Genomic DNA, 72089 nt, shown 5'->3' with positions numbered 1-72089 from the left:
TTTTAATGCAATTTTTTCCAAGCACCCCCAGACCAATAGGCGTGGATTTTTAATGCAATTTTTTCCAAGCACCCCCAGACCAATAGGCGTGGATTTTTAATGCAATTTTTTCCAAGCACCCCCAGACCAATAGGCGTGGATTTTTAATGCAATTTTTTCCAAGCACCCCCAGACCAATAGGCGTGGATTTTTAATGCAATTTTTTCCAACCACCCCCAGACCAATAGGCGTGGATTTTTAATGCAATTTTTTCCAACCACCCCCAGACCAATAGGCGTGGATTTTTAATGCAATTTTTTCCAACCACCCCCAGACCAATAGGCGTGGATTTTTAATGCAATTTTTTCCAACCACCCCCAGACCAATAGGCGTGGATTTTTAATGCAATTTTTTCCAACCACCCCCAGACCAATAGGCGTGGATTTTTAATGCAATTTTTTCCAACCACCCCCAGACCAATAGGCGTGGATTTTTAATGCAATTTTTTCCAACCACCCCCAGACCAATAGGCGTGGATTTTTAATGCAATTTTTTCCAACCACCCCCAGACCAATAGGCGTGGATTTTTAATGCAATTTTTTCCAACCACCCCCAGACCAATAGGCGTGGATTTTTAATGCAATTTTTTCCAACCACCCCCAGACCAATAGGCGTGGATTTTTAATGCAATTTTTTCCAACCACCCCCAGACCAATAGGCGTGGATTTTTAATGCAATTTTTTCCAACCACCCCCAGACCAATAGGCGTGGATTTTTAATGCAATTTTTTCCAACCACCCCCAGACCAATAGGCGTGGATTTTTAATGCAATTTTTTCCAACCACCCCCAGACCAATAGGCGTGGATTTTTAATGCAATTTTTTCCAACCACCCCCAGACCAATAGGCGTGGATTTTTAATGCAATTTTTTCCAACCACCCCCAGACCAATAGGCGTGGATTTTTAATGCAATTTTTTCCAACCACCCCCAGACCAATAGGCGTGGATTTTTAATGCAATTTTTTCCAACCACCCCCAGACCAATAGGCGTGGATTTTTAATGCAATTTTTTCCAACCACCCCCAGACCAATAAGTGTGGATTGTTTTTGTTTTCAAATAATGTATGGAAATGCTGCTTCCCATATCAAATTTTAACTTCCATTTAAAAGAATTTTTAAAACCTGAGGTCTGGTTATTTTCTTTGAATTCTCTTTAAACTCAAACAATGTTTCAAATAATGTCAAATAAACCATATTAAGAATGCTACAACGCAGTATATAACACATACGATCACATAATAAACTGAAATGGCCAGCATAGCCAAGGGTAAACACAACAGAATACAGCTAATAATATAAACAGGATAATAACAATAGCCATGAAGGACACTAAACCAAGCAAAACATTTATCTCTGCCGCAGTCGACTGTCTGTGTGCGTGCACACGTGCCTGTGTGTGGGTAATGGAATTGTTATTCGAATGCGAATAAAGATGCGTATTAGTAATACAAATAAGCTCTTAGTTGTCCTTAGAGAAATAAACATTTTAAGTAGAAAATATCCTTTTGATTCCATTTTGAGAATCCACTTTCAATTTGCCAATCTTTAATGCCAACCATGACGACGAAGACGACTACAATATGACAAGAGTATTAAATTCTCAGGCAACAAAGTAACGACGATTAAGTTCAATGAAAATGGACAATAAACTGACCAGAGAAGCTATGCCGTTCCACCAATTCCGCCATCATCCTTGCCTTAAAGAAATTGTGTAAATGTATTCCATTGTAACAACTAAATGCTGATAATGGATTACCGGTTTCAATAATGCCACAAAGCTTAGACATGCCATCCCATACCCCGGCACACCATTATGGTCGGGACATTTTAGTATGCCCAGTGGACAATCATTTCCACTTCAATTAAAACGTGCAGATAGCGAAAATAGTAATAAAAAACAATACGAAATGGTGGAAATAAAAACCACAAACGAATGAACACATAAAGTGCGAAATGAAAGGAAGGAAACCAATCGCAGATTGCGTGCAGTAAATGGGAAGTTGGATATGAGAAGCAGGATTTATGAAAATAATATATAATAAATTTGCTTCAAAAATCAATGTTTATTGGTAAACTGGTACTTGAATAAAAAATGCTATAAAAATCGAGTCCTATTGGGTATACGCCTGCAAAAAATTTGTTTAAAAATGCACGCCCATTGTTCAGAGGGTGCTTGAAAAATTTTTCTTTAATTAGCTTTAAAAATCCACGCTTATTGTTCAGGGGGTGCTTGATAAAATTTGCCTTAAAAATCCATGCTTATTGGTCAGGGGGTGCTTGAAAAAATTTGCCTTAAAAATCCATGCTTATTGGTCAGGGGGTGCTTGAAAAAATTTGCCTAAAAATCCACGGCTGTTGTTGAGGGGGAGCTTGAAAAAAATTGCTATAAAAATTCACGCCTGTTGTTGAGGGGGAGCTTAAAAAAATTGCTATGAAAATCCACGCCTGTTTTTGAGGGGGAGCTTGAAAAAATTGCTTTAAAAATCCACGCTTATTGGTCAGGGGTTGCTTGAAAAAATTTGCTTTAAAAATCCACGCTTATTGGTCAGGGGTTGCTTGAAAAAATTTGCTTTAAAAATCCACGCTTATTGGTCAGGGGTTGCTTGAAAAAATTTGCTTTAAAAATCCACGCTTATTGGTCAGGGGTTGCTTGAAAAATTTGCTTTAAAAATCCACGCTTATTGGTCAGGGGTTGCTTGAAAAAATTTGCTTTAAAAATCCACGCTTATTGGTCAGGGGTTGCTTGAAAAAATTTGCTTTAAAAATCCACGCTTATTGGTCAGGGGTTGCTTGAAAAAATTTGCTTTAAAAATCCACGCTTATTGGTCAGGGGTTGCTTGAAAAAATTTGCTTTAAAAATCCACGCTTATTGGTCAGGGGTTGCTTGAAAAAATTTGCTTTAAAAATCCACGCTTATTGGTCAGGGGTTGCTTGAAAAAATTTGCTTTAAAAATCCACGCTTATTGGTCAGGGGTTGCTTGAAAAAATTTGCTTTAAAAATCCACGCTTATTGGTCAGGGGGTGCTTGAAAAACTTTGCTTTAAAAATCCACGCCTATTGGTCAGGGGGTGCTTGAAAAACTTTGCTTTAAAAATCCACGCCTATTGGTCAGGGGGTGCTTGAAAAACTTTGCTTTAAAAATCCACGCCTATTGGTCAGGGGGTGCTTGAAAAACTTTGCTTTAAAAATCCACGCCTATTGGTCAGGGGGTGCTTGAAAAACTTTGCTTTAAAAATCCACGCCTATTGGTCAGGGGGTGCTTGAAAAACTTTGCTTTAAAAATCCACGCCTATTGGTCAGGGGGTGCTTGAAAAACTTTGCTTTAAAAATCCACGCCTATTGGTCAGGGGGTGCTTGAAAAACTTTGCTTTAAAAATCCACGCCTATTGGTCAGGGGGTGCTTGAAAAACTTTGCTTTAAAACTCCACGCCTATTGGTCAGGGGGTGCTTGAAAAACTTTGCTTTAAAAATCCACGCCTATTGGTCAGGGGGTGCTTGAAAAACTTTGCTTTAAAAATCCACGCCTATTGGTCAGGGGGTGCTTGAAAAACTTTGCTTTAAAAATCCACGCCTATTGGTCAGGGGGTGCTTGAAAAACTTTGCTTTAAAAATCCACGCCTATTGGTCAGGGGGTGCTTGAAAAACTTTGCTTTAAAAATCCACGCCTATTGGTCAGGGGGTGCTTGAAAAACTTTGCTTTAAAAATCCACGCCTATTGGTCAGGGGGTGCTTGAAAAACTTTGCTTTAAAAATCCACGCCTATTGGTCAGGGGGTGCTTGAAAAACTTTGCTTTAAAAATCCACGCCTATTGGTCAGGGGGTGCTTGAAAAACTTTGCTTTAAAAATCCACGCCTATTGGTCAGGGGGTGCTTGAAAAACTTTGCTTTAAAAATCCACGCCTATTGGTCAGGGGGTGCTTGAAAAACTTTGCTTTAAAAATCCACGCCTATTGGTCAGGGGGTGCTTGAAAAACTTTGCTTTAAAAATCCACGCCTATTGGTCAGGGGGTGCTTGAAAAACTTTGCTTTAAAAATCCACGCCTATTGGTCAGGGGGTGCTTGAAAAACTTTGCTTTAAAAATCCACGCCTATTGGTCAGGGGGTGCTTGAAAAACTTTGCTTTAAAAATCCACGCCTATTGGTCAGGGGGTGCTTGAAAAACTTTGCTTTAAAAATCCACGCCTATTGGTCAGGGGGTGCTTGAAACGTCTTTTCCGCAGGAAAAAGCGAGAGATGGAAAAGCGGGAGTGTGAAAAAATCGAGATGTACAGGAGCCAGAATGAAGTCCGAAAATTCTACCAAAGAGGCAAGCATCAAACTGATGGCTTTGGTACAGGCACATCCTCCTGTAGAGACCAGCAAGGTAATTTGGTAACTGATACAGATAGTATACTCAGGATATGGAAAGAACATTTTTCAAATCTGTTGGTATCCAATAGCAGCGAAGAAGACGAAGATACCACAGTCCCAATCCCAGAAGATGGTATTGAATGTATACTGCCCAGCCAAGATGAGGTAAAGACAGCAATAAATCGGCTGAAGAATAATAAGGCAGCAGGGGCCGATGGCTTACCAGCCGAGCTGTTCAAAACCGGAGGCGACACGCTGATAAGGTGTATTCATCAGCTAGTTAGCACCATCTGGCAGGAAGAACGAGTACCCGACGATTGGAACCTGAGTATCCTGTGCCCCGTCCACAAGAAGGGAGATAAGACTGTATGCTCTAACTATAGGGGCATAAGTCTACTCCCTATTGCCTACAAGATCGTGTCAGGGATATTGTGCGAACGACTAAAGCCTATGGTCAACAAGATAATTGGACCATACCAATGCGGCTTTAGACCTGGCAAGTCCACCATTGACCAGATATTTACCCTGCGGCAAATCCTAGAGAAGACCCAAGAGATGCAGATCGACACCTACCACCTTTTTGTCGATTATAAAGCAGCCTTCGACAGTCCGCTGCGCTCAAAGGTAATCCAAGCCATGTCTGAATTTGGTATTCCCGCAAAGCTCATCCGGCTTTGTAAAATGACTTTAACTGACACGAGGTCCTCAGTTAAAATAGGAAAGAACCTCTCCGAAGAGTTTGGTACCAAAAGAGGTTTCAGACAAGGAGACAGCCTTTCGTGTGACCTCTTCAACATCCTGCTAGAAAAGGTTATACGAGAGGCAAACGTCAAAAGAAGTGGCACAATCTACACCAATAGTCACATGTTACTTGCTTATGCTGATGATATAGACATCATGGGTCGATCAGTAAAAGAAGTAACTGATACCTTTATAAAGGTCGAAGGAGAATCTGCTAAAGTGGGTCTGGCGGTAAACGGTGAGAAGACCAAGTTGATGGTGTCGACGCGCAATGCGTCCATTGAGCTCGGACCGACTGTGGAAGTTGGTTCCTATAATATTGAGGTAGTAAAAGACTTCGTCTACCTCGGCACCTCCGTCAACACAACAAACGACATCAGTTGTGAAATAAAAAGAAGAATTGTATTGGCCAACAGATGCTACTTTGGATTAAGTAAGCAGTTTAAAAACAAAGCCACATCTCGTCAAACAAAAATAACGCTCTACAAAACACTGATACTACCCGTGCTGATGTATGGCTCCGAAGCCTGGGTACTTGCGCAAGCAGACATGGCAGTGCTTGGTGTGTTTGAGAGAAAAATTCTTCGAAAGATCTACGGACCAATCTGCGTTGACGGTGAATATCGACGTCGCATGAACCACGAGCTGTATCTGCTATACAACGACATCAATATTGTTAAACGTATCGAGATGCAGCGATTGCGTTGGCTAGGCCATATCATAAGAATGAGCGATGATGAACCCGCTAAAAAGCCGTATAAATACGGACCGCTTGGCGGTGCACGCAGAATTGGCAGGCCAAGGAATAGATGGCGCAAACAAGTGGATGTTGAGATGAAAAGGCGCGGTATTCCAGAGTGCAAAGCAACAAATAGAGAGGAATGGAGATCTCTTCTTAGTTCGGCCTATAGAACAAATGTTCTGTAATGGGCCAGCTAAGTAAGTAAGTAAGTGCTTGAAAAACTTTGCTTTAAAAATCCACGCCTATTGGTCAGGGGGTGCTTGAAAAACTTTGCTTTAAAAATCCACGCCTATTGGTCAGGGGGTGCTTGAAAAACTTTGCTTTAAAATTCCACGCCTATTGGTCAGGAGGTGCTTGAAAAACTTTGCTTTAAAAATCCACGCCTATAGGTTAGGAGGTGCTTGAAAAAATTTGCTCTGAAAATCCACGATTATTGGTCAGAGGTTGCTTGAAAAAATTTGTTTTAAAAATCCACCCTTATTGGTCAGGGGTTGCTTGAAAGAATTTGCTTTAAAAATCCACGCTTATTGGTTAGGGGGTGCTTGAAAAAATTTGCTTTAAAAATCCACGCCTATTGGTCAGGGGGTGCTTGAAAAAATTTGCTTTAAAAATCCACGCCTATTGGTCAGGGGGTGCTTGAAAAAATTAGCTATAAAAATCCACGCCTATTGATCAGAGGGTGCTTGAAAAAATTAGCTATAAAAATCCACGCCTATTGATCAGAGGGTGCTTGAAAAAATTAGCTATAAAAATCCACGCCTATTGTTCAGAGGGTGCTTGAAAAAATTAGTTATAAAAATCCACGCCTATTGGTCAGGGGGTGCTTGAAAAAATTTGCTTTAAAAATTCACGCTTATTGGTCAGGGGTTGCTTGAAAAAATTTGCTTTAAAAATTCACGCTTATTGGTCAGGGGTTGCTTGAAAAAAATTTGCTTTAAAAATCCACGCTTATTGGTCAGGGGTTGCTTGAAAAAATTTGCTTTAAAAATCCAGGCTTATTGGTCAGGGGTTGCTTGAAAAAATTTGTTTTATAAATCCCGGCCTATTGGTCAGGGGGTGCTTGAAAAAATTTGCTTTAAAAATCCACACTTATTGGTCGGGGGTTGCTTGAAAAAATTGCTTTAAAAATCCACGCTTATTGGTCAGGGGTTGCTTGAAAAAATTTGCTTTAAAAATCCACACTTATTGGTCAGGGGTTGCTTGAAAAAATTGCTTTAAAAATCCACGCTTATTGGTCAGGGGTTGCTTGAAAAAATTTGCTTTAAAAATTCACGCTTATTGGTCAGGGGTTGCTTGAAAAAATTTGCTTTAAAAATCCACGCTTATTGGTCAGGGGTTGCTTGAAAAAATTTGCTTTAAAAATCCAGGCTTATTGGTCAGGGGTTGCTTGAAAAAATTTGTTTTATAAATCCCGGCCTATTGGTCAGGGGGTGCTTGAAAAAATTTGCTTTAAAAATCCACGCTTATTGGTCAGGGGGTGCTTGAAAAAATTTGCTTTAAAAATCCACACTTATTGGTCAGGGGTTGCTTGAAAAAATTTGCTTTAAAAATCCACGCTTATTGGTCAGGGGTTGCTTGAAAAAATTTGCTTTAAAAATCCACGCTTATTGGTCAGGGGGCGCTTGAAAAAATTTGCTTTAAAAAATCACGCCTATTGGTCAGGGGGTGCTTGAAAAAATTTGCTTTAAAAATCCACGCTTATTGGTCAGGGGTTGCTTGAAAAAATTTGCTTTAAAAATCCACGCTTATTGGTCAGGGGTTGCTTGAAAAAATTTGCTTTAAAAATCCACGCCTATTGGTCAGGGAGTGCTTGAAAAAACTTGCTTTAAAAATCCACGCCTATTGGTCAGGGAGTGCTTGAAAAAACTTGCTTTAAAAATCCAAGCTTATTGGCCAGGGGTTGCTTGAACAAATTTGCTTTAAAAATCCACGCTTATTGGTCAGGGGGTGCTTGAAAAACTTTGCTTTAAAAATCCACGCTTATTGGTCAGGGGTTGCTTGAAAAAATTTGCTTTAAAAATCCACGCTTATGGGTTAGGGGGTGCTTGAACATTTTTTCTTTAAAAAATCACTTCTATTGTTGAGGGGGTGCTTGAAAAAATTTGCTTCAAAATCCACGACTATTGATCCGAAGTGCTGGAAAAAAATTTGATTTAAAATGCACACTTATTGTTCCGAAGTGCTGGAAAAAATTTGATTAAATAATCCAGGCCAATTGTTGAGGGGGTGCTTGAAAAAATTAACCTAAAAACCACGCCTATTGTTGAAGGGGTGCTTGAAAAAAATTGTTTTAGAAAATCCACGCTTATTGGTAAAAATTTGCCTTATATCCTTTATGGTTTCTGAGTGTCCTTGAAGGGTACACCAAATCAGTCCTTAAATTTATGTACACGCTTACCAAAACAAATGAAATGTATTTTTTTAGCAACCTCTTTTGTTTATTGTTTCCATCATCTATTCATTTAAAATGTATTTATGCCGGAGCATTTGAACATCCTTTGCTTTAAATGAATCTTTCTGTGTTGAGTGTGTGTTAGTTTGCGTGCATGTGTTTGTCTACACGTTAGCAACAAATGTTTATGGTACATTGACCCCGAAAAAAGAGAAGAAGGATATGATGTCTGTCATAACACGTTATTCGAATACCATCAACATCATTTCAAAAGCCAGCAACACAACAAACCGACACAAAGCAAAAAACCTAACAAAGACCTCTGTTGTGTGTGAATATTTGCCCGCCTTTGAGAGGGCGTGTGTGTGTTTCCACACATACATGGATAAATGTGTACGACATGATTGTCGAAAGAGAAACAGTTTTGATAGACAACTAAAGCGTCCGGGATATAGCTAAAGCAACAAAGGAATTTAGATATATGACATTTCACACACATACAGACAAACAAAGAGTCTTCAACGCTAACATACTAATCATGATAAATCTCATTTATACTGGTATAATTATTATAAGTATATCTTAAGATGTCATCTAAAGTTGTGATTATCTGTTGATAATTAATTGAGAAGATTTGGATGGCAAGCTGAAATTTTTTAGAAGCTGGCTAAGTGTTGGATAAGATTTATTTTGTGGTGACAACAGCTAGCACAGATTTCTGGGAAGAAACTTTTTTGTGACTGTATACCCTTGACTTTTTGTAAGCTATTGTCTGGCTTAGAACACTTTTGGTCTTAAAGAATCCCAAGATTGTAAGAAATAATTTGCCCACTTTAAAAAAAAAAAGTTTCACCCCATTACCTAAGCATATCCATTTCACTTTAAGTCACTTTAAAAGTTAAATGTATGCTATCTATTATCCGTATTAGTCATTTTGGTTGTCATTACCATACCTTTTGGAATGACTCCAATTCAATTTGCAATTTCGCAAAGAAGAAAAAAAAATTACAACTCTCCCCCATATTTTGGCAACTCAATCAAACTCAAATATAGAAAATAAACTAAATATACGTATCCGCATGTCACTTCTCTTCCTGTATCTCTACGATTGGAGATGTGGGTTGGCGTCAGCGTTGCCGACAGTTTTTGGTCGGAAATCGTCAAAAAAATCGTCAAATCGTCAACAAAATTTGGAAAATCGTCAAAAAATCGTCATCATGATCCAAAACTAGGTTTGGTTACCGTTTAATGCGATTTTTAGCCGATCGGTTTGTCAACGAGACTGACAACATAAAATAAACAGCCCATAGCAATAAATATAACCCAATCTCACTTAAAGGGTTGTCCCTAGTTGGGCAGACCAAAAAAAATAATTTTCTTGAATTGGTTTCAAAGAAACTACCAAATTTTTTTTTTAAAGTTCGTTCATCAAGAAGGAAAGAGCACATCTTATACTACTTTTGGTATTTTTGTTGTTGAAAAAGATTGCAAAGTCTTGTGGTAAATGGCTATCTGCGAAACCCTTTTTTGTAAAAGCGTTTTGCGATGCCAACGATGACTCGAAAACGGATGGGTCGATTATCTTACATGTTTGTAAGCATTTTAAGAACCTATTAATCTTGCCTTAAGGCGAAACAGAATTTTAAACAAACTTTTTTATAAAAAAAATTAACTGTAATAGTCAAAATTTCGATTTTAACTAAACAAATTGATTGATTTTTTTTCGTCAAAAAATCTGACAATTTTTTTTTAAACTGTCTCGCTTAAGTGCAAGCCTTGACCAAAAATCATGAAAATTAAAAATGTTATATATCGTTACGTAAAGCTATTTTAAAGGGTTTTTGATGACTTTATTCACGAGGTGCACTAAAAACCTTCTGGACTAGGCAACACGTAGTGTCGGCAGGCGTCATTTGACATTTTTTTGGAAAGTTTGTCAGTTTTTAGCCTCAGCATACTCTGGACAGTTTGACATACGACCATGTGTTGTGTTGTTGAGGCTATTAGCATAAGTTTTAAAAATATCGTCACTAATATGGATTTTGGAAATCCTTTTGGTGAAAGAACCTCCATGCAAAAAGTGCGAATATGTCGAATAGATATATACAGTGTTTGGAGGATGTAAACAGTTTGACCCGAACATAACGCCGTTTCTTCTTTAAAGTGCATATATTACACACTAATTTCAGTGCCATTAAAAAAGTTTTGTATTATTGTTAGAAAATAATGTTCTTTAATTGCTTAAAAACACCAAAGCTTTACTATTTTACCAGAAGCGATAGAGTCAATGAAAGCCAACTAAACATTCAGAAAGTTACATTAAAAAAATATCAGGAGCTGGGCGATGCAATCAACGACTCGTAGACTGCGAATCCAACTCGTAGAACTATTTGAGGCTTCACAAAAACATGATCGAAAAAAAACTTTTAAAACAAACTCGGCAACCTAGCTAAAAAAATAGGTTGAGTCGAAAAACTCCATCTGAAACATCAAGGGTTTCTAACAACCAATCACTTCTGAAAATTAAAAATTTTTGATTTCTGGAAAACAAGAAAAAGTAGCAGTCGGGTTTGTCTACATACATAGACATATAGAATACGGACTATATAGCCAATTTTGCTCTGTAAATTGCAAAGCCAGGAAGTTTCCGAATTTCGCCTCCATTTTTGGACGTTAAATTTTCCGACAATAACTTCGAAATATTTCGGGTGTACAACTTCTCTATTATTGGCGTTACCCAGCAAAATTTATTTGAAGTGCTATGTTCTATGTGAAGTAGTGATTGAATAGCTTTTTTAGAAGCAGTCTACGCAGAGTCATTAAAAATGCATTCCGTTCTTCACATTTTGACAATGTCGGATTTGAATCCATTTCATAAAATGTTCACATTTTAGCAATGTTTACATTTATAATAACTTTTTGCAAAGAAAATTCTCAAGAACACAAGAAGCGATTTATTTCATGGTATTTTAATTACTCAGCAAAATGCTTATATCCAAAAAGATAATCATAGGTGCAAGAAATATCAGACTGCATATTTGTTTGTATCCAAAAAATGGTTAAATCATGAGTGCAAGTAACTATGTCTTTTTAAGTGAAAGAAGTCATGATTTTTACAAGGGCATGGTGCAGCTAGGATGCAATCAATTTTAGATGTTTATCACCTATTTTGCATGATTTATGCAAGAAGCGTTTTAAGATGTTTTTGGATATTTTTAAGTAATAAAAGCTAACTTTTTAGAATAAAATTATTTGATTTTTAGTTGCACTCAGTCGCTTTTTAAAATGATTTATTTGAGATATTTCATTGTTTTATATTCATTATATTTCAATTTCATTAAGACTACACGGTGTGCCTTAACCAAATTTAAATGAAAAGTGCTTACACTGGAAAGTTTTGCAGATTCTGAAACTACAATGCTCATAGATGAGAAATATCAAGAAACAAAAAAATTGCCGGAGGGATTTTCGAATAAATCGCGATTTAAGTTCAATTTTTAGGGGTTCTTTATGTTTTCACGATTTTGATAATAGTTCGATAGTCACGGTGCGCTTTAACTAATTTTAAATGAAAGGTGCTTACACCTGTGAAGGTTTTGCAGATTCTGAAACTACAATGCTCATAGATGAGAAATATCTAGAAACAAAAAAAAATCGCCGGAGGGATTTTCAAATAAATCGCGATTTAAGTTCACATTTTTAGGGGTTCTTTATGATTTCACGATTTTGCTTCGAAACCGCGAATCCTATGTAAATGGGCCTAAGGAAAATGTTGTACCTGTGAAAATTCTCCACAAGATTGCTCTTAATGATATTTTTGTAGGCTTTACCGTTTTTTAGATATAGAAGTTCAAATTGAGACAATATCGTCTTCTTATAAAACAATATCATGCTCAGTGCGCCTTATCTAACTTTTAATGAAAACCGCTTACACATGGGAAGATTTCGAGGATTCTGAAACAGCAATGTTCATAGATAAGAAAAATAAGAAAACAGAAAACATCGCCGGAGGGATTTTTAAATAAATCGCGATCAATATTCACAATTTTAGGGGTTTTTAGGGTTTTCACGATTTTGCTTGGAAACCGCAAGTCGTATCGAAATGAATCTAAAGAAAATGTTTTAGCTGTGAAAATTCTGTACAAGACTGATTTTTAGGTTTTTTCTCAGATTTTACAATTTTTGCGATATAGAGGTTCAGTCCAAATTTTAAGGTTTTTATCTTAAGTCTTCAAGATTTTGCTTGGAAACCGCAAGTCATATCAAAATGGGACTAAAGAAAATGTTGAAGCTGTGAAAATTCTCTACAAGATTGGATGATTTATTTTTTCCTAGGTTGTACAATTTTTAAGATATATAAGTTTAATTTGGGAAATTGCAGTAATGACATTGTTTTATAAGGAGGCGATACAGTCAGAGCATTGTCTCAATATGAACCTCTATATCTCAAAAACTGTAAAACCTACGAAAATATCATAAAGGCCAATCTTATGGAGAATTTTCACAGCTACAACATTTTCTTCAGACCCTGTTATATAGGACTCGCGGCTTCGAAGCAAAATCGTGAAACCCTAAAGAACCCCTAAAAATGTGAACTTAAATCGCGATTTATTTTAAAATCCCTCCGGCGATTTTTTTTTGTTTCTAGATATTTCTCATCTATGAGCATTGTAGTTTCAGAATCTGCAAAAACTTCACAGGTGTAAGCACCTTTCATTTAAAATTAGTTAAAGCACACCGTGACTGTTTTTTCAAACAAAAATTTTCTACAAAAAACATGACTTTGTTAGTAATTTGAAAGAAACTAGACAAGGAGACCATAAATATTAATTTGAAGTTACCACAACTATTTTAAATACTCTTTTCCACATGGCCCTGATGTCTCAAATCAGTGAAAAATCCTCGCTTAATAGATTTTAACTTCTCCCATATCCTCAAAATGCATGCTTTCGAATCAATTTTCAAATTAATCGAAAAATCAATTCATAATATATTTCATGGAATGTATATTTATTCACTGCAAAGAACTAATGCAAAATGTGTGCTTAAGAAGCAAATTAGACAGTATCCTCACTGCACCATGCCCTTGTAAAAATCAAGACTTCTTTCACGTAAAAAGATGTAGTCGGAAATCACTTGCACTCATTATTCAACTACTTCCTTGGCTACAAACATTTTGTTAGGTATGACCAAAAATGTGACTTCGATGAAAGCGCAAAAGTTTTGCACTTTTGTACAGACGATACCTGAAAGAATAGGCTCATATAATGGACCTAATTTTGGAAGTCAAAATAGATTTTAAAGAAATAGTTTGAAGTCTGGCAGGGGAAGTGTCCAAAAATATTGTGAGATCCAAATTTTGGACAAAATCTGTAGATTTGTTCGAGAGTTACAATGGTTTGGGAAATTGCAGTCATGACATTGTTTTATAAGGAGACGATACAGTCAGTGAATTGTCCCAATTTGAATTTCTATATCTCAAAAACAGGAAAACATAGGAAAATATTATAAGAGAACAAGAATTTTCACTGCTACAACATTTTCTTTAGTTCCATTTGGATAGGGCTTGTGATTTTCAGCAAAACGGTCAAAACCTGAAATACCCTAAAAATGCGTTTTTTTATTTTTTTCGTCTATGAACCCAGGTGTAAGCTTCATTCGTTTAAAGTTGTTTCAAGAGCACCGTGATATACAATACAAATAACAGCAAATTTTAATACAATACCAAATAACCGAAGTTTGAGCATTAATTTCGTTTACGGTTGGTTTCAGCTACAAATACTGATAGGAAAAAATTCAGATGGGCATGCTATTTACAGCAGATATTATCACTTTATGATTCACAACAACAACTTTTTCTCCATTATTTTCTCCCACTATTTAGCAGTAAGTTAATATAAAATTGGAATACAAAATATTGATTAAGACAGTAAATCAATTTTCTAATTGGTTTTCGAGATATACTCCACGGAAAACCCTTGATATGTCGCACATATTGTCCAATAGACAGTTCATTTTATGTACTTCTAATCCGCACGATAATGATTTTGTAATCCTTTTGAATACGAATTCCAAAACACAGGCATGGCATAAGGAAGGAATTCAGTTTTACTGGAAGTTACTCTCAAAGAGCGTATTCAAACACAAAATTTTAAATATTTCTTCAGACAGCTTGTTGTTGTTGTTTAAACAGCTTGTTTTCAGTACAGAACCTTCAGAACAATATCAGTTTTCATTTGAAATTTCAAAAACAAAAATTATTCTAGAGACAAAATCGTAATAATTTGTTAAAGTAGCTCAAAAAATTTTGTCGGACCAAATCATTTCGGGGGGGGCCCGGGCCCCCCGTGCCCCCTCCTGCGTACGTCCCTGCAGCAAGGTAAAGCTGGGTACACATTGCCAGTTTTGAATGACAGATTAGCTCAAACATTGCTTGCTTGACAGTGTGACCGTCCATGTTTGTCGGTACACGTACATTTGGTTGATGAGCAGTCGAAAATCGACAAAAACTCTCATTAAAGAGGACATGGGTCGGAAGTATTATATCTCCAAAAATGTTCAAGGAAGATTTTCATTCATTAAAAATCCTACATGAAATTTTTCAGCTGAGGCAAAAACTATGAAAATACCTCTATTCCAGATATGTGCCTAAATAAAGCCAATCCGTCTCGAAATTGTTTAAAAACATTAAAATAGCTCATGAAACCGAGTTTGGAATATTGCTTTCCTTAAAGCGTTCGTGAAATTCTGGTCAAAATATAGTTATCATGTTTTATTTCATGCAATTCGGGATTATGTGAAAAATCGTCATTTTGGACCATAAAATCGTCAAATCGTCAATTTTCAATTTTAGGCCAAAAAATCGTCAAAATGACGATAAATCGTCAAATTCGGCAACACTGGTTGGCGTGCAGCAAAATGTAACATTTACCACACAAACACGGTAAAACATGACACATGATATGCGATTTGTGTGATATACGATGTGTGTGCACGAATGTACGTGAGTCTTTCGTCATGAATCAGGAAGACACGGCATTTATGATAAATGACTTTGCCAGAAAATCACATTACTTGGAGCAGAGTACATATTAGAAGAGCAGGAGATTCGGGACATAATGGAACAAATGGTTAAATGCAATGATAAGTGGATGTTGCAAAAATGTCAATGGCAGAGAAAAAGAGGGAAAATAAAGGTGAGTAATGGACATTTTATTATGTAAATTATATTATGTACTGTATTATGTAAATAAAAGAAAGTGGGACAAAATTCAATTACCAAAATTGGTACAGATTTCAAGCACAAACGATATTTTTAGTTTCACTTAGATGTGTATATTTCTTAATTATATCTAACTATTAATAATCTGTATTAATTATTATTTTTTAAAGCAGCAGCTCGCGAGCGGAGCTGATATGACTTCATACCAAATAACAACACGATTGATTTGAAATAAATACTTTTACTCTTGTTTAGGTATTATTTACAGCTTAAGAATCTGTATCCATCAACTTGGGCAAGCGTGGTAGCTTATAAGCTTTCAATGTTTGCTAAACGAATGAGAGTGACTTTATTGAAATTTGGTTTCATTTAAGTATTCAACATGAGAAGCGAGTAATTCAACTAGTATTACTTGTATACAAAAAGTATTAAGATTAAAGATGTAATTTTATGGTACTATTTACAAAATATGTACATGGTTGCACTATTAACCGTTGAATTCAAATATTTTAAATGTATGTCGCGTAGTAATAAGATCAATTTTTAATTTTTTAATTCTTTAATGATAATTTTTTAATTTCATTATTTAATTTTATAAATTTTTAATTTTTTATTTTTTAATATTTTCAATTTTTTAATTTTATAATTTTTAAATATGTAATTTTTTAAATTTTAATTTTTTAATTTCCAATTTTTTTTTTAATTTTTGAAATTTTTAGTTTTTTAATCCTTAAATTTTTAAATTCTAAAAATGTTTTAAATTTAAAAATTAAATTAAATCTTTTAATTTTTAATATTAAAAAATTGAAAAATAACGATATTTTTAATATTAAATTAATTTTTTAAAATTTAAAAAATTAAAAAATTTAAAGTTAGAAAAATAAATTAAACATTTTTTTTAATTTTAAATTTTTATTTTTGTAATTTCATTATTTTTTATGTTTTTCAATTAATAAAATTTTTTAATAAAAATTTGTTTAATTAAAAAATTAAAAATGAGGAAACTAATTTTTTAATTTTTAAATTTTAAAAACAAAATTAAAAAAATTAATCATTTAACAATTAAGAAATTCATAATGTTTTTAAATTGTTTTAATTTTTAATTAATTTTTTAAAATTATTTTAAATTTTTGTTTTTAAAATTTTTTAAAATTTAAAAGTTAATTTCTTAAATTTTTAACTTTTAAATTTTTTAATTTTTAAATTAAAAAAAATAATTCAAAAATTTAATTAATGGAAAATATAAAAAAATTTTATTAAAAAAATCAAAATTACATATTAAAAAATAGAAAATTTAAAAATTAAAAAACATTTTTAATTATTTATTTTATTTAATTTCTAAATTTTTAATTTTTTAAATTTAAAAATTAATTTCTTAAATTTTCAATTTTTAAATTTTTTAATTTTTAAATTAAAAAAAAAAATAATTAAAAAATTTAATTAATGGAAAAAAAATTAATTGAAAAAATCAAAATTACATATTAAAAAAATAGAAAATTTAAAAATTAATAAACATTTTTAATTATTCATTTTTTGTATTTTTCTAAATTTTTAATTTTTTAAAAATTAATAATATTTTTAATTTTTTTAATTTTCAATTAATTTTTAAAAATTTAAACAAAATAAATATTTAAAAATTAAAACATTACAAATATTTTATTTTTTGAAATTTTGCCTGTCAAGGCGAGGATCATTTTTAATGATTTTTATTAATTTTCTCGAGTGAGTTAAGCTTGATGATCGGAATTTTTTTGCAAGTGAAAAAGCCAAGGACTCGAACCCACACAGTCACCAAATTACGTGACCTGTTTTCGCTGTTAGTTGAGCAGCTCTTCAGACGTATCGACCTGGCTTTCCTTTTTCACTTGCAAAAATTTTCGATCATCAAGCTTAACTCTAAACGAGAAAATTAATAAAAATCATTAAAAATGATCTTCGCCCTTAAAAACTAAAAATTAAGGACTTAAGAAATTAATTTATTAATTTTTAATATTAAAAAATTAAAAAAATAACTATTAATTTTTTAAAAATTTTTAAATTTTTTTAATTTATTTTTTTTTTTTTAATTTTCTAATTTTTAATTTGTAAGTTTGACTTTTTCTAATTAATTTTTTTATGGTTGTTGGCGTTTTTTATTGTTGGACTGCAGAATTTTACATCTTGTGTTTATTTCAGCTTTAGTCCATATTTTGTTGTAATTCAATTGTTTGAATAACAACAAAATATTTTAAAGTGGATATGAAATTGATTAGTTGCGGGCGAAGGGTAGGGAATACTATAGTTTCAGTTGTCACCAAACAACTTCATCAATTCCCTTTTTCGCCGACTCTGTATCGATAAACAGGTCAATAAAGCCATCTAGCAAATTAAATAAAATGAGAAATTTGCTGTATGGCCCTAAAGCTGTTTACCCTACAATTTGAGTCGAACTAAAGAATTTCATATCCACCACTGTTTTTATGTCGTCTTTGCTTCGCAAAGAATACGAACATAGGAGTGTTGCTTCAATAAGCGGGGGTAAAAACAACAAGAAAGTTGTTTTTGCATTACGCATTGGTCAACAAGGCCGTGCTGATGCCTATTATTGTTGTTGGCGTTTTTTATTGTTGGACTGCAGAATTTTACATCTTTGTGTTTATTTCAGCTTCGGCGTCGGCGAAAAAGGGAACTGATGAAGTTGTTTGGTGACAACTGAAACTATAGTATTCCCTACCCTTCGCCCGCAACTAATCAATTTCATATCCACTTTAAAATATTTTGTTGTTATTCAAACAATTGAATTACAACAAAATATGGACTAAAGCTGAAATAAACACAAAGATGTAATTTTTTATGTTTTTCAATTAATAAAATTTTTTAATAAAAATTTTAAAAACAAAATTAAAAAAGTAAACATTTAAAAATCAAGAAATTAATAATATTTTGAATTGTTTTAATTAATTTTTTAAAATATTTTTAAATTTTTGATTTTAAAATTTTTTAAATTTAAAAATTAATTTCTTAAATTTTTAAGTTTTTAAATTAAAAAAAATTAATTAAAAAATTTAATTAATTGAATTAATTTTTCAACAAAAAACTTTTTATACCCAAACATCAATCGTCAGCTCGAAGTATAAAGGTAAGCAAAGAAAAAAGTTCAATGAGAAGTTTTTCCTTGGCAACCTAATACAACTCCGACGAAAGTGTCTGCGAAAACAATTCAAACCTCTTCCACTAGTATGTGTCGTCGAATTTTAACGAATGCACACACCGAAATTTGGTTGGTCTGCTTTACAGCAAAAACAACACACGCCGTGCCAGCGTCTTCAATTAGAAACATTGTGGCGTTTTTATTGGGATAGCGAGTCCTTGGCTTTCCTTTTTCACTTGCAAAAAATTTCCGATCATCAGCTTAACTCTAAACGAGAAAATTAAGAAAAATATTTTATTTATTTTATTCTTCAAATTTTTCTAATTTTTTATTTTTTTTAATTTGTAATTTTTTATATTTTAATTCTTAATTCGTAATTCATAACTCTTAATTCTTTCGTTTCACTTTTTTAATTCCTTAATGATAATTTTGTAATTTTTAAATTCAAATTTTATTTTTTTTAATTCTTTAATGATAATTTTATAATTTTATTATTTAATTTTATAACTTTTAAATTTTTTTAACTTTCTAATTTTTAAAATGTATTTTTTCTAATGTTTTAATTTTTTAAATTTTAATTTTTTAATTTCCTATTTTTAAATTAAAAATGATTTTTATTTTATTTAAATTTTAAAAGTGATTTTAATTAAAAAAAAAATAAAAATAAAAAAATCATGAAATTAATTTTAAAATTTAAAAAATTTTAAAATAAAACATAAAAAAATATATTTTTTCAATTTCAATTTCAATTTCTGTTTATTGCGTATAATATACAAAATTATTAACATTTAACATTGGGAGGGAAGAGTTTAGAAATACATAATTTCTGTTCTACTTTAATATTTTGTTGTGGTTTTTGTAATATGGTTTATATAATACTTTTGATCAATGTTTTTGGGAAAATGCAAAAAAAAAAAACCCCAATGAACTAATTTACGTTAAGTGTTAAAATTACGATGAAACTATGTCATTGATATGAATGTGTTGAGACAATTGGCATCTTTCTCTGAAATTTTTCGTCAGGGTGTTGATTCTATCCTGCACCAAATCGAAACCACTCAGGGTATGTAGTCTTCTTGTTGAATACAGCCAGGGTAGGTTGAATATCATCTTAAGTATCTTGTTTTGTGAAACTTGTAGTCTTTTTATATGACAACTTGCGGAAGATGCCCACACAGGTGCGCAATAGAACATAATAGGTTGAAAAACTGCTTTGAAAATTATAATCTTGTTCTCCAGACTTAGTTCTGATTTCCTGTTTATTAAAGGGTACATAACCCTGGTGATTTTATTGAGTTTGTCTACAATGTATGGAATGTGATATTTAAAATTCAATCTTTTATCAAGTATAGTGCCGAGGTAATTAACATTTTCTTTCCAATCAATGCTGTAGTTGTTGAATAGTATTGGCCGTTGAGGAACAAAACATGATTTGCGCCTTCTTGTAAAAAAATTGCCTCCGTTTTCTCATGATTTAGTAGAATTTTCCATTTGTGAAAGTAAGAGCTCAGCTCATTTAAGCCATGTTCCAATTTATTTAATATATTAGACGCATACACGTCTGAACATAGTATAGAGGTATCGTCTGCAAACATAAATGTAATGCATCCAGACAGTGATGGAATGTCAGAAGTATAAATATTATACAAAATAGGCGATAGACATGATCCTTGGGGACATCCCGCGTTGGTATAAATTTCCTTGGAAAAGGAAGAACCAATGAACACTTTGAATGATCTTTTGTAAAGAAAGTTTTGTATCATTCTAATAAGATGTATTGGGAAATTAAGTTTTTTCATTTTGTATATTAGACCGTTATGCCAAACTGAGTCGAAGGCTGCTTTAATGTCTAATAAAACCATACCAGTGGATTTTCCCTCACTGAAATTTTTGGAAACCAAATTTTTAATTTTTAATAGTGGTTGTGCTGTGTTATGTTCTTTCCTGAATCCGAACTGATGGGGAGGAAGTATATTATTAATGTTTATAAAATCCAAAATCTTTTCTTTTATAATCGTTTCCAGTATCTTGCTTAGAGATGACAATAGACTAATCGGTCTATAGGAAGCTGGATTATCAGGAGACTTATTAGGTTTAAGCAACGGAATTGTTTTTGAACATTTCCACTCCAAAGGGAAGAATGAATGTTTAAGGCAGGAATTTAAAATATTCATAAGATAAATTTTTCCCTTTTTTGGCAATTGTTTCAAACATTTGTTATTTATACAATCTAATCCTGGTGATTTTCTGTCCTTCAATTTCCTTAATAAGGCATTAGTGTGATTAATATTTATCAGGATGCTATCATCGACATCCGTATTCAAGGATTGTAATTCAAGCATGGTTGCATTAATCTCAGTAATAGTTGTATGATCACTTAGATGATTTGACATGTTATGAATGTTTTGAAAATGCGCAGCAATTATTTCACATTTATCCAGCTGTGAATAGTAGAAATTATTGTTTTGGGATAAAGTTGGTATATTTTGTGTTTTCCTCTTCAAAATTTTTGAAATTTTCCATAGTGGTTTGGATGAAGTGTCTATTTCAGATAGTGTTTTATTCCAATACTTATTTCTGAATGCCATTAATTCACGATTTATTTGTTTGTTCAGGCGATTCATATGGAGCCGATCACTAACGTCTCTGAACCTTTTAAAATTCCTTTTATAAACATTTCGGTGTTGTATTAATATTTTTATATAATTTGGTATAGTGCTTTTTGGTATACCTCTAATACTTTTAGGAGTACTGTAGTCTACGGCTTCTTTTATTACATTTGTAAATGTACAAACCATTGTATCAATCTGATTTGTATCATGACATAATATGGGTTCTCCAGATGTTAAAAGATTGTTGTTAATAAAATTTTTAAATCTGGACCAGTTAGTTTTGCTATAATTATAGTGGACATTGTTCGAAATTCGAATATTTATATCTACTTCACAGATAACTGGGAGGTGATCGGAGCTAAGATCATTTATAGCTTTTATCGAAACCACATTTTGGGAAATGTTTGTTAAAAATACATCTAGATTTGAAGGACATCTCCTCGAATCTGCTGGAATGTATGTCGAGTTTTGTGGAGAAACAATTTGTAAATTATTATGCTGGAGTTTATCATAAAGTAAATTTCCCCAAGCATTATTTCTTGTGCACCCCCAATATGAATGCCTGCAATTAAAATCTCCTCCTAATATAAATTTGTTTGAAGGGTCGGTTAACTTACGAACATCTGACGAAAACCGATTTCTAGTATCAGCATTAGCACGTCCTCCTGGAAAATAGCAGGAATATGCATAAAAATATTCATCGCCTGAATATATTTTCAATCCTATATTTTCAATAATAGCAGTATTTATCGGTGATATTAGTTGGTGACGAATGTTTTTCCTGATTATAATTGCAACTCCGCCTCCTCTCCCATATTCTCGGTCTTTTCGGAAGGCGAGGTAGCTTCTATTTTTTAAAGATGTATTGGTATTTAGCCATGTTTCGTTTAACATGCAAATATCGATGTTGTGTTTTTTCTAAAAAGAGAAGTAATTCTTCTTTTTTATTTCGGATGCCTCTGGCATTCCATATCATTATTTTTAAATTTGTTGTGCTCATTTTAAAAACTTGAAAGCAAGTGCTGTGATGACATCAAATTGATCGGCTTTTGTTTTACATTTGTTTAAGCTTGAGATTAACTCCATAGTAAGACTCTTCATTTCCTCCAGACTGAAAAGATCGTTGTGCGTCTGGTTATTATTTGGTGTGTTAGTCCAACCAGGAAAATTACGATTTTCTGGTTGATTTAATTTATTTGGAAAAACATTATTAAAGTTTGTTGTAGTATCAAATTGAGTTGACTGCCTTTTGACCTTAGGTTTTTCATAACGTTTTCTTATTTCAACGAACTTTAGACGACTTGGGCAATCCAGTGACGAAGATTTGTGATCCCCATTACAGTTTGCGCATTTTTGAAAGGTAACTGTACATTCTGAAGTTTTATGTTTTCCTGCGCAATTTGCACAAAATGTTGTAACTCTGCAACGGTTTGATCCATGACCAAACATTTGGCAGTTATAACATTGAGTTATTTTTCCTCTGTTGGGTTTTTGATATTCCCAACGGATTTTAAGATGATTTATATCTGAATAATTTTCACGCAGTTCCTTTAGGGTAATTGTTTTCTTTTGGAAATAAACAACAAATATTATATTTTCCTGGGATAAATTTCTGGATTTTTTTACCACCAGCTTGACATCAACGCACTTTAAACCCATTTCAAAAAGGTTATTTTTAACGATGTTTGGATCCATTTTATCAAGATTTATTAAAATCACCTTATAAGGTTTTTCATTTTTGGGTACGTAAGTGAAGTACTCCATTTTAAAGTTATTTGTTAAAGCATCGCACATGGCGGCGTAATCTTCCTTTTTACTTAGGAAGACTTTTAATCCAATAGATATTTTCCTAATGGAATAACATGTAATTTTGAGTAGTCGGCACATTTCGTGCACTTGTTCTACTTTGCATTTTAGAATGGTAATCGGAGGCAATTTCTCTTTGACAGTGTTATCGATAATTGTGTCTTCATTGACTTCATCGATATCATCAGGGTCCACCACTTGTAGTGGGAGAAAGTAGTTTTGATTACTCTGAGAAGAACTGTTATTCTTCGGTTTTTTAGTCATGTTTATATGCCTCTTCGAGGCAACAACATTGTCGTCGCACCGTCTCTTAATTTTGCACTATTTAATTGTTTTTGTTTGCTTAATTCTCTCGAATCGTAAGAAGAAGAAGCATGAATAGCTGTATTTTAAAGTTTTTTTCTTTCAGTTTAACCATCCATGATAATCGTAATTATCATTTTAAGTAGCCTGTCATTACTCTTCCTTAATTCGAAAACATTTTTCAAAATGTTAACACCAAATTCTAATGCAGTGCCGCCGCAGCATAGTTTGCATGTTGTCAAATGTCAAAAATCATTTCAAACAATTTACAGCCATTTGAAGCCGTCTTCGTCTAAGCCAGCCAGAACAAAGAATGCAAACGATTTCGAATGGATGATGATGGAAAATGATAAATGGCAAAAATACAAAAGAACAAACAATGACTGAAAGAGAATTCATACGAATTGGGTGTTTTAAAAACTGCTAACATTAACTGTAAAACATTATCCAAATTTCAAGATGGCTCGTCTTTTTTCATTGATTTTGTCATCAAATCATTATAAAATTATTTTAGCTGCTAGCAGATATTTTCAATGACAATTATAACGAAATTTTGTTGTGTAATACCCTTACCCTTATGGCTGTAGATGGTGTTCAAAACTCAGATAATTTGAAGTCGAAATAGCCATTTCCATCCATCCGTCTCTCTGCGATTTTTCCTGGCCAAAATTCAGTAACTTTTATCGGAAAGAGATATTTTAATAATTTCGACAGATAACATCTTCAACCTTCCTGAAATCGCTCATGTGCTTCTTCTGTCATTAGCGATATTCTTGACTTGGTCCCATGTCTTGTTGTGGGCTTCGTATTCCTGTTTGACCGTTCTTATCCAAGTGGTTCGTGGATCTAGGTCCATTTGCGATTCTTTATTTCTTTCTCAACTAGTACATTGTTGGTACGTTCTAGCAGTTCGAATGTTGTTATTGTGTTGGGCCAATATATGCGTAGTATTTTTTTAAGACATCGGTTTATGAACGTTTGGAGCTTCTTTATATTGGATTGTGTGTAGCCCCACGTGGTGGAGCCATAAAGCAGTACCGACTTCACACTGCTGTCGAAAATTCTGAGTTTAGTTTTACGGCTTATGTTATTGGATTGTCATATTTTATGGGGCACTTGAAAGGCTACTCGGGCTTTGTTGATGCAAGCCAATATATCTTCTTCAGATCCGCCGTTCGCTGATATTATGCTTCCGAGATAGCTGAAGGTATCGACATTTTCTATATCAGTTCCATTTACGGTCAGAGGAGTCGTTACATTTGTGCCAATCCTCATCATTTTTGTCTTCTTGATGTGTACCTTGAGACCTATGCTTGCTGCTTTCATAACCAGTTTGTTTAGTATTTCCTGAATATCCACAAAACGGTGGGCCATCAGGCAAATATCGTCAGCGTAGTCAATGTCATTAAGACGATCGTTGAGGTTCCATCTAATGCCATAAGGAGCTTCTATATTTGTTCTTTGCATCAGATAATCGAGCATTATAAGGAATAAGGTTGGTGATATTATGCATCCTTGTTTAACACCGGCAGTAGGAGAAAAATGTGGGCTTTCTTCACCATAAAAACGTACGCAGCTGCTAGAGTTTCTGTAGAGCTCCCAAATGAGTTCCAATATTTTGTTGGGAATACCATTGAGGGCCAGGATGTTCCATAGCGCGTCTCGTGACACAGTGTCAAAGGCTCCTTCGAAGTCAGCAAAAAACTAAATATAATGGCGAGTTGTATTCTCTGGACTGCACAATTATAATGCGCAAAGTGTTTATGTGGTCAGCACAAGATCTTTCAGGGCGAAAACCAGCTTGTTCGCATCGTAGCATATTTCCCACAGCTGGGCGTATCCTATGCCGGATCAGCGTTGCCATGAGTTTGGTAATAGGAGTTTAATAGAGTGATACCTCTCCAGTTTTTGCACTCTTTTAGATCGCCTTTTTTTGGAATTGTTATTATGACCCCCCTCTTCCAATCGTCTGGTATTTGCAAGGTTACCCAAACGTTTCGAATGATAGGAGTTAGTATATCCGCCAGAGTTGGTGCACCATATTTTATTAGTTCTGCCGGTATATCGTCGGGGCCGCTGGATCTGTCGTTTCTCAAAGCTTCAAGTGCTGTTTTAATCTCCCCGCAAGTTGGTGGATGAGTTGGGATATCACGTCTTGTGTTCCGTCTCGAGAGCATGGAGATCATTTGATATTCGTTTTGGTGTTGTGCTGGTTGATTTTCCATAAAGAATTCACGCCAATGATTTAGCAGTTCGGTTGGTGTGGTGAGTTCCTTCCCGTTTTTATCCTTAATAGAGGCAGTGCTCCTGATGTTATTACCACCTAATTTGTTTATTGCCGAGTAGACTTGACGCATGTTTCCAATAGTTGAGGCTTGCTCAGCTTCGTCTACGATGTTGTTGTAATATTGTTCTCTGTCTATGCGTGCAAGATGTTTGACGCTCGCAGCTGATCTTCTATACTCCGCCTTTGTTGCAGCTTTTTCGACGTCAGTGTGTGCAGAATCCATGCGTGTTTTTAGTGATTTTCTGTTATTTATTTCAGACCATGTTAAGTCGCTTATCCATGGTTTTCTGCGTTCTGTTGCACAGACAAGGACAGACTGACCGCTTTGCTTAGCATGTGCTATGGTTTCCCTTGTTGTTGCTTCGTTTATTCCTTCATATAATCTCATTTCGGAGTTGTATGCTTCACGCGTGGTTTGGTTTTGAAGTCTTTCTAGGCTGTATTTGTGGGGTTTCTTTTTCTTCTTGATGGCGGCAGGGCGAAGCCTGAAGGTTCCAACAAATAGTTGGTGGTCACTATCGATGTCTGCTCCTCGTCTCGCCTTCAGATCCATTAATGAACCCACGAAAAGTTTGCTCGTCAGGGGATTGCCACGTATATTTGTGAATATCTTTATGCTTGAATCTAGTGCCACCAATATATAGACAATGTCGTGAGCAAAAGTCTACGAGTCGGTCACCGTTCTCGTTTCTCGTGTTGCTTAGGCCATGTGGCCCCATAACCGTTTGAATGTCGGTGTTATTGTTCCCGACTTTTGTATTGAAATCACCGATTATAATTTTGATATATCCGTCTGGGATTGTGCTCATGGTGGCGTCATGCTGTGAATAGAACTCGTCCTTTGCAGAATCGTTATCAGGTTGGGTGGGTGCATAGCATTGGATTATGGAAATCTTCCGAAAGCGAGAATTGAATGTAGCTGTGATTATACGGTCTGAAATTGCACGATAATCAATCAAACACTCGCTAGCTTGTCGTATTAGGAGTAGTCCCACCCCATGAATTCGGTGTGATACGTTGCCAGAATAAAGGAATTTATAGCCATTAGACAGTGGGATGCTCCCACTTTGTATCAGTCTTGTCTCACTCAGACCAAGAATATCCAATTTATAATTGTTCATCTCCCTGTATACTTGTTGTAGTCTGGATGGTTCCAAGAGAGTTCTAACGTTCCATGTACCAATCAATCCGTTTCTTGAAGCCAAAGGTCATCATCGTAAGAGGGGTTGTTTGATATGAATTTGTAATCGTTTCTGTAATGTTTTTTTACTTGTGTGGGTTATTGGCTTACAGCAAAACCTGCTTATCTAGGTGAGGGTACCTTTCTGTTTTGTTTTGGACACCGTGTTTCAGAGGGAATACGTGCTGACATCCACCTAGTTCCTGAGACGCGCTAAGGCCATTCAGGGTTTCACTGACGTGTCCCTCTCCTCCTTTATCCGGGCTGGGGACCCGCAGGTCATATAAAATATGACCAGGCGGAGTTAAAAATATAAATTAAAGATTTGTATACCCTCCACCATAGTATGGATATATTAAGTTTGTTTTTCCGTTTGTAACGCATTGAAATACTCATTTGCGACCCTATAAAGTATATATATTCTTGATCAGGGTAAAATTCTGAGTCGATCTGTGCACGTCCGTCCGTCTGTGGTAATCACTCTAGGATCCACAAAAATGGAGATAGGACGCTGAAATTTTGGGAAAGTGCGTCTTTTGTTTGCAGGCAGGTCAAGTTCGATGGAGGGCTATATCGGTCCACGTTTTGGTATAGCCCCCATACAACGGTACCCCCCGATTTACGGTATTTTTATGTTTTTAGCTACATTTTCAGACCGATTTGGCTAAATCTTGACATTTAGGGTTCTTAAGTGTCAATAAACTTATATGACAAAACTTGTGGACATAGGTCCACGTTTTGGTATAGCCCCCATATAACGGTACCCCCCGATTTGCGGTATTTTGACGTTTTTAGCTACATTTTCAGACCGATTTAGCTATAATTTGACATTTAGGGTTCTTAGGTGCCAATAAATTTATATAAGAAAACATGTGGACATAGGTCCACGTTTTGGTATAGCCCCCATATAACGGTACCCCCCGATTTACGGTATTTTGGCGTTTTTAGCTACATTTTCAGACCGATTTAGCTATAATTTGACATTTAGTGTTCTTATGTGTCAATAAACTTATATAACAATAGCTGTGGACATAGTTCCACGTTTTGGTATAGCCCCCATATAACGGTAACCTCCGATTTACGGTATTTTGACGTTTAAAGCTACATTTTCAGACCGATTTAGCTATAATTTGACATTTAGGGTTCTTCAGTGCCAATAAACTTATATAAGAAAACTTGTGGACATAGGTCCACGTTTTGGTATAGCCCCCATATAACGGTACCCACCGATTTACGGTATTTTGACGTTTTTATCTACATTTTCAGACCGATTTAGCTATAATATGACATTAAGGGTTCTTAAGTGTCAGTTAACTTATATAACAATAGTTGTGGACATAGGTCCACGTTTTGGTATAGCTCCCATATAACGGTACCCCCGATTTACGGTATTTTGATGTTTTTAGCTACATTTTCAGACCGATTTAGCTATAATTTGACATTTAGGGTTCTTAGATGCCAATAAACTTATATAAGGAAACTTGTGGACATAGGTCCACGTTTCGGTATAGCCCCCATATAACGGTACCCCCGATTTACGGTATTTTGGCGTTTTTAGCTACATTTTCGGACCGATTTAGCTATAATTTGACATTTAGGTTTCTTAAGTGCCAACAAACTTATATAACAAAACTTGTGGACATAGGTCCTCGTTTTGGTATAGCCCCCATATAACGGTACCCCCGATTTACGATATTTTGACGTTTTCAGATACATTTTCAGACCGATTTAGCTATAATTTGACATTTAGGGTTCTTAAGTGTCAATAAACTTATATAACAAAAGTTATGGACATAGTTCCACGTCTTAGTATAGCCCCAAAATAACGGTAACCCCCGATGTACGGTATTTTGACGTTTAAAGCTACATTTTCAGACCGATTTAGCTATAATTTAACATTTAGGGTTCTTAAGTGTTAATAAACTTATATAACAAAAGTTGTGGACATAGGTCCCCGTTTTGGTATAGCCCCCATATAACGGTGCCCCCGATTTACGGTGTTTTGATGTTTTTAGCTACATTTTCAGACCGATATAGCTATAATTTGACATTTAGGGTTCTGAAGTGTCAATAAACTTATATAACAAAAGTTGTGGACATAGGTCAACGTTTCGGTATAGCCCCCATATAACGGTACCCCCCGATTTACGGTATTTTGACAGTTTTAGCTACATTTTCAGACCGATTTAGCTATATTTTGACACTTAGGGTTCTTAAGTGTCAATAAACTTATATAGCAAAATTTGTGGACATAGGTCCACGTTTTGGTATAGCCCCCATATAACGGTACCCCCGATTTGCGGTGTTTTGACGTTTGTAGCTACATTTTCAGACCGATGTAGCTATAATTTGACATTTAAAGTTCTTAAATGTCAATAAACTTATATGACAAAACTTGTGGACATAGGTCCACGTTTTGGTATAGCCCCCATATAACGGTTCATTTAAGTTCATATTTTAGTATAGCCCAGATACCTCCGAAATAGCTATTAATGACATTTGAAGCTCCCACGTTATGTACCGATTTTCGGTATTTTGAGGATTCTAGCTGCAATTTTTAACCGAATTAGGAGTTATTTGTCATTAAAGGCCCCCATCAAAAACTGTCAACATAGGTCCATGTTTTTTTATTATAACCCCTATATAACGGTACATCCCAATTTCTACCCCACCAAAAATAATCATAAAATCCTAGTTACTTCTGCAATACAAATCCCTAGCGGAATTGCAGCTTTAATTGCCTTTTCATATTATTTTGGATTCACACAAATATTTAGGTTTATTTCGTAAATCAAATAATAATGTTATAATTTTTGTGTCATTTACATACATCCATACTTTTACAAAATTTCCCCCAAAGCATTTTTCTCAAAACAAACTTTTGAAACCTCAAAACTCATTTTAGCTACAAATTAAAACTAACCTCCCAAGAGAATGTGCTGTGGTAATTTTCCATATCAAAGTACTCTCGACGACAACTTAAAACAACCGACAACCCTATGTGACAAGTGTAAAATTACTACCAGTTTTCAACAACTTGTGCCAAAGGTCATCCGGTAGTTCGTTAATTGCCCTTAGTGCACTAACATTGTAGCACAACACACACACAAATATATGTGTGGCATTTTTAAAATCCCATCTCAAATAATGTTCCTGAAGGGTGACAATGTATTGTAGACAAACAAAAACAACTGTTTATGTGTTACCTGTCCTACAGGTTTATTCCCTTCCATACTTCAATGCCAAATAAATTGTTGCAGCAAACCAAAGACTTGACCCTGAAACGGAATTAAAAGATAAATTGTAGAAAATTGCGCATTTTATTTATGTTGTAAGTTATTTATGTGATATGATCTGAGACCGGATATAGGTGAGTTTATGGGTTGTGTTGTGTGATGAGATGTTTACACATTAGGCCGGGGCGATTTGTATGGAAGGAAAAAAGTGATAGTGGGCGCCTGGAGTTTCTGATTCTTGGGATTGTACTGAGCAAAAAAGTCCACTAGACCATATGTGTACGGTGAAAATCGAGCCCCCGGATTTTGACTTGAAATTTTTTTCAAGGATATTTTGGCCAAACCATATCTCAGAAAATTGACCTATTCTGAAAATTTCCTTTTGCGTTCTAAGTACACTCACCAAGGGCTTTCATCTCCAAAAGGAAATTTCCACCCACTGACTTTGAGTCAAATTTTGTAGCACAGTGTAATTTATCGATATTTTCCAAAAAATGTGCACTTTCTCGGGGTCATAACTGCCTGAAAGAGCGTTCCAATGCTTTTGCGCTGTACTAGAGAGTTCTTACTTATTGTCTTGGCTACAATTTTTGCCTTTGTGTTGGATCGAAAATCCCAGTGGTATGGCTGTTATATACATGCCAAAATATCCAAAAAACCTTGAAAAGAAACTTCAAGTGAAATTCCGGGGGCTCGATTTTCACCGTAGACATATGGTCTAGTGGACTTTTTTGCTCAGTACAATCCCAATAATCAGAAAATCCAGGCGCCCGTGGTGGTGTTCAAATCGCCCCACTCTATTACACATATTTTGCTTACATTTACATTTTCTGGGAAACTTGAAATTGCTTTTGCAATAAAGGGTAATAAATAAATTATGAAGGGTAATTTGGCAAAAAACTTAGAAATATGATATTTAATTCTTAGAACCGATCATGGCTAACAATTGGCTTGGTTATTTATTTTTTTCTATTGAAGTTAAAGGTTTTAAAAGAGGATGTATAAGTTACGACACAACGTATACGCCACCATGTAGTAGACACAAATTCTAATGTAGTTTAAGGGCTTGGGAGGCAACCGTAGTTCGCCACCTCGTGGTACATCCTGGGTAACGCAAAATGAACTACAACGAATCGGAGACCAAAGAATTTATGTTGACTTGAACAAAAACGGAAATTAAGCTCCTGGCCAATACAAAAAATACAGAGAAAGAAAGTGAAACTGAAATAAAGCCCTTCCAAATCCACAACTCAAACATAAAAGAAATCGCAAATTATCATATCAACAAAAAATATATATACACTTGTCTCCGATTCCCAGGAAAAAATATTGATAAACAGAAAACGAGATACCTGGAAAAGAAAGAAAAACAAGCTAAGCATAATCCTGACATAGCCACAAATAAGTTAAAAGTGGCAAAATTAACCACAGGTCCGTGTATGTCAACTCAATATAGAGGGAATAAGCAAATCAAAGTCTGACTATCTTTCCAGATTATTGACAGATGAAAAAATTGACGTCGTCCTCAACCAGCAAACTCATATAGGTTCACACCAAACATTATAAACTTCTAGCAGCTATTAATCACAGCAAATACGGCATCGCTACGTATGTACACAATGGTCACAATGGTATATCTTCTGCTGAGGTGATCTTACTTTCAGATACTGGAGACATATGACCAAGCACTGTCAAAGATGAAAAATGGAACAGCAGCTGGGGTGGATTGCATTTACCCAGAGTTCATAAAACATAGTGGTCCCCGTACTAGGAAATCGCTTGCCAGATTCTACACCGATATCCTTCACTGGGTTTGGGAGTCGGGTTAGTAACCCTCCACTAGAAAAAACAGCCTACTATGAAAAACGAAAGAAAAGCAAACCCCTCTAAAGTTGCGAACCCCCCAAACGTTTTAAGGACCATGATCTGCGAATCTGCACCTGGAATGTTCGCACTCTTTATAGAGAAGGTGCAGTTTACGCATTGGCAGATGTACTTGAAAAGTACAAGGCCGATATTACTGCCATACAGAAAATACGATAGATTGGGAAAGAAGTCACAACAACACCTAAAGGTGACGCACTGTATTATAGCTGCCATGGCGTAAAGCATGAGTTTGGTTGCGGATTCGTAGTTAGTCGGAGACTAAAACATCTGGTCTCCAGCTTCACCCCAGTGAATGACAGACTTGCTGCAATTCGAATAAAAGCTAAATTCTTCAACATCAGCTTTATTTGCGCTCATGCTCCCACTGAAGAAAAGGACGAACCACCCAAAGATACATTTTACGAGCGCTTAGAAGAAACATATGACCGTTGCCCTGCCCATGACATTAAAATCATTCTAGGCGATTTTAATGCCAAAATTGGAAAAGAGAATATCTTTGGCCCAACAGTCGGGAAATTCAGTCTACACAGCGAAACAACTGGCAATGGTATGAGGCTGATAGACTTTGCAGCTGCAAGAAACATGGTAGTTAGCAGTACCAGATTTAAGAATGTCGATATTCATAAGGGCACCTGGCTGTCGCCAGATCAAAGAACAAGAAATCAAATTGATCACGTTGTGAAAGATTGAAGACATTCATCGAGCGTGTTGGATGTGCGTTCATTTCGAGGAGCAAACATAGACTCGGACCACTACCTTGTAGCGGCAAAGGTACGCACCCGGTTAAACGTAGCAAACAAAGTTAGACATCGGTAAGCTGCAATCACAACAGATAGCCACAGCATATTGCACTCAACTAGCTCAATTGTTAATCAAAGCACTCCTCATCCCGATAACATATTAGCGCAATGGAAAAGTATTGCCCACTCCATGCAAACAGCCGCAAAATCCATACTTGGATACCAGAGACCTCCACCAAAGAATCCATGGTATCGTCAGGAGTGTCGTGCTGCTACCGAAGAGAAAAATGCGGCTTTACAATCCGTAGCAACGTGTAGCGCACGAGAGAGATATCGGGAGAAAAGGAGAGAGGAGAAACGTCTTTCCGCAGGAAAAAGTGAGAGATGGAAAAACGGGAGTGTGAACAAATCGAGATGTACAGGAGACAGAACGAACTCCGAAAATTCTACCAAAGAGTGTAACATCAAACGGATGGCTTTGGAACTGGCACATCCTCCTGTAGAGACCAGCAATGTGATCTGGTAACTGATACAGATAGTGTGCTAAGGATATGGAAAGAGCATTTTTCCAAACTGTTGGTATCCAATAGTAGCGAAGTCGGCGAAGATACCAGACATCCAATCCCAGAAGATGGTATTGAATGTATACCACCCGGCCAAGATGAGGTAAAGACAGCAATAAACCGGCTGAAGAATAATAAGGCAGCAGGAGCTGATGGCCTACCAGCCGAGTTGTTTAAAACCGGAGGTGACACGTTTATAAGGTGTATGCATTAGCTAATTAGCTCCATCTGGCAGGAAGGACGCCTACCCGACGATTGGAACCTGAGCATCTTGTGTCCCGTCCATAAGAAAGGAGATACGAGTTTATGCTCCAACTAAGTCTAAGCATAAGTCTTCTCCCTATCGCCTACAAGATAGTGTCAAGCATATTGTGCGAACGACTAAAGCCTATGGTCAATGAGATAATTGGACCATACCAATGCAGCTTTAGACCTGGCAAGTCCACCATTGATCAGATATTTAACCTGCGGCAAATCCTGGAGAAGACCCACAATATGCAAATCGACACCTACCTTTTTGTCGATTATAAAGCAGCCTTCGACAGTCCGCTACGTTCAAAGGTATTCCAAGCAATGTCTGAATTTGGTATCCCCGCAAAGCTCATTCGGCTTTGTAAACTGACTCTAACTGACACAATATCATCAGTTAAAATAGGAAAGAACCTCTCCGAAGAGTTTTGTACCAAAAGAGGTTTCAGGATAAGGATACAGCCTTTCGTGTGATCTTTTCAACATCCTGCTAGAAAAGGTTATACCAGAGGCAAACGTCAAAAGTAGTGGAACAATCTACACCAATAGCCACATGTTACTTGCTTATGCTGATGATATAGACATCATGGGACGATCAGTAAAAGAAGTAACCGATACCTTTATGAACGTCGAAGGAGAATCTGCTAAAGTGGGTCTAGCGGCAAACGGCGAGAAGACCAAGTTGATGGTGTCGACGCGCAAGGCGTTCATTGAGATCGGACCAACTGTTGAAGTTGGTTCCTATAATTTTGAGGTAGTAAAAGACTTCGTATACCTCAGCACTGCCGTAAACACAACAAACGACATCAGTTGTGAAATAAAAAGAAAAGGGTTAAGTAAGTACTTCAAAAACAAAGCCACAACTCGTCAAACAAAAATAACGCTTTACAAAACACTGATACTACCCGTGCTGATGTATGGTTCCGAAGCCTGGGTACTTGCGCAAGCAGATAAGGCAGTGCTTGGCAAATTCTTCAAAAGATCTACGGACCGATTTGCGTTGACGGTGAATACCGACGTCGTATGAACCACGAGCTGTATCTGCTTTACAACGACATCAATATAGTTAAACGTATCGAGATGCAGCGATTGCGTTGTGTAGGCCCGCTAAAAAGACGTATAAATTCGGGCCACATGGCGGTGCACGCAGAATTGGCAGGCCAAAGAATAGATGGCGCAAACAAGTGGATGAAGAGATGACAAGGAGCGGTATTCAAAAAGCGAAGCACTAAACAGAGAGAATTCGAGATCTTTTCTTAGTTCGGTCTATGGAACAAATGTTCTGTAATGGGCCAGCTAAGTAAGTAAGTAACTTACATCTAGGTTCGTCATGCCAAATCCTTAGGGGTTTCCACAGTAAAACTTTTAGAGTTTGTCGAGGAAAAATCAGTGCGGGGACTTAACACAGTCCTCCACCGGTATGTCAGAAGACTGAGAGAACAGCCTAGCTATTTACCATTCTAACTGCAAACTCTGTAATTCCCACTAGCAACTCTAAAGCTATCAACATTGCAAAAACTGCTGCCTGAAAAAGGATGTGCATAAAGAAGCATCGCTGGAATGAACCCAACATGTCCAGGGGACTTATAGGGTTGAAATGTATTAAATAACGTATAAATAAATATCGGCCATAAAATTCTTGTATTGCTTATTAACCTATCTACAAAAACCCTCTCACTAGAATTATAAGTACTTTTCGTTTCCACGTCACTTAAATCAGAATTGGCTTCTAGAGTGGCAAGAGCAGAGTTCGCCATCACTTCGATTAATGATCCCGCTAGGTGTGAAATCACCGCACGAAAATTTATTAAAGTATTCTTCTTAGCTTTCCTGATCGTACTCTTTATGCTTATTGAAACTATCGCTATATGCATCCCAATCCCTATTAAGTTTAGCTCTTCTGACCTTGTTATATGCCCTATTGCTGAACTTCCTGAGGTTAGCTACTTCTAGGCTCCAACAAATTGGCTGAGCTCTTCTACCAGGAAAGTTAATAGGCAAGACTACTCATAGCAACCCCGGAGAACATTAGAGAAAGTATTCACCTGCTTGGGAACTTGACACGCTGTGTGAAAATGACGGATTTCACTTAGCTAATGCTTGCCTTAGAGGCTAAATAGTTTTATTTCTTCTAGGGTTCTATATGAAACTTGAACGTCAAGTTCTTATTAGGTCTATATCTGTCAACTTCATAGGATACCTGCATTTTAAGGCCACTTTTTGGATGGTGGTTCGCACTCGAATCAAACGTTGCCTGCACATGGCTCTCGAAGTAAATCGGAAGGTTTTCACTCGGTTTGGAAGTATTCGGGTTAGTCGATATATAATTTCGTTAGTATGAGCCGGAAGCCGGCAACGACCCAGAACTTGGTGTGCGGAGCCTGCTAAGAGCTTCGAACATTTTTTGCTCGAGAAGCGCAGTATGCAAGACTTGGATAACAGTAATTACCTAGACGACGGACGAGCCTCAGATAGATTTCATTTGTACTTTATCGGCATCTGTATTCGACCAACTTTGTTAATGAAAACTAAAATATATATTCGTGCCGTACCACGAAGAGAATGAGCATTAGGCCGGGGAGTTTTGTATGGAAGGAAAAACACCTTATTGGGCCCTTCGCGTTCTTGATTCCCGGGATTGTACTGTTCATTATGGTGGGGCGATTTGAACACCTTATTTGGCCCTTTGCGTTCCTGATTCCTGGGATTGTACTGAGCAAACACGTCCACTACACCATATGTCTACGATGAAAATCGAGCCTCCCAATAAGGTGTTCAAATCGCCCCACCCTAACGAACATTTTTTTCTCACAAGCTAGTTCTAGGCTTGATTGATGATTTTATGTAGAGACCATGTGGGTCGTAGCAGGTATAAGACATGTATAAAATTTTTTGGTACCACGGTCGGCAAGTTCAGCCTTCATGAGGTTACATCCGACAACGGAATAAGGCTGATCGATTTTGCAGCAGCAAAAAACATGGTAGTGAGCAGCACCAGGTTCCAAAACCTCCACATACATAAGGCCACGTGGACATCCCCAGATGTGAAAATACAGATTGATCATGTTATAATAGACGAAAGACACTCGCCCAGTGTGTTAGATGTCCGATCGATTCAAAGGGGGCGAACATCGGTTCGGGCGGAAGATGATACACATGCTGGAAGACGGCATTTCTTGTCCCGATACTGTGCAAGCGCAGTGGCAAATAATAACCCAAATTGCCGCAAAATCTATACCAAATACCACCACCTAAAACCCATGGTACGATCAGGAGTGTAAGTAAGATACAGTGGCAGCACGAATCGCAAAAAAACACAAATATCGGTTAGAGGAGAAGCGTATTTTCAGGAGAAAGAACCTACAGATGATCAGGCAATCCCACGGCAGCGAGTTCTCTGTACCGGATTGACCCGGGACCACACAACATCAGCGTTCCGGCCAGCGGCTGCCACCTCAGTGTACATGGGTTTGTATTTTTTTCGTTTTTCTGTGCTGGGAGCAACATATCCCAGAATGTCTGCTCCGGATTCTTTTGGTCCGTGCCGGGACAGAGAAAAACCCAGGTCCAATATATTTGTGCTCGGTTTGTCACATCCGCATCTTCAGCGATATACAATCTTCAGTGAGATGCAATTGATGTCAGGAGTGGGTACATTTAAGGGGTTGCTCTGGACTTGCCCACGCGAGGTACTACCATAGGGACTATGTTGCTGCATGCTGCGCGAACATAGCCCCCAGTAAGTCGTCGTCGTCAGATTACGAAACTCCCCAACACCAGCCGCACGTGCAGCATTTAACACCAGCCGTTGTTGTTCCACCAGTCTGTTCAATACAGACCTATCCCGCATGAGCCTGCCTCTAACATGGAATGTATGGGGATAGAAGTCAGGTGTGGAACGGCCGAGATAGAGTTGCTGAACGCATACATCCCGTCGAGAAAAAGCTGTACCTCAGATTATAAGCCTGACATTAGCCCGCTTTTGGAAGGTCATAATCGTCTGGTCCTGGGGGACTTTAATGCGCATCATGAGATGAGTCATTCGGCCCTCGGAAACGACTAGAGGGGTATAGCATTGGCTGAGCAGATTAATAGCTCTTCGTTTTGCTCCGTCAATGATGACGCCCTTACCAGAATTAGAGGAGCGTGTCACATTTCGCCAGACATAACCATCGTGTCACCTGGTCTGACAAATGACGTTACCTGGCAACCCGTCATTTCCCTTGGATCAGACCATCTCCCCACAATTGTCTCATTAGCAGATCACCCGATTTCTTTACCTCTGAACGCCGCACATTCGTCAATCATGGGAAAGCTGATTGGCTGAGTTTCAGAGAGTTCACCAATCACCGCTTTAGAAAATTGCCCAATCCTTCTGATGTTCGGGTGGCGAAAAGGACGTTCCGAGACATCATCAATGCTGCAGCCGCTCACCATATACCTGCTGGTCGAATACCCGAAGTAAGACCAAATTTCCCAGCAGAGGCGACGGGATTAGCAAATGAACGTGATGAGCTTCGTCGAACCAGGGAGCTGACACTAGAAGTTAACAGGCTGGTCGGCAACATAAGCGGAACAGGTGGTTAAATCATCTGAAGAGTTGCAGCATTGGAGCCGGTATAAGTAAATTGTGGGCAACAGTTAAGTCACTCTCGAACCCCAGAAGGAGGGTTGACAGGATCTCAGTCACGTTTGGCGACGTTACGTTGACTGACCCGAAGAGGTGCGCAAGTTATTTCAATCGACAGTTTGTCGAGCACGCCGAGAGCGACAAGGCAAAAAGGAGAGTATTGCGTCGTATCTGATCTCTTCCTGCCGAGGAGGAACCACCACAGTTTACAATGGATGATGTTGCGAATGCCATCAGGAACGTTAAATCATCCAAAGCGTTTGGCCCTGATGGGATATCCATGGTAATGCTGAAACAGCTGGATGAGCCGGGAGTGGAGTATATCACTAAAGTTCTCTGCCTGTCGCTAGCCACCCATATTGTTCCCGAAGTCTGAAAAATGGGCAGGGCGGTCCCGCTACGGAAGGCCGGCAAGGATGCCAGCTAAAGTGAATCGTACAGACCGATTTCGCTTTTGTCGCCCGTAGCAAAGACCCTTGAGGCCTTAGTCCTCCCCAGTATCAGAAATAGCTATCAAGTTGCCGATCATCAGCATGGATTCCGTAAGCAGCACAGCACGACAACTGCGCTGCACGCCATTACCACACATATTTGTCGGGGACTCAATCAGGATCGGCCGTGTGATAGAACATTTATGGTGGCGCTTGACTTATCAAAAGCCTTTTACAGTCAGACACTCCACGCTGTTTGAGGACGTTGAGCAGACAACCCTCCGGCCAAGCTTGAAACGTTGGATAGTCAATTATATGTGTGGACGCCAGTCGTACGTGGAATTCAGGAACAAAACATCCAAGCCCCGTAGAGTGAAACAGGGAGGAGGGGTGATATTTCCGGAACTGTTTAACCTCTACCTTTTCTGTATTCCGCCCCCTCCAGACGTCATCGAGATCGTAACGTATGCGGAAGATTGCACGATCCTGGCGTCGGTTACCTATCATGATGACATCTGGGAGAGACTGAACAACTATCTGTTAAATGGTTGTTCAGTCTTACCACATGTTTCCATTCGAGGAATATGCAGATTTCCGCCACAAAATCAACAGCCACTCTGTTCACCACATGGACAGCGCAGTTTGGAAGAGAATTGAATGTCGTGGTCGACGGTAGCAGAATTCCGACCACAAACTGCCCCAACATTTTAAGGGTCACATTCGACACTACTTTCACGTCGTGCGCACACGTAGCAGCTATCTGCTAAAGTAGGAACAAGGTCCTCAAGTCCCTAGCCGGCAGCACTTGGGGTGCAGATAAAGAAACCTTGTTGACCACGTATAAAGCGATAAGTCGGTCTGTGGTAAACAACGCGGTGCCAGTTTGGTCCCCGAATTTATGTGACACGCAGTAGGATAAGATTCAAATTTGTCAGAACGCCGCCCTGAGAACAGCAACAGGGTGCCTCCTCAAATCTACAGTGGACCATCTAGATGAGGAGGCAAGGATTCTCCCAGTACGACAACATAATGAGATGCTATCGTTGCAGTACTTGCTCGGGTGTTACCGTGAGATCCATCCCAATCACCATCTGCTGGCTACCGATACACCCAGGCGTATCAAGGAGGATATTCATGCTCTAGAGACGTAGGTCCAACAATATAGGAGAGAACCTCTAGATCAACAGACATATCAGGCAGGTTGGAACAGCATTCACACAGGCACAGTTGCTAAGGCCATAAGCATTATTGTGTGAATGCAGTCATCGGAATACATCCCCCTTCTATCGCAGCTGAAGAGCGTCAGCTGCCGCGACAAACCAGAGTAGTTTTGGCTTAATTATGTTCGGGATATTGCAGTTGGGCGGGAATCGATCGCACCGTGCTAGACATCTGCCCAGTATGCGGCATGGGCCCGCACGATATTAAGCACCTATTCAACTGCCCCGCCAAACCCACTCATCTAACTCCAGTGGATCTGTGGTTACATCCCATCGAAGTAGCCACTTTCCTGGAACTGGAGATTTACCCAGAGACAGGAACGGGAGAACGAACATACAAACATAATAATAAAACAATGTTACAATAACAACAACAGATGATCAGGAGTCAGAATGAAGTCCGAAAATTTTACCAGCGAATAAAAAGAAGAGAATCTGGTAACTGATGAAGCTCTTAGTATCGAATATGGGCGGCGATGAAAATACCCCAAACCCCATCGCAAACGACGATGTTGAATGTCTAGCTGAACAGTAAAGCAGCAGGAGCTGATGGGCTGCCCGCCGAACTGTTCATGACCAGTTGCGAAATGCTGATAAGTAGTATGCATCAGTTAATTAGCGATAGGTCGGTCTTTGGTAAGCTATGCGGCGCCAGTTTGGTCCCCGAATTTATGTGACACGCAGTGGGATAAGATTCAAATTTGTAAGAACGCCGCCCTGAGAGCAGCAACAGGGTACCTCCTCAAATCTACAGTGGACCATCTACATGAGGAGGCAAGGATTCTCCCAGTACGACAACATAATGAGATGCTATCGTTGCAGTACTTGCTCGGGTGTTACCGTGAGATCCATCCCAATCACCATCTGCTGGCCACCGATACACCCAGGCGTATCAAGAAGAATATTCATGCTCTAGAGACGGAGGTCCAACAATATAGGAGAGAACCTCTAGATCAACAGGCATATCAGGCAGGTTTGAACAGCATTCACACGGACACAGTTCCTAAGGCCATAAGCAATTATTGTGTGAATGCAGTCATCGGAGTACATCGCCCTTCTGTTCTGGCTGAAGAGCGTCAGCTGCCACGACAAACCAGAGTAGTTTTGGTTCAATTACGCTCGGAATATTGCAGTCGCCTAAATTCTTATTGAACGGGAATCGATTGCACCGTGCAAGACATCTGCCCGGTATGCAGCATGGGCCCGCACGATACTAAACACCAATTCAACTGCCCCGCCAAACCCACTCATCTAACTCCAGTGAATCTGTGGTTACACCCCATAGAGGTAGCCACTTTCCTGGAACTGGAGATAGACCCAGAGCCAGGAACGGGAGAACGAACATACAAACATAATAATAAAACACTGTTACAACAACAACAGATGATCAGGAGTCAGAATGGAGTCCGAAAATTTTACCAGCGTGTACAATACCAGACTAAAGGGTGCAGGCATATTCTCCTGCAAATAAAAAGAAGAGAATCTGGTAACTGATGAAGCTCTTAGTATCGAATATGGGCGGCGATGAAAATACCCCAGAACCTATCGCAAACGACTACGTTGAATGTCTAGCTGAACAGTAAAGCAGCAGGAGCTGATGGACTGCCCGCCGAACTGTTCATGACCAGTGGCGAAATGCTGATAAGTAGTATGCATCAGTTAATTAGCAAAATTTGGCAGGAAGAAACCATACCCAATGAAAGAAATAATTTTACTGGGCTACCCAGATCACGTAGACATAATAGGTCGACCAACGCGAAACCGAACGTTTCAGCTGTCTGAGATTTTTGAGGAATGATAAGTCAGAAAATTGTACTGAGCCTTCTCCAGAATCTCTTTAAGGTGAAGAACTGGTCTATAATGGATTTGTCATATCAAAAGCCCAGTATGCCTTTCGTATTGCATTTAACTGCCTTATCTACAATTTGTAACACATACACCTTATCAGCATTTCGTCTCCAGTATTGAGAAACTTGACTTGTAAATCATTCGTACCTGGAGCCTTTTTTATAATAAGGTAAATAATCAATACCACATTCATAGCTGGTTCGTCGTCTTCTTTATTACTGGATACCAACATCATCTTTCATATCCATAATTTTAATCTGTTGTATTGTAATTGCTTCGATATTCTCTGAATTTCTTTTTTCTTCAAATTCACTGAGGACCTTCAGATGCGGCTCTAAACTCAATTTCTAATAGTACCTCACTACATATAAGTTATGACACAATGTATACGCCCCAATGCACATACATGTATTCCGTAATAACAGTAGCCGAAATTAAATTAGAACAAAAACAATGTGTGTATTAAACGTACGACTTTCACCATTTCCAATCCCCAATTCACTTGTTGTGTGTCTTCCTAAGGGAAAGTCAGCTCTTGCAATTGTTTATAGTTTCCTAAGAATCTAAAATTTTTAATTGAATTTGTTATTTCTATTTTGCCATTTCAACATACATATCAGGAAAAATGTCTAAAATTGTCTTTTCCATTTCAAAAAAATCAAAAAAAATTTTTGATACTACATCAATGATTTTTGGTACATAGATTAAGAAAAAAATCAGCATTCCAAATCTGTTTTCGTTACTAACTTTGATCGTTGCGCGCAAAAGATATGGCCGTTTTAATTATGGTAATTAAAGAAAATTCTAAAAAAATCGCGGCTTAATATAGTTAGCTGTTATATCCTATTATCGTTAAATGAATTCGTACCCTTTGCGATGATGCAAAAAATAATCGCAAAGTCTCAATGGATTCGCGAAAAATCAAATTTGTTAAATAATTTCACGTATTTACAAACATATTTTTGAAACAATAGCGCTCATACTTACGAAAAATATATAAAAAAATTATAACAGCATACAGACATTTTGAGGAATAAAATGAAACCTGAGTTGTGAAGGTTGGAGCTATAGTCTTCCTGTTATTTGCAAAAATACAAAGAAAATATGACGAAAAAAATAAAAATCATGTTATTCTAATTTTATTTTGTTATGGTTTTATAGGAAATGTTGAAGAAAAAATGTTTTAGTTCTTCGTCATTTTCGTCCAAATTTCACGCAATAATGAAGATATTCCGTTGCAACACATTTTTCGCTTATAGTTTTTCTATTGGCGAATATTTTTAGAACATTATATTAAATCACAATGAATTCCAATTGTGACATAACATTAAAATAATGTTATATTGAATATTACATCATTTGAAAAATATATAAACAGCGTAATTATGAAAATGACATGATGCGCATCCGATTTTCCAATACAGCTAATCAATCCCTTTTATTTGATGTACAGTTTGTCAAATTCTATTTGGCGGCCACGATGTAGCATCTGCTGCATTTAAGGGTGCAAATACAGTAAAATGGTCATAATTTCCGCGAAGTTCATTTACATTTTATGCGCAACCGATTTCAATAATCACCATTAAAAAATACGACATTCTATGCCGTTTCAATGCGATCCATCAAGAACCGTGGATGTAGCATCGCACTTAATTTTTAGAAAAAATCTATTATATCTCTGAATTAGCGATAGTTTTTAAATATCTGTTTTCGCGCAGTTTAAACACGCGTATCGATCTATTTATTTAAGTAGAACTGACACATCCAAAACGCGTTTTAATATGCGATATTTTCAAAATAATTTTTTTGCAAATTTTCGAAATTTGAGGGTATCATATCCGCCGATCTAGTGGGTGGATTTTTACGCGTCATGGCGTGTTAGATTCAGAACGTAAAAAAACTAAATTTACGCTGGTTTCCACGGAAATCGAATGATGTTTGTAAATTTTAAACAAAAAAATAGGTTTTTTAGAAAAATTTACGCACAAAAATTTCGTGTTTAGGCGCAGATTACTGTGATCCTGTGAGGGCTACACCCTCATGTTATACATTAAAAAATGCGAAATCGCGAGTACTACAATCCAATAATAAGCCTTTAGGGAAATACAGCTGCGCGTCCCGATTAGAGCAAAAATTCAAAAAACCCCATTTTTCAGGTTTCAAAATGTCAGCATCCGTTTGAGGTAGATACAGTGGATATATTAAAAAATCATACATTAGAAACGTCAACTCTGAAGTGTGCTCTTTAACTTCTCCTTTGAGCATTAAGCTCTACATTGTGTTGTAAAACCACTAATTGGAAAATAACATAATGAAACTCGTTTATTTCAACGATTTTTTCCGATTTTTTTACATTAGTACGACCACAGCTTCCGCTCAAATTATTATTTTAAGAAACCCCTCGGTGAATCGGGCTCAAACAGTTTATTTTGCCGAAATGCGGTCAAAAGTTATGGTATAGTTAAACTGATCGCGAGTTACAATACCCCGTACCTCAGTTTCAACATAAGTTAATTTTCTACAAAAAGCTTGATATGTATGTGTGAATATTGTCATGTTTGACATGGACATTTGGCATCATCGTATTCTTGATATTCATTACCCAGATGCTTTGTCATTTGGATGACAAAAGAAACAAATCAGAAGTTTTTGTGTATGCAAAATAATCTACATATTTGCATGCACTCAAATATATAGTAAATGTATGTTAGGGTGGAATTAAAATGAAATGCATAATTCAAATAATTCGACATTATGTAATGGTTGTAGACTATCATTTACAGTGACTGTCACTGAAAATGATGCACCCCGAAATAAAAAATGTAAACGTTGATAACTTGGAAACGAGTTGAGATTTTTTAACAATTCAAAAAACAATTTTTTAGGCTAGAAAGTTGCCTTAAATATGGAATACAAAGTACCGTTACTCTACAATTTTACGGGAAAACATAAAATGGAAATTTTTAAATTGAGCATAAAAATTGATTAATTATTTCCAAATTTTTCGTTTTTTATGCCATTTTAGTAATCAGAATGGTGGAATAAATGGTTCCCTATAGTTTTCAATAGTTTTGTCCCTGATTTCGACAGAAATAATGATGTTCCTGACGTAATTGTGGCACAATCGTAATTAGTGTCATTTATAGGCAATTTGGCTAAATTTTTGTTCTATGCCCTGATTTTTTCTGTATCAGGGCAATGCCGTTAAAGACTAGTCTAGTATGGGCAAGCCTGGCTGATACAGGACTTTCCATATATCATTAAATTGTTTGTACGTAATCTAGACATGACCGTAAATGATTTTTCGTAGTAATTTTTTTTTTTTTTTTTTTTTTGGAAAATAACTTCAAAGACTAGAAATTTTTAGCCAAATTTCCTACAAAGGGGTATTAACATCATTTTTTTCTATCGGAATCAATGACAATGAAAATGATAGGAAACCAATTATTCTACCGCTCTGGTTACTAAAGCGAGGTACACACGATCAGTTTTGACTATCGATAAATGTCAAACTGTCCAGCAACCACAAAATATTTTGTGGTTGCCTGATGACTGACAAAAGTTAGCGGCCACACTGGCAAGTCAAAACTGATCGTGTGTACCCCACTTAAAATGTGCAAAAAGGTGGAAACATTTGGAAATGATTAATCGATTATTGTGGTGAAATGCTATAATTGGTTTTTCGATCATTCGGTTTTTGTGAAAAACTTAAAACTCGATTTTCGGTTAGTCGATTATTTGAGAGTGTTTAAAAAGTCGACTTTCGATTAATCGTTAAACGGGGAAAACCGATTATAATCGAATATAATCGACCATTTTCGTTGATCCGATCCGTCATGTTTATATGTATAAAAAAGTACCATCGATTACGCGGTTTTAGCAAGCCCAATAGTCAACTACGACTAATAGTCGACCACGATTAATAGTCGTCTACGAATAATAATAGTTTACGACTAATGCTGGCCTACGAATAATAGTCCGATAGTCGATTATTCTTAATCAATTCAATTGTCGACTACGACTTTTAGAAATTTTCCGGTTAATAACCGATTAATCGATTAACCGAAATCGATTTTACGTATCCCTATTTTTATACCCTCAGAATTTATGCTAACGAGGGTATATCACAAATATTGTCAATAATTTCATATTCCATTTCAAAAAAAAAAAAATAATTTTTTTCGCGCTACATCAACGATTTTTGATACGTAGGTTAAGAAAAAAATTCCCAGTACGAATCTGGTCGCGAGCCAATTTTTGGTTGTTGCGGACAAATGTTATAGCGTTTTTATTTCGCTTTTTAATAAAGAAAATATTATAAAAACGCAAATCATTTTAATGAGCACCATTGTTCCAAAAAAGTTCTCTCGAAGTGACTTCAGCGAGTAGATTGCATAGTACCTGCAAAATGTTACTCAGAATTCGCGGAATATACATAAAATTGATAAATTATTGAACATAAGTCAACTTTTTTTCAAAATTAAGGCCCATTTAGTAGTCACAAAATTACATAAAAAATTGTTGTGTATTAAAACTTCACCGCGAATCAAATTAGACTACAATCGTTTTGATGTTATAGCCAAAATAAGCACATATTTTTGTCAAAAAGATTTGTTTGACAAAATATTTTTTCACATGCATTATGTAGTAGAAAATATTGGAAAAATCTATATGAATACTTCCTTCGTTTTGCTTAAATCTCCCAATAAAATAGACGGATTTTGCTTTATTGACATTCATATAAAGCTTTGCCATTAGGGAAGGTAATTGGGTTGATGAGGATATATCCCAAAGCTTCTGAAATGGAAACATAGGTCAAATAACACATTTTAATTTATATGCCTTATAAAATATGTGTAAATCGCGTAATTATCAAAATCATTTTGCCCGCATCCGATTTCAGTGTTGACCATGAAGAAAATCTATATCGATATATATCTATTTCAAGGCGATAAATCAAGAACCGTGGATGTAGCATCACACACTATTTTTTGGGATAAAATGAATGATAAGGGAGCTTATCAGTGAAATTTTCAAATCTCTGTTTCCGCTAAAACGAAGATGCTGTACTAGTTGTTTCATGGCAGTGGAAACGAACCGTAGAAAACACGATAAAATGCGCGATATTTCCAAAAACAATTTTAGATGATTTTTCTACTTTGGAATTTCTTGTAACTCGCGTTTTAGTAGATGGATTTTTACGGGGAATGATTTATTGGATCAGGAACGCAAAAAACTAAAATGTGCAATCAAGTTCGAAGAAATCGAATGACAATTGTTAAAATTATGTCCGAAAAATATGATTTTTAGAAAAATGTTCGCACAAAATGTTCCCATTTGGATGCAGATTTCTATGAAGCTATGCAGACTACATTCACAATATTCGTACCAAATAACTCAGAATCGCAAGTACTACAATCCTATATATGGTTTTCTGAAAAAACCTTTTTGCGGACTGAAATTAGAAGAAAATTTCAAAAAACACTGTAAATCTAGCTTCAAAATGTCAGCATCATTTGATGGTAGAAGCAGACGAAATTTTGAAAAGTAATACATTAGTGAGATTATCCTTATTTAGTTTGCTTCTGCTTTTACTTTGACAGGAAAATCGAGAGAAGTGTGGTTTACTCACAAATCGAGAGATAACAAAAAAAGACATGGTGGCTTCAACACATTTTCACCATTTTTTTTAACATAAAGATGGGTTATGTCGGTTCCACGTGGAATTTCTACTAAACTCAGATGAGGTTTCATTATGGACTAAATCGGTTTACTCCTTCAGGTACCCCCGCCGATTCACTCCAAAACTTAGTTTAAGATTGAAGAAATGCCATATCGGTCGACTCCTTCAGGTACCTTCCCCACAAAAGTTCAAAAATATTCGGAAAAATTCTGCGCACGATAACTCTTGAAGGGACTAACCGATTTGGTCCATACTTTGCACATCCTAATATATCTGCCAGATATAGATCAGATTCGAATATGGACTATATTTGTCCACACCTTCGGGTACCTCCCTCACAAAATTTCGGATAAATTCGCTTTAAGGCCTGCTTTCGAATCAATTTGATTTTTGTTGAAGCAACTTGCATTCGCTGCCTCAATTAAGACGGTGAATGTTTTTAGGCGCAAGTCCATACGTCTTGAGAAAACTGCTCCAAAGGTGTAAAAACCCCTATGGCGCCATATGTTGTAGCTGGAGAGCACGATAACTCTCAAACTGATTAACCGATTTGGTCCAAAATTTTGCCTTCGTCATATTTTGTCTTAACTTCAGTTTCAGTTCGAAGATGGACAATACCGGTCCATAGCATCCGGTACTTCCCCCAAATATTTCAAAAATGTCACTAAAATGGTATGCACTATGTCTCTTGAAAGCATTTTGTGCAAATTTAGTTAAACTTCTTATATGGCCCATATCGGTCCTCTCCTTAGGATACATCCCCCACAAAAGTTCAACATTTGTGTCCAAGTGCAGTTTAGGGTCTGCTCGAAAATCCTTTGGAAATGCATACCGATGCTGTTCGATACGGTCCTGTTTACAGCGATATTATGTTTTCCGTGGACAAGTCCATGCTTCCTGACATACTGGTCCAAAAGTTATATGATTACCCACTGAAATGCCTAGTGGGCGCGATATCTATCGAAAAGATATGATTCTTAAAATAAGATCCACTTCGATAATGGACTATGTTGGTCCATTACATTAAGTACCTCCTCCGCAACACTCTTGAACTTTAATCCTAATCCACATTTTTGTCGGCAAGTCCAAAAAGTGTTTCAATTCACATAGGCTTAGAGTATATCTCTGTCGGCAAAGCCGACTGATACTTTTTTACTTGTTTCAACGACTTTTACTTTATCTTTTGTCAAACTTTCATACAGATATCTCTAGTCGAGTTAGAGCACATTTACTACGAGATTCGAATAATTCAACACAAAAGTTTTTTTTTAATTTATGGAGCACTAAGACACTTAAAATCATGCGTGATCCTCCACAGAAGTTTAGCACTGATATCTGGCTAGCTGGTTTCCAAAATATGGTCCAAATAGTCATTTTAGTTTTTGTGTAATAATTTTTTTAAGAAGGGAATTCAAATTGCAATAGTCAAATTAAAACGCGTTTTCCTCGAAACTGGATTTTTTGATATGTGTCACTCTTTGAGTAAATGAGCGATATGTAATTTTAATAACCTCAACCTTCATTCCATTCTACCCTACTGTTTCGTTTTAATTACCGCAATCTAAAGAATTTCACAACACACACATATTTCTCTGTAAATATGCATACATACGAGTATTTATTTAGAAGAACTTGTTCATAACCATTCATTCGTCTAACAACAGCTCATATGCAAATCAAACACTTGAAAGATTATTCCCACGTTAAAAGTCAGCAAAGAAATGAATGCTGCATAGAAATTGTTTTAATTGGCTTTTACCAAAAAATAATTTACCAGAATTGCTGACAATTTCTATGTTTCCATGCAAATCTTTAAATATTGAAAAACTTTTATAGAAATAATTAACTTGGAACGTTTGTTTTCATATTTGTTTCGTCTATTTAGATATTAACCTGCACCTGCTCGTGTCATACCAGGCTGTCAACGGAAAAGGTAATAACGGCCGAATATAGGTCCAATAATAGACAACTGAAAATGTTATATTTCAGTCTTTGAAAAAAATACAAGTTTGATAAGTTCGAAAATGGGTTGTATCGGTCCACTCCTTCCGGTACCGCCCCCACAAAAGTTCCGAAACGTTCGGAAAATTTGTACGCACTATAACTCTTGAAGGAAGTAACCGATTAGGTCCATACTTTATAAAAGACGTAGATAAGGTTCCAATATGGACCTAATCGGTCCACTCCTCGGGTACCTCCAACTGACAATTTTGGAAAAGTTCACTTTAGGACCTGCTCTCGAATCGTTTTGATTTTTGTTGTAGCAACTCCTATTCACTGTCCCCTATACGACGGTGCAAGTTTCATCAGGGGCAAGTCCATACTTCCTGAGAAAATAGCGTAAAAGTTATAAAAACCCCATTACACCGTGTGTAGTAATTGTGCGCATAATATTCCTTGATAGTAATGATAGTTTACACATCCTAATATATCTACAAAAAATATATATCAGGTTCGAATATGGGCTATATTTGTCCACTCCTTCGGGTACCTCCCAAAAAAAATTGGGATAAGTTCACTTTAAAACCTGCTCTGGAATCACTTTGATTTTTGTTGAAGAAACTTTCATTCGCTGCCTCAATTATGATGGTAAAAATTTTTTCAGAGGCAAGACCATACTTCTTGAGAAAATAGCCCAAAAGGTGTAAAAACCCTCTATATGTAGAGACTGGAGAGCACGACAACTCTCGAACCAAATACTCAGTTGGTCCACACTTTGCATATCGTAATATTTCTTCGAATATTAGAAGAAATTGAAATTTGAAGGTAGTGCTTGTCCAAAAAATTCGAAAAAAAAACGCTAAAATGGTACGCGAGATATCTCATAAAGAAAGCAACCTGGATCCCTTGAAAATGTTTACCTAGTGGTCCTGTTTACAGCAACATTATGTTTTTCGTAGGCAAGTCCATGTTTCCTGATATAATGGTCCAAAACCTCTGAATTATATGGTGATACCGAGGGGAATTTCACCCAAAATAAGACCCACTTCCAAAATGGACTATGTCGGTCCATTCCTTTAGATACCTGCCACGCAAAACTTTTGAGCTCCTATCCAGATCCATATTTTTGTCGGTTCATACCCCCAAAATTTTGAAACTCCCTTAAATATATACGTTTTTTGGAAAAAAAGTGTTTTAATTCACACAGGCTGAGGGTATATCTCTGTCGGCAAAGCCGACTGATCCTTTTTTACCTGTTGGTCTTCTATGAGAAGAATTATTGATCTTCTATGAGAAGACTTATTGGTCTTCTATGAGAGGACTTCGTGGACTTCTATGAAAAGATTTATTGGTCTTCTATGAGAGGACTTATGAGTCGTCTATGAGAAGACTTAGTGGTCTTCTATAAGAAGGCTTATTGGTCTTCTATGAGAAGACTTCGTGGTCTTCTATGAGAAGATTTAGTGGTCCTCAATGAGAAGATTAAGGGGTCTTCTATGAGAATACTTATTAGTCTTCTATGAGAGGACTTATGAGTCTTCTATGAGAAGACTTCGTGGTCTTCTATGAGAGGACTTATGAGTCTTATATTAAAAGACTTAGTGGTCTTCTATGAGAAGGCTTATTGGTCTTCTATGAGAAGACTTCGTGGTCTTCTATGAGAAGATTTAGTGGTCCTCAATGAGAAGATTAAGGGGTCTTCTATGAGAATACTTATTAGTCTTCTATGAGAGGAGTTATGAGTCTTCTATGAGAAGACTTAGTGGTCTTCTATGAGAAGACTTCGTGGTCTTCTATGAGAAGACTTATTGGTCTTCAGTGAGAAGACTTGTTGGTCTTCTATAAGAAGACTTATTGGTCTTCTATAAGAAGACTTATTGGTCTCCTATCAGAAGACTTATTGGTCTTCTATGAGAAGACTAATTGGTCTTCTATGAGAGGACTTATGAGTCGTCTATGAGAAGACTTAGTGGTCTTCTATGAGAAGACTTATTGGTCTTCTATGAGATGACTTCGTGATCTTCTATGAGAGGACTTATGAGTCTTATATTAAAAGACTTATTGGTCTTCTATGAGAAGACTTCGTGGTCTTCTATGAGAAGATTTAGTGGTCCTCAATGAGAAGATTAAGGGGTCTTCTATGAGAATACTTATTAGTCTTCTATGAGAGGACTTATGAGTCTTCTATGAGAAGACTTAGTGGTCTTCTATGAGAAGACTTCGTGGTCTTCTATGAGAAGACTTATTGGTCTTCAGTGAGAAGACTTGTTGGTCTTCTATAAGAAGACTTATTGGTCTTCTATAAGAAGACTTATTGGTCTTCTATGAGAAGACTTATTGGTCTTCTATGAGAAGACTTATTGGTCTTCAGTGAGAACACTTGTTGGTCTTCTATAAGAAGACTTATTGGTCTTCTATGAGAAGACTTAGTGGCCTTCTATGAGAAGACTTAGTGGCCTTCTAGGAGAAGACCATGATGAGAAGACTTATTGGTCTTCTATGAGAAGACTTATTGGACTTATGAATCTTTTATGAGAAGACTTATTGGTATTCTATGAGAAGACTTATTGGTCTTCTATGGGAAGACTTATTGGCCTTCTATGAGAAGACTTATTGGTCTTCTATGAGAAGACCATTTGGTCTTCTGTGAGAAGACTTATTGGTCTTCGGTGAGAAGACTTATTGGTCTCCTATGAGAAGACTTAGTGGTCTTCTATGAGAAGACTTATTGGACTTATAAATCTTCTATGAGAAGACTTATTGGTATTCTATGAGAAGACTTATAGGCCTCCTATGAGAAGACTTAGTGGTCTTCTATGAGAAGACTTATTGGACTTATGAATCTTCTATGAGAAGACTTAGTAGTCTTCTATGAGAAGACTTATTGGTCTTCTATGAGAAGACTTATTGGTCCTTTATGAGAAGACTTCGTGGTCTTCTATGAGAAGACGTATTGGTCTTCATTGAGAAGACTTGTTGGTCTTCTATAAGAAGACTTATTGGTCTTCTATGAGAAGACTTATTGGCCTTCTATGAGAAGACTTAGTGGTCTTCTAGGAGAAGACTTAGTGGTCTTCTATGAGAAGAATTCGTGGTCTTCTATGAGAAGACTTATTGGTCTTCTATGAAAAGACTTACTGGGTTTCTATGAAAAGACTTACTAGTCTTCTGGGAGAAGATTTACTAGTCTTCTATGAGAAGACTTATTGGTCTTCTGTGAGAAGACTTATTGGTCTCCTATGAGAAGACTTATTGGTCTTCTATGAGAAGACTTATTGGACTTATGAATCTTCTATGAGAAGACTTACTGTATTCTATGAGAAGACTTATTGGTCTTCTATGGGAAGACTTATTGGCCTTCTATGAGAAGACTTATTGGTCTTCTATGAGAAGATTTATTGGTCTTCTGTGAGAAGACGTATTGGTCTCCTATGAGAAGACTTATTGGTCTGCTATTAGAAGACTTATTGGTCTTCTATGAGAAGACTTATAGGCCTCCTATGAGAAGACTTAGTGGTCTTCTATGAGAAGACTTATTGGACTTATGAATCTTCTATGAGAAGACTTATTGGTATTCTATGAGAAGACTTATTGGTCTTCTATGAGAAGACTTATTGGTCTTCTATGAGAAGACTTATTGGTCTTCTATGAGAAGACTTATTGGTCTTCCATGAGAAGACCTATAGGCCTCCTATGAGAAGACTAAGTGGTCTTCTATGAGAAGACTTATTGGACTTATGAATCTTCTATGAGAAGACTTATTGGTCTTCTATGAGAAGACTTATTGGTCTTCTATGAGAAGACTTATTGGTCTTCTATGAGAAGACTTATTGGTCTTCCATGAGAAGACTTATTGGTCTTCCATGAGAAGACCTATAGGTCTCCTATGAGAAGACTTATTGGTCTTCTATGAGGAGACTTATTGGTCTTCTATGAAAAGACTTACTAGTCTTCTGGGAGAAGATTTAGTGGTCTTCTATGAGAAAACTTATTGGTCTTCTGTGAGAAGACTTATTGGTCTTCTATGAGAAGACATATTGGTCTTCTATGAGAAGACTTACTGGTCTTCCATGAGAAGACCTATAGGTCTCCTATGAGAAGACTTATTGGTCTTCTATGAGGAGACTTATTGGTCTTCTATGAGAAGACTTATAGGCCTCCTATGAGAAGACTTAGTGGTCTTCTATGAGAAGACTTATTGGACTTATGAATCTTCTATGAGAAGACTTATTGGTATTCTATGAGAAGACTTATTGGTCTTCTATGAGAAAACTTATTGGTCTTCTATGAGAAGACTTTTTTGTCTTCTGTGAGAAGACTTATTGGTCTCCTATGAAAAGACTTATTGGTCTGCTATTAGAAGACTTATTGGTCTTCTATGAGAAGACTTATTGGACTTATGAATCTTTTATGAGAAGACTTATTGGTATTCTATGAGAAGACTTATTGGACTAATGAATCTTCTGTGAGAAGACTTAGTGGCCTTCTATGAGAAGAATTCGAGGTCTTCTATGAGAAGACTTATTGGTCTTCTATGAAAAGACTTACTGGGTTTCTATGAAAAGACTTACTAGTCTTCTGGGAGAAGATTTAGTGGTCTTCTATGAGAAGACTTATTGGTCTTCTGTGAGAAGATTTAATGGTCTTCTATGAGAAGACTTATTGGTCTCCTATGAGAAGACTTATTGGTCTGCTATTAGAAGACTTATTGGTCTTCTATGAGAAGACTTATTGGACTTATGAATCTTTTATGAGAAGACTTATTGGTATTCTATGAGAAGACTTATTGGACTAATGAATCTTCTGTGAGAAGACTTAGTGGTCTTCTATGAGAAGAATTCGAGGTCTTCTATGAGAAGACTTATTGGTCTTCTATGAAAAGACTTACTGGGTTTCTATGAAAAGACTTACTAGTCTTCTGGGAGAAGATTTAGTGGTCTTCTATGAGAAGACTTATTGGTCTTCTGTGAGAAGATTTAATGGTCTTCTATGAGAAGACTTATTGGTCTCCTATGAGAAGACTTATTGGTCTGCTATTAGAAGACTTATAGGCCTCCTACGAGAAGACTTAGTGGTCTTCTATGAGAAGACTTATTGGACTTATGAATCTTCTATGAGAAGACTTATTGGTCTTCAGTGAGAAGACTTGTTGGTCTTCTATAAGAAGACCTATTTGTCTTCTATGAGATGACTTATTGGTCTTCTATGAGAAGACTTAGTGGCCTTCTCTGAGAAGACTTAGTGGTCTTCTAGGAGAAGATTTAGTGGTCTTCTATGAGAAGAATTCGTGGTCTTCTATGAGAAGACTTATTGGTCTTCTATGAAAAGACTTACTGGGTTTCTATGAAAAGACTTACTAGTCTTCTGGGAGAAGATTTAGTGGTCTTCTATGAGAACACTTATTGGTCTTCTGTGAGAAGACTTAATGGTCTTCTATGAGAAGACTTATTGGTCTTCTATGAGAGGACTTATTGGTCTTCTGTGAGAAGACTTATTGGTCTCCTATGAGAAGACTTATTGGTCTGCTATTAGAAGATTTATTGGTCTTCTATGAGAAGACTTATAGGCCTCCTACGAGAAGACTTAGTGGTCTTCTATGAGAAGACTTATTGGTATTCTATGAGAAGACTTATTGGTTTTCTATGAGAAGACTTATAGGCCTCCTATGAGAAGACTTAGTGGTCTTCTATGAGAAGACTTAATGGACTTATGAATCTTCTATGAGAAGACTTAGTGGTCTTCTATGAGAAGACTTATTGGTCTTCTATGAGAAGACTTATTGGTCTTCTATGAGAAGACTTATTGGTCCTCTATGAGAAGACTTCGTGGTCTTCTATGAGAAAACTTATTGGTCTTCAGTGAGAAGACTTGTTGGTCTTCTATAAGAAGACTTATTTGTCTTCTATGAGAAGACTTAGTGGCCTTCTATGAGAAGACTTAGTGGTCTTCTAGGAGAAGACTTAGTGGTCTTCTATGAGAAGACTTAGTGGCCTTCTATGAGAAGACTTAGTGGTCTTCTATGAGAAGACTTATTGGTCTTCTATGAGGAGACTTATTGGTCTTCTATGAGAAGACTTAGTGGCCTTCTATGAGAAGACTTAGTGGCCTTCTATGAGAAGACTTAGTGGTCTTCTAGGAGAAGACTTAGTGGTCTTCTATGAGAAGACCTATAGGTCTTCTATGAGAAGACTTATTGGTCTTCTATGAGGAGACTTATTGGTCTTCTATGAGAAGACTTAAAGGCCTCCTATGAGAAGACTTACTGGACTTATGAATCTTCTATGAGAAGACTTATTGGTCTTTTATGAGAAGACTTATTGGTCTTCTATGAGAAGACTTATTGGTCTTCTGTGAGAAGACTTATTGGACTTATGAATCTTCTATGAGAAGACTTACTGTATTCTATGAGAAGGCTTATTGGTCTTCTATGAAAAGACTTACTAGTCTTCTGGGAGAAGATTTAGTGGTCTTCTATGAGAAAACTTATTGGTCTTCTGTGAGAAGACTTATTGGTCTTCTATGAGAAGACATATTGGTCTTCTATGAGAAGACTTACTGGTCTTCCATGAGAAGACCTATAGGTCTCCTATGAGAAGACTTATTGGTCTTCTATGAGGAGACTTATTGGTCTTCTATGAGAAGACTTATAGGCCTCCTATGAGAAGACTTAGTGGTCTTCTATGAGAAGACTTATTGGACTTATGAATCTTCTATGAGAAGACTTATTGGTATTCTATGAGAAGTCTTATTGGTCTTCTATGAGAAAACTTATTGGTCTTCTATGAGAAGACTTATTTGTCTTCTGTGAGAAGACTTATTGGTCTCCTATGAAAAGACTTATTGGTCTGCTATTAGAAGACTTATTGGTCTTCTATGAGAAGACTTATTGGACTTATGAATCTTTTATGAGAAGACTTATTGGACTAATGAATCTTCTGTGAGAAGACTTAGTGGCCTTCTATGAGAAGACTTAGTGGTCTTCTAGGAGAAGACTTAGTGGTCTTCTATGAGAAGAATTCGTGGTCTTCTATGAGAAGACTTATTGGTCTTCTATGAAAAGACTTACTGGGTTTCTATGAAAAGACTTACTAGTCTTCTGGGAGAAGATTTAGTGGTCTTCTATGAGAAGACTTATTGGTCTTCTGTGAGAAGATTTAATGGTCTTCTATGAGAAGACTTATTGGTCTCCTATGAGAAGACTTATTGGTCTGCTATTAGAAGACTTATAGGCCTCCTACGAGAAGACTTAGTGGTCTTCTATGAGAAGACTTATTGGACTTATGAATCTTCTATGAGAAGACTTATTGGTCTTCAGTGAGAAGACTTGTTGGTCTTCTATAAGAAGACTTATTTGTCTTCTATGAGATGACTTATTGGTCTTCTATGAGAAGACTTAGTGGCCTTCTCTGAGAAGACTTAGTGGTCTTCTAGGAGAAGATTTAGTGGTCTTCTATGAGAAGAATTCGTGGTCTTCTATGAGAAGACTTATTGGTCTTCTATGAAAAGACTTACTGGGTTTCTATGAAAAGACTTACTAGTCTTCTGGGAGAAGATTTAGTGGTCTTCTATGAGAACACTTATTGGTCTTCTGTGAGAAGACTTAATGGTCTTCTATGAGAAGACTTATTGGTCTTCTATGAGAGGACTTATTGGTCTTCTGTGAGAAGACTTATTGGTCTCCTATGAGAACACTTATTGGTCTGCTATTAGAAGATTTATTGGTCTTCTATGAGAAGACTTATAGGCCTCCTACGAGAAGCCTTAGTGGTCTTCTATGAGAAGACTTATTGGTATTCTATGAGAAGACTTATTGGTTTTCTATGAGAAGACTTATAGGCCTCCTATGAGAAGACTTAGTGGTCTTCTATGAGAAGACTTAATGGACTTATGAATCTTCTATGAGAAGACTTAGTGGTCTTCTATGAGAAGACTTATTGGTCTTCTATGAGAAGACTTATTGGTCCTCTATGAGAAGACTTCGTGGTCTTCTATGAGAAAACTTATTGGTCTTCAGTGAGAAGACTTGTTGGTCTTCTATAAGAAGACTTATTTGTCTTCTATGAGAAGACTTAGTGGCCTTCTATGAGAAGACTTAGTGGTCTTCTAGGAGAAGACTTAGTGGTCTTCTATGAGAAGACTTAGTGGCCTTCTATGAGAAGACTTAGTGGTCTTCTATGAGAAGACTTATTGGTCTTCTATGAGGAGACTTATTGGTCTTCTATGAGAAGACTTAGTGGCCTTCTATGAGAAGACTTAGTGGTCTTCTAGGAGAAGACTTAGTGGTCTTCTATGAGAAGACCTATAGGTCTTCTATGAGAAGACTTATTGGTCTTCTATGAGGAGACTTATTGGTCTTCTATGAGAAGACTTAAAGGCCTCCTATGAGAAGACTTACTGGACTTATGAATCTTCTATGAGAAGACTTATTGGTCTTTTATGAGAAGACTTATTGGTCTTCTATGAGAAGACTTATTGGTCTTCTGTGAGAAGACTTATTGGACTTATGAATCTTCTATGAGAAGACTTACTGTATTCTATGAGAAGACTTATTGGTCTTCTATGGGAAGACTTATTGGTCTTCTATGAGAAGACTTATTGGTCTCCTATGAGAAGACTTATTGGTCTTCTGTGAGAAGACTTATTGGTCTCCTATGAGAAGACTTATTGGTCTGCTATTAGAAGACTTATTGGTCTTCTATGAGAAGACTTACTGGACTTATGAATCTTCTATGAGAAGACTTATTGGTATTCTATGAGAAGACTTATTGGTCTTTTATGAGAACTTTTTGGTCTTCTATGAGAAGACTTATTGGTCTTCTGTGAGAAGACTTATTGGTCTCCTATGAGAAGACTTATTGGTCTGCTATTAGAAGATTTATTGGTCTTCTATGAGAAGACTTACTGGACTTATGAATCTTCTATGAGAAGACTTATTGGTCTTCTGTGAGAAGACTTATTGGTCTCCTATGAGAAGACTTATTGGTCTGCTATTAGAAGATTTATTGGTCTTCGATGAGAAGACTTACTGGACTTATGAATCTTCTATGAGAAGACTTATTGGTCTTCTGTGAGAAGACTTATTAGTCTCCTATGAGAAGACTTATTGGTCTGCTATTAGAAGATTTATTGGTCTTCTATGAGAAGACTTACTGGACTTATGAATCTTCTATGAGAAGACTTATTGGTCTTCTATGAGAAGACTTATTGGTCTTTTATGAGAAGACTTATTGGTCTTCTATGAGAAGACTTTATGATCGATGAGCAGATATATTGGTCTTCTATGAGAAGACTTAGTGGTCTTCTATGGGAAGACTTGTCTTCTATGAAAAGAATTATTATTCTTCTACGAATGGACTTATTTGTCTTCTATGAGATGTCGGATTGGTCTTCTGTAAGAAGACTTATTGGTCTTCTATGAGAAGACTAAGTGGTTTTCTGTGGTCTTCTATGAGAAAACTTAATAGTCTTCTATGAGAATACTTATTTGTCTTCAGTGAGAAAACTTACACTGTGCAACAAAATTGAGCTCAAAGTCTGGGGGGTGGAAAATTCCTTTTGGGGATGAAAGCTCTTGGTGAGTATATACAGAACCCAGAAGGACAGATACGCCGTGAGTCGAACTTTTGAGGTATGGCGTGATGAATATTTTGCTGGAGACCCTATAAGCCCTCAGATATTACTGTTATATCTTTGTCCGCTGATGTTTTAGCTTATTTTTAAGATCACATTTCTTCAGCCAAATCAAATGAGGATTATTTTCGTAGAGTATTTTGACCTTCTATCTCGCTTCCTTCAATGTCCTTTTTGTCCTTTATTTTAAGAGCCGCTATAAAGTACCTCAAGATGACGTTTTTCAGCTTCGAAATGTTCTGCAAAAATGTTGGCCAGAAAATTTTAGGTACGGCTCTCATTGACAACAAATCGATTTTGTCGCGTTTTCGTGGTCGTTTTGTGCATTTACCCTGTTTGCTCAGAAAAAAACTGTGTTTTGTGTTTTTGTATGTTCTGTAACGAATATACAAAAAACAAAATATAGTCTTTTTCTGAACAAAAACAGGGTAAATGCACAAAACGACCACGAAAACGCGACAAAATCGATTTGTTGTCAATGAGAGCCGTACCTAAAATTTTCTGACCGACATTGCAGAACATTTCGAAGCTGAAAAACGTCATCTTGTGGTACTTTTATAGCGGCTCTTAAAACAAAGGACGAAAAGGACATTGAAGGAAGCGAGATAGAAGGTCAAAATGCTCTACGAAAATAATCTTCATTTGATTTGGCTGAAGAAATGTGATCTCAAAAATAAGCTAAAACATCAGCGGACAAAGATATAACGATAATATCTTAGGGCTTATAGGGTCTCCAGCAAAATATTCAACACGCTATATCTCAAAAGTTCGACTCACGGCGGATCTGTCCTTCTGGGTTCTCTATATACTCACCAAGAGCTTTCATCCCCAAAAGGAATTTTCCACCCCCCAAAATTTCGGTTCACAGTGTTATTGGTATTATATGAGATGTCTTATTGGTCTTCTGTAAGAAGACTTATTGGTCTTCTATGAGACGATTGGGTGGTCTTCTATGAGAAAACTTGTTAATTTTCTAGGTGAAGACTGTCTTCTGTGAGAAAACTTATTGGTCTTCCATGAGAAGACTTTCTGGGCTTCTATGAGAAGACTTATTGGTCTTCTCTGAGAAGGCTTAGTGGTCTTCTATGAGAAGACTAAGTAGTCTGTCATGAGAAGACTTAGTGGTCTTCTATGAGAAGACTTATTAGTCTTCTATGAGAAGAGTTCGTGGTCTTCTGTGATAAGACTTCGTGGTCTTCTATGAGAAGACTTATTGGTCATCTATTAGGAGATTTCTGATCTTCTATGAGAACACTTAGTGGCCTTTAATGTGAAGACTTAGTTGTCTTCTATGGGAAGACTTATTGATCTTTTGATTACTTTCTTACTTTGAAGCTTTCAAGTCCATGTATCTACCTACTTACATGCCCGTTAGCACTCTACTAAGCAAAATAATTTGTCGTCCTTGTAATTGGTACTCGTTATCCTTGACATTGAACTGTTTTTAAGAGTTCAGTTTCAATGACACCCATTCAATGGGTGATTGATTTGAAGCGATATGTATTTGCAGTGGCAGATAAATCGTTTTTAGGTCAGTGTCGTAGTTTCATCATTAATCAATGTCAGGTAATGACACATTGTGTCAATCGGGGACCATAAAAATGCAACAACAACAACAACATAAACTAAAAAAATGTAAAATATAACAAACAGTTTTGTCAACGCCCACATTTTTTACTTTTATTAATAAATTATTTCTCGGAGGCCAGAAAAAACCTTTCATTCGGGTTATTTACAAAGTAACAACAGCAAAATTGATGAATGAAAAATCTGTATTTTAAGATACACTTAGCCATATTTTGTAGAAAAACTATACATGCTTAAAGGGTCTTAAAGGATGTCCATATAAATGTAAATATCATCAGTCATTTCTAAACAGCAACTTCTACTGCCTTCAATTTTCTTCCTTCATGCCCCTCGGCCAATTAATTTGTAATTCCAAAAATCAAAAATTATTTCAAAACCACTATTATCCTTTTGTAAGGACATTGTTGATGGTTTCATTACAAAACCTCCCCATTATCACATAATGATAATGATGATTATGGTCTCATCACCGAGACCGATAATAATGTCGATGATGATGATAATTGTATTGGATTGTTGGGCAAAAATTCCATTGGCCGGATATTAAGGACAATTTATGCTTCATTGACTTTTTAAGTTCAAATATGTATGTATGTCCGTCTGTCTGTCGCTTTCATCAGAAAGAATATATATACAAATAGCCTGACACAAGCACACACACAAACTTACTCTGATGATACAGACAACATCAGGATGTCAGACAATATCCTTTGCTCAATTACCTTCATTTGAAACGACAAAGCAAAATAAAAACTGATGAAGGCAAATGAAAACCCTCAACATCGTAACTTGAGGCATTTGAAAACTTCCGGCCCTTCAGTAGTTAGGTGGCTAGCTTGTTCATCTTTATGGTCTTCTTCGCCTTTTGTAAGAGTAGAAGACGCAACACTAATTGTCTGCAGGATAATTCCATCTACCAAACAAATCGTCTGTTTTGTAAAGAAAATCAAGACATCCTTCTCTGCTTTGATGTTTTCTTAAGTTTCATTATGGAAAAGGAAATTATTGAGAACATGCAGTCCGTTCGCCCAAGAATACCTTGACATTTAAATGTGAACTCTGCGTGATTTGTAAACGGGCAAAAACATTGAACTTAGTGTCTTCACTTCACTTGCAAATTATGTATTTTGCCGTTTCGAGGTTTACTGAATGTAATTCAATCAAATTACTACGTCTCCGATAATTGCAGACAGATAGACAGACAGAAAGAACGCAAACTTTTGCAAAAAAAAAACGTTAATTCTAAGGAAATTAGAAACGCAAAAAACATTGATTATTTTTATGGATTGAAAATGTAGGGTTTCTTATAGAAAACCGAGGTAAGGTTTCTCATTGAAGACAGAAAGTATTCTCTTGGAAAGCCAATACGTCTTCTCATAGAAAATCAATAAGTCCTCTTACAGAAGTGTAATCATAAATAATAAGTCTAGTCATGAAAGACATATAAGTCTTGTCATAGAAAATTAATAAGTATTCTCATGGAAGACCAATAAGTGTTCTCATTGAAGACCAATAAGTGTTCTCAAAGAAGACTTATAGGTTTTCTAATAGAGGATCTGAAAGTTTTCTCGTAGAACGCGCAAAGGTCATCTCAAAACCAATATGTCTTCTGTGTTGCAGATGAGGTACCTGAAGGAATAGACCGGGCCGACATAGCCCATTTTGGGAGTGGATCTTATTTCGGGTTTCATTCCTTTCAATAGATATTGCATCCACCAGTCATTTCAGTTGGTCACCGTATAATTTTGAGCTTTTGGACCATTATGTCAGGAAAATATGGGCTTTCCCACGAAAAACAAAATATCGCTGTAAACAGGACCACAGGTACTCCTACCAGACCTTAAACTGCAAATAAACAAAAATAATTAACTTTTGTGAGTGAGGTATCCTAAGGAGCGAACTTAAACTAAGCTTGGACGGAATTAATAAATTCAAAGTTTGGACCAAATCGGTTGCACCGTTCAAGAAATATTGTTCGTACCATTTTAGTGAACATTTTTGAACTTTTGTGGGGAAGGTACCGGAAAGAGTGGATTAATCAGCACCACCTTCGAACTTTCTGGAAGACTCGCAGATATATTACGATGTGCAAAGTTTGGACCGTTTCGAAAGTTGTTGCGTTGTTGTAATACGGGCCTCAAGAACAACCTGTTGCAAAAAAACCAACACGTTTTGTTTCCACGAAACAACTTATTAACTTTTCACTTTACACTTAGCAATATTTTTGACAATTCGCAAATTTTTTTCTTATTTTTCATAAGTGATAAGTTGCTAAAGATACGTTGAGTTTGCTAAGTTTCAAAAAAATATTGCTCTCTTTTTGATATTTTTGTTCCACAAACGTCCACTTCTGGTTAGTGAATAGTTGTAACAACATACTATATTTTGCTAAGATTTTGCAAAAAATTGTGCTCTTTCGTTCCACAGAAAACTTTTGTTTTGTTTGTTTGTTTTAGTAGACCAAATTTTGATAAGTTTGCCTAAAATTTGCGGGGTAAACGTCCTCTTTGCCAAGGTACACTGTTAAAACAAGTAAAGTTTTTAAAACGTTTCGACAGGGGATTTTGTTCAGAAATATTGAAAACACGGTAATGACAGGAAATTATAATGATCGAATTAATTTTTCTGAACTTCCACCTTCCGAACCACCTCCTCTGAACTTCCCCTCGACCTCAGAACTTCCACCCTGCGAACCACACACTTCTGAACTTCCACCCTGCGAACAACCCCATTACGAAGTTCCACCCTCCGAACTTCGACCCACTTCGAACTTCGAACAACCCCTCCGAACCACCACACAAATCAATGTTTCTCGGTTTTACACTAAGACTAAACCCTCTTTGTATTTTCATTTTATTTTTATTTTTTATTTGATTTTAATTTAATTTAATTTTATTTTATTTTATTTTATTTTTTATTTTAATTAATTTTATTTTATTTTATTGTAATTTTTATTTTATATTATTTTTATTGTTATTTTATTTTTTTATTTCATTTTTATTTGGTTTTAATTTATTTTATTTTGTTTTATTTTATTTTATTTTATTTTATTTATTTTTTTATTTTATTTTATTTTATTTTATTTTATTTTATTTTATTTTATTTTATTTTATTTTATTTTATTTTATTTTTATTTGATTTTAATTTATTTTATTTTTATTTTATTTTGATTTATTTTAATTTATTTTTATTTTATTTTATTCTATTTTGTTTTATTTTATTTTGTTTCGTTTATTTTTTTTTTTTTTCATTACTCATTTTTAATAACACCAGTTTCTTTTAATTTTTGTTTTCTCGTCCCATTTTTACGTGTCTTATTTATCATTGCCAAGTCGTCGGTGTCATGCTTAAGTGTTCCATACGCCATTTTTGACATTTTGAGATAAAGGTACCTTACAAGGTTTTGAACCATGCTCTTTCAGATTTTTTGGTCGGTTTTCTCTATCTGTTATAGTTTCTGAGATATTCAGATGCCAGAATGTTCCATATCCGCTTTGTGACCCAAAATAACTTGTCGTTTTGTTCCATATTCATAAAGCCTGGCGTATGGAACAAAACATGTCGTTTGGCGTATGGAACAAAAAGAGACAAAAACGAATTGTTCCTCACCAAAAATGATGGCGTTTGGAACAAAAAATTGCCCATTTTTGCCAAGTTACGGAAAAGTGTGGCGTATGGAACAAATTGTTTTAAACGACTTGGTTTAAAAACTGAAGAATAATAGTTTCTAAATCCAAATATTTTTGAATATTGTATTGTTATATGAAAAGGAAAATTTATCAATCTTTAAAAAAAAAATTCGACTTCATTCGACTTGAAGCTAGTGTGGACACCGACTAAAAAAATGGTATTATAAGAAAAACGCGTTTAAATTTTTAATGTTACCTTAGAAATGCAAAATATCAATCCGTTTTGTCCGATTTTACTACAAAGAAATAGTGATAAGTGGAGGCAATCCCTTAAATATATGAGAAAAATAAATGTTTCATTTAAGGTCCTGATTTCCCAACTCCACAGTAGCACTTCATATAAGGGAGGTGGAACACGATTGATAAAAAGTGTTTTGGTTGAAATGTGACAAAACGTGTTCCATGTGAGAAATCTGCCAAAAACATGAAAAAAAAGATTCCATGGAACAATTCAGCAACTTTTTGCAATTATAAAAATTGGCCATAACTTCTAGACTATCACAGATATCTGACTAAAATATACTACTGATATTTTCCATAAGTTTAGTTAAGTAGAACTGAGCTCTTAAGTAGAACTGAGCTCTTAAACATTAACTTGAGTTTTTTCTCGAATCAGGCAAATGGCGTATGGAACACTTAAGCATGACACCGACGAAGTATAATATAATCCAAGATAATCAAATGTTCTGTGGAACAAATAGCATCCACACTTTGCAAGAGAACAGAGAGACTTAACAAGATGGCGGAAAAATGAAGCAAGAGAGCACATAAACTGTGCGAAAGAGAACAGTAATACTAGAAGTAAAAGTAATTTTGTGGAACAAAAAAATTATCACTTTTCAAAATAGCTACTTTTTGATAAGTGTAAAGTGAAAAGCGATAAGTTTTTTCGTGGAATAGGGCCCAGGTCTTAAATTTTTATGGGATGTACCTGAAGGAGGCGGCCGACAAGGCCCATCTACGAACTGGATCTATGTTTAGACAAAATATTAGGAGGGCCAAATTTTTAAACGAATAGGTTGATCCATTCGAGTGTTAATGTGTTCAGGCATCCAGACGGACGAACGGACGAACAATTTTCGTCCATACATACTTTGGCATAAAACCATTATTTCCATGAGGCACATTTTGGTCGTATGAAAGTGTTTAAATCGCCGGAGCGCTTTTAAAGTTCGCGGTTAAAGTTCACATTTTTAGTTTTTTTTAGGTTTTCACGATTTTGCTTGGAAACCGCAAGTCCTACCGAAATGGTATCAGAAAAAATATTGTAGCTAGGAAAATTCTCCACAAGACTGAACATTATGATATTTTCTTAAATAGTGAAAATATTTTTGCAAACAATAGCGCAATTTTTTTCAAACATATTTTCGCCTGCGACGCTTTTCGTTTTTCAGAAAGTATTTGCAAGTTTTTACAAACACTTTTTTATTTTCTTAAATAGTGAAAATATTTTTGTAAAAAAGTGCGCGATTTGTTCAAAACAATTTCGCCTGCGGCATTGTCCTTATTTAAAAACGGTAATTGAATTAAATACACATTTTTACATATTTTTAAATAACTTTACATTTTCTTAAAAAAAGCAAATATTTTTGTAAAAATCTCACGATTTTTTTTAATATTTTCTTCAGCGGCGCTTTTTCACTTCCCGACACAGCACCAATTAGCTTCATAAACCTCATTTCCATTCATCTTAATGGCTACTAAAAACAACAAATATATACACATCCGGCTGGCAAAATTTTTTTGAAATGTTGATATATATCGGCTACTACTTAACTTTTTTAAAAATTTTGAATCAATTATAAATTGTTTTACGAAATGAAAAATGTCTACGAAATTTAATTTATTTTCACATTATACCCTACACCACTATGTGGGAAGGGGTATTATAAATTTGTTTTGGGAAAAATTCATGTAACACCGCGAAATATTCGTCGTTGACCTCCAATGTGGCATACCAATCTTCATATCTCGACGAGTTAAAGCGATTTTGGGATGTGTGTCCGTCCGTCCTTCCGTCCGTCCGTGAAATTTTGCATGGAGGTCGGGTTCAGACCAGAATAGACACCTATTGTTACTGGTGATGATCGTGAAATATTTAGCGGGTGAAATGGACCAAAAACAAAATTTTTAGCCGATTTTGTAGCTGCTCTGTAGGTCGCAATAATAGTCCGATCGCCTCGAGATATTAAACAAGGTAAGAGTGTATTACAGAAAAGAAGTTTGTAATTTGACATGGTGATCAGGTAATATTAAGAGGGTTAAATGGACCAAAACTTTTGTGTGAAAATTGTGAATTTTTTTAATACACAGCTTATATTTTTATTCTTGGAAGACATATTCCGGGTAAGTAAGCTATACTTGCAAAAGAAACTTTTGACCTTTATATTGATCCCAATTGTGTTGGTTTACATGATCAGATAACAGAGCTACAGCCTTTTATATCCAACAATTTGTTCGTAGTATAATAAAAAACAGGCTCGAGTTGGCAATTATAACTCAATTGTCACGGGGTAAGACTTTAGGTCGAAGAAGATGCCTACAATTTTGGATGATGATCCGATATTATTTAGCGGGTGAAATAGACCATTACATTTTTATGAAGAATATAAACATTTTATATTTGGTCCATGTTTTACTTCCTGGAGAGCATATACCAGCAAAGTAGCCTACATATGAAAAAAGAACGACTTACCTTTCCCCTGATACAAATTGTAATAATTTGGTAGATAACGGAGCTACTGTCTAATATAAAATGTGTTTTTTGTGGAGAAACACATTTACCTCCCATGCAATATATTGTCTTTATCATTACATAGAAATTCCCAGTTTGTGAATTGTTGCAAATTAATTACATTAATTATCCAATTGGATTTTTTTTAAACATATCGCACCTGTTCAACAAAAGGGTAGTAACTAAAAATTTTAACTTTTTAATTAGAAAATGTTTAACCCCTACCCACTGTAAAAATCTGCCATTACTTTGTCTTCTCTTTCGTCAAAAAATACCGGCATTACACTTTTCATGTCTTCGGAGTAACTACTAATGTCACCACCGTTAAAAGGTAAAGGCACCCACTGACCTCCTCCTGGCGAAAAATTTTGGGATTTATTAATTCAACAATTTACCGAATTGATGGAACGGCGTGTCCTTAGACACAACTTGTAGAGAATTTTTACATGGCTGAAGAACTCAGGAAATGTCACCAACATTCCTAAGATGTATTTTGCTAGCGTTGAAGGATTCCCCGGCCAGGTAACTTCAAATTTTCAACGGTGGGAAAACACCCCTCAGTAATGTAGGTGACATTTTCTGAGCATTTCAGTCATGTAAAACTTCTCTCTCTTAGGGCACGCCGTTCGGACTCGGCGGTAAACTGTATGGGATGTTTGCGGAGCAATTATTATATTATTATTTAAGCTTGATAAGGTGGCAGAATCCACAAAGTTATTTCTTACAATAAGTTTATTTGTTCCATAATTTCCAGGGAAAGTGGTGTAGGGTATCATATGGTCGGCCCCGTCCGACTATAGCCTTTTCTTACTTGTTTTCTTATAGATTTGAAATAAAATTTGTATTTAAAAACAATTAAAATTTAAAAACGGACATAACTCCCATTGGGAGTTAAGACCGCAAGGGGTGGTTGGACATACCCCCAAAAATTTTGGGACTTATGTCCGCAGACCAAGGCCAACATAACTCCCAAAATCGTTTTGGAGTTATGTCCGCTGGGAGCTATGTCACGGCACCGCCCTTAAAATTTGCGGGGGTTGTCAAGTCTAGAGTTTTGTTTGTCTTTATACCCTCAGCATTTATTCTAAGTGCTATGTGCCTCATAGAAATAATGGTTTTAAACTCCAAATATGTTTGAACTAGAGCGCACGATTACTATCGAACGGATAAACCGATTTGGTCCAAAATTTGGCTGTCGTAATATTTTGTCCACACTTAGTTCAAATTCGAAGATGGGCCATATCGGTCCACTACTTCGGGTACCTCCCCCACAAAAGATAAAAATGCTCGGAAAAATTGTGCACACGATAAATCTTGAAGGAAGTAACCGATTTGGTCCACACTTTGAACATTTTGAAATTTCTACCAGACATAGATGTGGTTTTAACATGGACTCTATCGATCTACTCCTTCGGGTACGTCCCACACAAAATTTCGGATAAGTACAGTTTAAGACGTCCTCTTGAAACGCTTTGACTTTTGTTGTGACAACTCGTATTCATTACCCCCTTACTATGGTACAGGGTTTTTAAGGGGCAAGAAAATGAGAAAATAGCCCGAAAGTTGTAAAAATCCCTATGGCACCATGCGTAGTGGCTGGATCGCATTATAGCACTCGAAATGATCTACCAGTTTGGTCTAAAATATGGCGTTCGTAATATTTTGTCCAAACTTAGTTAAAGTTCGAAGATGGACAATATCGGTCCACAACTTTCGGAACCCACACCCTTCCAAAAATAAATAAAAATTAAAAAAAATACTTTTAATTAATTTAATTAATCGAACTGTATGATCTAAGGATATTATATTGAAACAAGTGAGCCAAGGCTATTGTCGGGTCGGGACCGACTATGTGATACCCTACACCACTACCCCTGTAAAATTCAAAATACTAAAAGTGGTATAGCTTTGCCCCTTTGCTCTGAATGTCTTCATTAATACAGTTCAATTTTGTTGAAACGCATTTAAGTGCATCGTCATTACAACTCACCGACTATTGCGATGTCTATGTTGTTTGACCACCTATGACAACCTACTTCAAATCGTTGTAAAGGTGATATTTTCTACTTTCATTAGCAGGTTTTGATTTTGATATACCTCTTACAGAAGAGAGATATTCGCTTTGAAATAAAACGTTGGCCTTTTCTCCAAATAAGTTTTTTTTCAAATTCCGACCCCTGAATAATATCCGACCATTACTAAAATCAATAGGTTTTTTCCTCTGTGGGACCCCCATTAACAGCCAAAATTTTGTAACGATCCAATCAAAATTGCGACGTGTAGCTTGATTACAAAAAATTAAAAACCGACTATTGCGATATCTCCGTTGTTTGGCCACATTCTCCAACCTACTTTGCATCATTGTAAAGATGGGATTTTCTACTTTCACCGCCAGTCTTTGCTTTTGGAAAGTCCCCAACCAAAGCTGTGATATTCGCCATTATAATTAAAATCGCAAAAATAAAAAGTTGTGTTCTATTAGCGGCTATTGCGATAGCTTCGTTGTTTGTCCACCTACGACAACCTACGTTACATCGTTGCAAAGGTGATATTTTCTACTTTCATTAGCAGGTTTTGCTTTTGATATACCCCATATAGAAGCGGATATATTGGCTTTAAAATAAAAAGTTGAATTTTTCTCCAAATAAATTTTTTGTCCATTCCGACCCCCAATAGGCTTCTTCCTCTGTAGGATCCCTATTAACGCCCAAAATTTGGTAACGATCCGATCAAAAGTGCGACCTTTAGCGCGATTTCGAAAATAATTGAAAAATGGGATGTATTACAGACTATTGCTATATCTCCGTTATTTGGACACCTACGCCAACCTACTTTTCATCATTGTAAAAGTAGGATATTCTACTTTCATAGTCAGGCTTTGCTTTTAAAATGTCCCCAACCAAAGCTGTGATATTCGTCATTATTATTAAAATCTCAAAATTGAAAAGTTGGGTTCTATTAGCGGCTATTGCCACATAAGTTTTTTGCCCATTCCGACCCCTGAATATTATCCGACCATCACCAAAATTAATAGGCTTCTTTCCCTCCGGGACCCTCATCAACACCCAAAATTTTGTGACGATCCGATCAAAATTACGACCTATAGCGTGATTACAAGGTTTAGATGGACAGACGGACGGACGGACACACATAGCCAGATCGACTCAGCTCGTCGAGACATTCATTTTGGTATATATAAGTATGGGTCTACGAGCATTATTTCGATGCGTTACAAACTTTTTGGGCAAAACTAACTTATAATACCCTCCCCACATAGTGGTGTAGGGTATAAAAACAACTAAGAACGGGTTTAAGTTCGGCCGGGCCGAACTGTTATACCCTCCACCAGTAGTGGTATTAAAGTAAAATGGAACAATTAGTTTCATTTCGTTTATGAAAAAAACCAAATTTCAGCAATTTCGGTAAAACAATATCGCTAACCTTCAAAATACGGAAATTCGGAAGGTACCGTTCTATTGGGGCTATATCAAAACGTCGACTTACCGACAAATTTCTGGCGTAAAGTTTGTAGACTTAAAGAGGGCTAAATACCAAATTTACGATATTTCAGTAGGATAATGTGGTTAAAACCTAAAAATACCGTAAATCACGAGGTACGCTTCTATGGGGGATATAGGAAGACGTGGACCTATACTGATCATTCTTTTCTGGAACATTTTATAACCACATGAAAGAATAAATAACAAATTTCAGTCATTTCGGTGGGATATTAACGTCACCTCCTTCACGGTTATGAAAATCGGGAGGTACCGTTATATGGGGGCTATATCGAAACGTGGACCTATACCGACGAAATTCAGTCGGAAAGGGTGTTACTTCCAACGTAGAGTAAATACCAAATCTCAGCCATTTCTGTTTGTTCTTATGGCCACAACCCCCAAAAAACGGAAAATCGGGAGGTACCGTTCTTTGGGGGATATATGAAGGCGTGGACATATAACGACAAATTTAGAGTGGAAAGTTGAATACCCCTAACGAAAACTAAATTCCAAATTTCAGCCATTTCAATGGATTATTGTGGTCATAACATTCAAAATACCGAAAATCCGAGGGTATCGTTCTATGGGGGCTATATGAAGGCGTGGACCAGTAACGACAAATTTCTAGGGAAAAGAACAAATACCAAATTTCAGCCATTTCGGAGTAATATTGAGACCACAACATTCAAAATACCGAAAATCGGTAGGTACCGTTCTATGGGGGATATATGAAGGCGTGGACCCATACCAACAAAACTCGGGGGAAAGTTTTATACCACCATCGAACACTTAATACCAAATTTCAGCCATTGCTAATGTGCTAATGAAGCTAAAACCTTCAAAATACCGAAAATCGTGTGGTACCGTTCTATGGGGGCTATTTGAAAACGTGGACCGATGTAGCCCATTTGCAATACCAAACATCCTAGGAGTAATAGAAACTTCTATACCAAATTTCGAAGCTCTATCTAAAAATTGTGAGCTGTATCTTGATTTCAACAGACGAACGGACGGACGAACAGAGGAACATGGTTATATCGACTTAGAATTTCACTCTGATCAAGAATATATATACTTTATAGGATGTGTTACAAACGGAATGACAAATTTAATTATACCCTCCATATTATGGTGGATGGTATAATAATATCTAGCGCAGACCTACACATCAACCATTTTGCGACGATCGTTTCGTTAACTGGTTAGGTTAACATCATAAGGCATATTAGATGTTGTTGTTGCTAGACAATTTTCGCCATTTGGAGCCCCAAAAGTGGTACACGCTATATTTGTTGAACGGAGCAACCGATTTGTTCCAAATTTGGATCTCCTTATATTTTACCGAAATGTATGTTAATTTCGAAAATAGTTCATATCGGTATTCTCCTTATGGTAACTCCCTCCCCACAAAAGTTCAACATTTTTGTTTAAGTGCAGATCCTTTGGAAAATTACACCGATGGTCCTGTTTACAGCGATATTATGTTTTTCGTGGGCAAGTCCATGCTTCCTGACATAGTGGTCCAAAAGATCGCAAGTTCAAATGTCCCAAAAGGTCCACACAATACTGAACCCCCACTCAGGAGGTCAATAAGTCTTTTCATAGAAGACCAATAAGTTTTCCAACACCAACACACTTCAGAGAAGACCAATAGGTCTTCCCATAGAAGACCAATAAGCCTACTCATAGAAAACATATCCCCATTCCCTTTTCAACC

At 36.4% G+C, this 72089-nt stretch overlaps 1 protein-coding gene across 1 annotated transcript; it reads right to left on the bottom strand.

The window, feature by feature from the left end:
- Positions 1–25178: 25178 nt before the first annotated feature.
- On the bottom strand, positions 25179–26177 carry LOC141398462 (uncharacterized). The gene has a single exon (XM_073975747.1). The coding sequence runs from the start codon at positions 26175–26177 to the stop codon at positions 25179–25181; it is 999 nt and encodes a 332-aa protein (XP_073831848.1).
- Between the last annotated feature and the right edge of the window lie 45912 nt (positions 26178–72089).

This window comes from Musca autumnalis, unplaced genomic scaffold (genome assembly GCF_047663935.1).
Source record: "Musca autumnalis isolate F117 unplaced genomic scaffold, ASM4766393v1 scaffold_3, whole genome shotgun sequence".
NCBI classification, from domain to species: domain Eukaryota; kingdom Metazoa; phylum Arthropoda; class Insecta; order Diptera; family Muscidae; genus Musca; species Musca autumnalis.
The sequence above is the reverse complement of the archived record's forward strand: the minus strand, read 5'-3'. Positions and strand labels throughout refer to the sequence as shown.

Bases quoted from the DNA above. Each gene is read 5' to 3' on its own strand.
- LOC141398462 (XM_073975747.1), bottom strand. From the start codon at position 26,177: ATGGATCTGAAGGCGAGACGAGGAGCAGACATCGATAGTGACCACCAA.